This window comes from Strigops habroptila, chromosome 9 (assembly GCF_004027225.2).
Source record: "Strigops habroptila isolate Jane chromosome 9, bStrHab1.2.pri, whole genome shotgun sequence".
Taxonomy (NCBI): domain Eukaryota; kingdom Metazoa; phylum Chordata; class Aves; order Psittaciformes; family Psittacidae; genus Strigops; species Strigops habroptila.
The window spans coordinates 11051137-11123225 of NC_044285.2; the positions used below are offsets into that span (position 1 = coordinate 11051137).

Below are 72089 nucleotides of genomic sequence, written 5' to 3' on the forward strand. Positions count from 1 at the left end.
AATTCTGGGACACAGTGTTCCAGATTTAAAATATTTTCTGTACATTGATTTCACCTGAGAATTAAGACTAATTTACTTTTGGAAAAGATTCTTAATTCCCATTGTTCAAATAAAGTGAAATACACAAAACTTAAATTTGGAAACCATTTTTAACCTTGTGAAACTATTTTCCAAAAGTAACAAAGAACAGCTTATATAAGCTTTTATCTGACCTCTGCTTCTTAAATAAAAAAACATGTTTTCAGGGAAATGTGTCTTGGAAGTAACTCCCCCTTCCCCCCCTCGATTTTTCTCTCTGGTTCTTGTAAAACATTAGGTCAGTGGGTTCATTTTATTTTTGTTTGTTTAAAGTGGGTCAAAGTTTCCTTCTCAAGCTATTGTACTTGTGTGACTTAAAATATTACAACAATCTTTGTTCAAGAAATACAAGAACAGATGGAAATGTCAAAAGACTATCAAAATTCATACCAAAGGAAATAGCATTAATCATTGTAGAAAGCTAAAATAGCCTCTCAATAGCAATAAGAACCAAATGAATAAGAAATGTGTTGTTTCAGTAACACTGAGACATGACTGCTGATTTTTCTCATTGCCTGGCACATGAACTCAATATTATATGTATATTTAAAAATGATGTTTCTCATTCTGACTTTAAGCCTGTGTTTCTCATGATGCTCTCACAGTTCCTGCACATTTCACATGCGTTTATGTAACTTAACTAGCATTTCTTTTTGTAAATGGAAATGTGTTTTGATTGTCCACTGACATGCATTTTTATATGCATTCACTTGTGAAGATAAGTATGACTTGCAGAGAGTGTATTTGTATCTTCTGTTTTCAGCAATTAAAGAATCATAGAATAGTTTGGGTTGGAAGGGACCTTCAAAGGCCATCTAGTCCAACCGCCCTGCACTGAGCAGAGACATCTTCAACTAGATCAGATTGCCCAATTGTTAATATTGCAATATTAACTTTGATTTCAATATCTTGAAGCATTAAAAAAACTCCTGCAAATCAGTTGTTTGAGCCTGTATATAGCTGTGTCAGTGTAAGATTTTCTGAAGGTGTGTTTCAAGGCCCTGTTTCTATGATCACCAGGGTGAGACAGGGCCCTCCTGGGCTACAGCTGATAATTTAGAACAATTTTTCGAGGAAAATATGCAACAAACTTCAGATTTTTTTGTTTAAAAAAAGAATCTATTATAATTTTTCTGTGACACTTTGACAAGATTTAGTGTTTTAAGTAATGTGCTTCTGAGAATATTCATAAATATTTATCCATCTTATATTGTACCTCTAATGAAACATTCTTTTTCTGCCTTAAGACTGTAATTTTTACCAACTTGAATTTTTCTGGAAAAACATCCTAGTATGACAAAAATATATTTGTATAACTGCTTTTAAAGATACAGTTTAGGTCTGTTACCTCTGCCAGCAGCAGCTGCATGGTATAGCTTGGCAAAGTCACACTTCTGTAACTACATTCACATGTGATGACTCTGCCAGCAGTGCTGCACACACCATCAAAACTTTCATCAGCATAGACAAAGTCACATTTAGCTGTTCAAATCTGCACTATTACTGCAAAAGAAAAAACACAGCAGATCGATTGTCTGCCTAAATTGAGGATGTCTTGTCAGAAATGTTGTGGTCAGAACAACCATCTTCCCTATTTTTTGTCTCTGCAAATTACTTTGAGTCCTGCAAAAAGTTCTGTTTCCAGACAAAAGTATGTGGCATCTATAAAATTTTACTGTCTATGAGATGCCACAGTGACATTTAATAATATATGATAATAATTAAAAAATTAGCCAAAAAGTATGTGAATGGTACTATAGAAATCATACACTTTATAATGTTTAAAGAGATTGTTCTTTTCTATTACTAGGACAATTTTCCAGAATTAGTCTTGAAAATACATTATTTATATTCTATTCACTTACTTTCATTTTGTATTGGCACACCCCCCAGTTAAATACCATCCTAAGAATTTCACTCAGCTTTTCATGTCATGAAAGTAGAATCAGTTTTACTGGGTAAAACACAATGAAAACACCTGAAATAAAGTATTAATAATAATAAAAAGCTAGCATGCTAATTCCTTTTCACAGTTCAGAGACATGACTCCTTATGGCAAGAGGGGCCAAGTCCTCCTATCCCCACCTCAGGAAATAATCTTGCTGTGATGACAAAACACTTAGCAAAGTCTAAGTGTTTTCAAAGGAGTAATTCTAATCAGACTGCTCATCAGAGTAGTTCTACAACCTCAAGTGTGCTGGACATAAGATCTGCAGCTTACTTTTGGACAAACCCTTAACCGTTATTAAGAGTACAATCTATTTCCAGATTTCATTTAGGTAAAAATAATTACATTTGTGCAGTTTATTATTATAAAAGAAACAAAATACAGTGTAACTTACCTATAGACAGACATCCTACTCTTTTGCTGCACAACACTTGGCATTTTTAATCAATGTGTACATAAATGAAAAGAAAAAAAGCAGATTATCGTATTGTCCTTTGTAGTTCTCTTTCAAAATCTCCTGATGATAGTCTACAAGGAAATAATAAATTGCTTCTATTGTGGAAAGGTATGTATCTGGCTTCCCCTTCTGATGACGCCAAAAGCAAGTTTTCCTTGTCTTCAACTCAATTTGCAGCAACCCTGTCAAGAAAAAAAGGTGACATAGATTAGACAATGTGGATTGGTGGATGGGATGCCAAACAAGTCTTAAGTTTTGTTTTCTGGCTTTGCTGCTAGCCAGCTAGATGCCTGCGTGCAAATAACTTCTCTTCCTGTACCTCCATTTCTTTTCTGTAAAATGGAGGCAGTAATTTTATCCTCCTTTGTGTACCACTCTGAAATTTGATGAGAAAGTGCTGTAAATGCTACCTTACAATCCTCATCTGCAATTAAATTTATAGGCTAATCCTTTCATTCATACAGCTTCATAGCCCTCACCAAACTGCATGGTCTCTTCAGATGGGAAGAGTGAAACCCACATGTACAAAAGGCTCATCAATGTTCATAAAATTATTATTAAACTTCATTGTTTGCAAAGCTAATAGCTTTCAGTGGAAAACAGAATGCCTCAGTTTTGCTGAACTGAGAAATATTTGCTAAAAGCTAGACATTTTTCATTTGTTTAAGTAACTGAAATCTCACTGGGATTACTTGGGAGTAAGTATAAGGGAATCTGGTCATTAATTTTATTAGAAACTAAAAGCATTCCCACTTGAGATGAAAGAAAGAAATTTGGTCTCTGTATGGCACATGGAAATCTTTTATCTACTATAGTCTCTGTTCTATTATTCAGATGAATTTTAAATGTCTGTCTTGTTTTTTATGTTCCTTAAGAAGCACAGACTTAAAATTAAAACCACCTTAATGTGTCATCACTTTGTAAACAGAACGTACAGTTGCATTATAAAACCAGCATATACGCCCATCAAGGTGTATACCAGGATCAGAGGTAACTGTAAAATTACCTCTTTCTAAATGTTAAAATCATATACTAAGTGTGTGTCATGGGACAGGTTAGTAAAAGTAATAGTATAAGTAACAATACGGTTTTAGGATTGCTTGGAAGTTACGGACAAAGAAGTTTCAGTAAGATCCAAATTCAGGCGTGCAAACTGGCCTATAGCCCAGCACTTGTAATTCTATACTTTTTACCTTCAAACTACATTTAATTCTTTCTAGTGTAATTGCAAGATGGATTTAGTTGTTTGCTTTGCAGTTAGTAATGTATGATATCTTGCATAGTAAAAGAAATCTCTCCAAAAGCATTTAGGAAAAAAAAAACTGAACAGGAGATTCCATCATTCCAACAGGAGAATTTAAATGTTATTGTTGGCATTTTGGAACTAAAAATTCAAAGTAACGTAGCCTAATTATTACCTCTAACAATGCTTACATAAGTATTCTAAATAGTAATAGGAAACTGCATGTTTCCCTGAAGAGGTTTCAATACTTGAATTCTCAGGCCTAACCGAAGTGAAATCTTCATCAAATTCAGCGATGTTCCCACCTTAACACCAGTGAACTACATTTACAGAATGATTCCTCCAGTGTAAACTCCCACCTATTTGTGGTTTGAATACAAACAGAAATCCATTGAAGGCAAGACTGCTGACACTGCTGAGCTTACTGCAAATGCAGGATCAGTTAATTTCAAACATAGAATTTTAGGATTTTTTTAAAGAACAACAACAACAACAAAAAAATCGAACGAGCTTAAGGGTTACAGTTTACTGAGCATGTTTCTATCATCTGTACTCTATACACCCAAAGGCAATGCTTTGTTACAAATACTGATCATTCATATGAAAGCTTACAGTACGAGGGAAATATTTGCTAACAGGATTTTAATTAGCCGATACATTACACTAACACATGGGGTTCTTTAATAAACTGAGTAGACAGCAAAACGACATTCATCCTGCATATAAGAAGCCTGTGAAATTCTGTGGGGTCCAGTGCAAAGCAGGCCCTATCAAGCAGGGTTTATATATTACCTATAAACTTGATATCCTGCCTCCCAGCTAAGTGCACCTTTTTCACTAATGAAAGTAATTTCAAACTCCTACATATTTCAAACTCCTAGCTCTTGCTAAATTCTTTTCTCTTTTGTGGTTTTATTTAGAATACTTAAATGTAAACTCCTTGTAATGAACCTAAGACAAAAATCCTTTGCAGAATTATAAGTTTTAGCTTTCAGCGATGAGAGGGTGTGGACGGCAAGCAGGAATTGTCTTTTTGTCTGGGAAGTGGTGAGGTCTTTGAAATTACCATGGAACAAAGAACTTTACTAGAAAAAGGAACCAAGCCATGCAGGACAAGGCTTTGAGCAATCTGGTCTAGTGGAAGGTGTCCCTGCCCATGGCAGGCGGGTGGAAACAAGTGATCTTTGAGGTTCCTTCCAACCCAAACCATTCCATGACATACTTGCACCCTAGATCCCTCATTCACCTTCTAGTGGCCAGCCTGCCCCTAGTGTGTACAGAAATGCTTCCTGGGTCTCCTGAAAAAGCAGATAGCCACCTGCAAAGGAAATCTTTCTGGCTTCCTTCAGAGGCCATTCAAACTACTGTTTTTATGTTGTCCAACATGACAGCTTCCATTCTGTGAGGCTGAGGAAACGTGTTCCAATAGAGAAGTGGGAAAATCAATGTAAATGCTTTCTTAATACTAGTCTTACTATAACTTGTGAAACAAATTATAAGACACCAAAAGTAATTCAGTCTTTGGCTACAGCACTGAAATAGGCTGTTGAATCTTTCATGTATACTCAGATATAGTGTTAGGTGTACACTTATCATACTCAGGTCTGTTACACAGATGTATATTTCCCTTAATTGTTTCTGTAGCAAAAACATCTCAATATCAACTTTTTTTTTTTTTTTTACCTTGAAGTCGTTCATCAGTTATTATTTTGTTAGTTTGATTCCAGGTACTGTCAATAAATATTATTTTCTTCAGTCTAGTGCCTTCAGTCCCGTTGGTTGAGATGCATTCATTTAGATTTTTTTCTTCTTCTTTAGGTTCAAGTTTTGCTTGCTTAAGAAATGGTTCTCGGGAACAGTCATCATCGTTAGTGTGAATGCCTTTCTTAGCATACTTTTGGAGATGGAAAGCAATATCTTTTACTGAAACTGAATTGGGGCCAGGAAATATAAGTGCTATCTAAACAAAGAAAGAAATGTGAACGTTAACAAAATCTAATAAAACACCAGGAATTGTTTCATTAACCGAAATTTTCTATCCCTGTCTGCAAACATTGAAGTCATGACAAGATGAAAAAGCATCTCTTAAAAAATATTGTTGTCTAAAAAGATAAAAGACTATGTTAAAATAATGAATACTTGTTAGCCATCTTTAAATATCACCTCCATGCCTCTACTACCAGTTCTAATACTTTGTAAACAACAATTTTTTAAGCCTAGACAATGGTGTCAGCCCTGAGAAAATTCAAATTTCACTTGTCATTGCCGTGTATGGGGCAGGAAGGCCATAAAAATAGTTTCACATTTCATTCACAAGTCTTAGATCAGAAAAAAAATCTCTTCTGCCCTTGTGTCTATTGCAGACCAGTGATGGCCTTAGTATTTTTTCAGTTGCTTACTGCAGCATTCAGAATCTGTGACTTGGAAAGCTTGGACAATACAAAGTTACTGCAGTATCTTCCCACTTTTGCCTGCCTTCCCTGTTCTTCTTTCTGCCTTTTTTTCAGATTCCTGCCTCTCTTTGCCACCTCTGCTTTCCTTGAAGAAAATAACATGTCTGAAATACGTATCTTTTCTTCTTCATGCAGTCAAACATGATAATTATGGTATGTGTAAATTTCAGATTAATCACACCATTTCAATGAGCATATAAATCCAAGTCCATAGCTCACATTTTTCAGGTTCTGTGCTGACTGAAGTAGCATTTTAGGTTTTTTCTGAAATAGGGAATGTTAAAAATTTTAAAGAAGTTTAAATACTGCAGCTGCTGAACAGATGAGCACAACAACTAACTGCTATTTTAACCTGCTCTAAATTGAATACTTTCACGTGTTTGTGAAAATAAGTTTAGGCAAAATATTTCTTATGGTACACAGTGAATCAAATTATATGTTATCTAAGGTGGCAAACACAGGAAGTTCAAGGTGGTTAAGTAGTGCTACAGTTTTTATAAGCTTTGGAGGACACCCCATAACCACTGCATATTTTGAGAGTGCAAGATAAGAGTGGACTGGATTAACACAACAGTGCTTCCCTCCCACTGCTTCCCAGCAGAGTGCAGTACCATTACAGCACGAAGTTCAGAAGATTCCTCTGCATCTCCCCAGCACGAAGCCCAGCTATCTATATGGAATTTCTTACTTCATGTCTTTTTTCTTTGTATTCTGGAATGCAGGGGTATTTATAAATTGTAACATCATCGGGTGCCAGGAGCTTAGCGTGCACAGCAGTGCTTTTGCCATCTGTTTCATTTGGGTGTTTAATAATGTCAATCTTCAAAGGTAACTACAGTAAAAAAGAAAAGAAATAAACATTTATGACCATACATGCAGGTACAAAGCTTTATGCAAAATCTGGTAGAAATCCCTATGACTATGTAATTAAGACATATTTGCCAATTTCTGACAACATCTTTGCTTTAACAGGTTTAGAACTAAACCAGAGATAAGTGACATGAAGCACCTGTTACATTCAGTTCATCTAGATACTTAAGCAATGAATGCAATCTGGAATGCTGCAGCACTATTGTGGTAAAGCCTTTAGGAATACTATCTTTAAGGTAAAGAAGATGTGGTCTTGATTTAATCAATATAATGGTTGTAAATATGAATGCTTATCTGTATTAGGTATTCATGCCACTGCAAAAATGGCCATTTCAATGAAAATGCACTTAAATACACTAGGTCGAATTTCCAAAGTACTTCTGAAGTACGTATTTTCACAATGCTTTCAAACTACAGTGTCTTCAAAATAGACTTTAGTTCCTAGGTGATTCTGCAAAATGTCACTCCTCTTTAATGGTTTCTCCAGGTACTTTAGCTGAAAGACATTAGGCTTTTTAGTCTTTATTTAACAGTGGTTATCTGAATTATACAACCATGACATTTAGGAATGCCTTTTAGCTCACATTTCCATTTTATGTAAAATTAATATGGACAAAAATTATGGGCTAATCATTTTTTGCTCGCAATGTCCTCTGTTCTGGCCAGAGTTCTTAGAAACTGAAGAATGAAGGTCAGAGCACTATACAGAACTTCTAAGAACTAAGTGAAAGCAACCATTTGCATAAGAAGCTGAGTGATTCAGCATACCTTCCTTCTTCCCATCCAGCAGATACATGAGGACTGGAACATCGCCAGTGTTTGTACATGTAATTCCTCACATAAGAACAAGAATTTTACCGAACTGTAGCTTATAGCTGTGTTAAAGATGAACCTCCATAATGAATGAATCAGAAATGAAACGTCCACAGACAGTCTGTTCTCCATCCCCAGTAACTAAAAAGCACAAGAATATTATAAAAAAATCTACAAGAAATATTAACCTTCACAGTTGGAATTTCTTTGGTAGGGACGGTTTCAACAGGAACAAAGCACGTATAACAATAAAACATCCTTGAACTACTGCATTGAGGGCATTTTGATCTCCCACTCTTCTTTGCCTTTTCAAGTACTTCCTGCGATGCGAGCTGTAGCTGTTGAAGTGGGTTATCTTGAAACGACGATGGAGTCTGCAATTCTAGACTTCCCAAACGTTCAGTATTTCTTTTTGGTTCTTGAGAGTTTTCTTCATTTAAAAGTGTGGATGAATTTAAAGACATGGTTAGCTGAAATAGACAGTATATTGCAGCTGTTAAATAAAAATCCAATATACTATGAACTAATTTATTAGAAATGATTCTGTATGATCCAATTTAGCAAAAATACTCATCAAAGAAGGTATTTCCTGTAACAGAAAGAATAACAACATCATCTGATTCAGTTGTTATAGCACAAGAACTCCGAACAGATTTCAGGAGAGCATGAGATAAATGGCTACAAAGAACTTGAGACCTGTATCCTTAAAGCACATATGTGCATGTTCATCATTTCACTGAGGTAAGTTCTCCCACTCACTTAACATGTGCAGAACTAATTTTTTTTCCCTTTGGTAGGATCACTGTCTTCACTGTTGTGAAAACACTGGTAGACACCATTTACCTGGATGAGCAGTCCCATTAATCTTCAGCATGACTACTGACACTGAATTAAATGTCTACAGGATAGAAATCCGTAAGAGATAATTGTACAAAATCAGATTTCTATCCTGAATTTTAGTGCGGGTGGGCAAACCAAACTACCTGAATGAAATCCCTGATGACAGAACTTTGTGTGGTAAAAGAAATCTTCCAGGAGCAAGGCTTGAGGCTGAAAAATTAGTCTCAAGAGCTAAAACACGGCTTTGGTGCTCCATATACCAGAAAGTAAGTGCTCATCCAGTCTAAGCTCATCCTGCAACTTCGTATTTATGGAGTAACATTTTTTATTTCAGGCTTTCTGCAGGACAGATGTTGTCTCACCCATTGCAGCTGGCATAAAATTTTCACTGTGTACTCTGAGTAATGTTTTGGAAACCTGACTGTGTGCCCGCACCCAATCCAGCCAGAATTAGCGCTGCTGTGTGCAGAAGCTCACAGGCGCAGTTTTAGCAAAACCCTTCTGACTAGATCGCTCTCTGGTCTTAAAAGCAGCTCCCAGGCAGGAGCCCACACAGCCTGCAGTAGTTATAAACTGCCTTTTGCACTCTGTGCTGCATTGCTTAAAATGAAAAAAGTCATTCTCAGTATTTACTTCCAGCTAATTTAGGTTTACTTTTTCATGTCAGGGATCACACTTGTGAAATGATGTAACAAACCAGTTATGTTTAACAAAAACAAACAAACAATAATTCCTGAGATGTGATCCAAAATTGTTTAAATAAAACCAAGTGTAATTTGAGAAATAACAAAACCAAAACACACTTCCCAATAAAAATTTAAAATTAATCCCAGAAATATTAGTTGTTTTTTCTTGTAAAATTAAATACTCATGCATGCTATGATACCTTCCTCTCCTCCGCTGCCAAGCTCTAACTTTTGAAAGGTCAAGGATGCCCATTCAAATTAACATAAAATCTAATATGCATACAAATTTTATAGTGCAACTTGCTTTCAAATATCTGAGATAAAGCAAATATACCTTACATCTCATGTTTCCACATGGAGCAAAGATGGTGAGAGGCCCTGTGATCTGACATGCATTCCCAGCCTGATTCTTTTCAGTGTAACGTTTTACGGCACTGTGGTGTTCAACTATGACACCACGAATCACTTTATTGATACTGACGAGATACACTGCACTAAGGGCACAGGGAAACCTTTGCAGTCTCGAAATAATAGCTGTTCACAGTTACAGTGGTGTATGTTCAATATACTTTTCAAAACAAGACGGCAATAGAGTTTACACAAACTGCAAGATCCAAATCTCAATTCAGACATAATTTAAGACTGTAAATAACATCTACACCTGATCTCCCAAACCCCGATAAATCACTGCCGCTGGAGGGGACCCTCTGCATTCCGACTGCAATTCTAAGACAACTTAAAATCTCAGTCGGGACAAAGTGATTTTGTGTCAATTTCACGAAGTGGCAAAAAACGCTCATCTCGGTGACTGCCGGGTGCTCACGCACCTCTGCCTGCTCCTGTCTGCGGAGCAGTGCGGACGCAGCGCGGTTAGGTGCGGCTGCAGGGTAACAGCTCCTGGGGACGCTGCCCATGCCCTCAACAACGAGCCGGGCGCTGCGCGGTCCGACAGCACACAGGACTGGGGTTTTCTGTATCAAGGAAGCGGCAGAGCAGCCATAAAGCGGGCCGCAGGAAACGCACCGGCACTCCGAGGGGCGCAGCCCTTCGCTGCTGGCATATCTCACGGGAACAATACAGCAGTTCTGCCCCCGCACGCCTGGACGACCCTGTCCCCGTCACCCAGCGGCACCAAGGCCTCTGAGGGCCCAGCCGCAGGCCACGGTGGCGGAGTGGGGCCGCCTCCCCCCGCGAAGAGAGCGGCCAGGCCACCCCGAGGCCCCGTCCGCCCCTCGCGGGCCGCGGGGCTGCCAGAGCGGCGCTGCCGCCGCGACGCGCTCCCTCCGCTCTCCTCTCCGCGGTGGCCTCGCCGCCCTCGCGGTGGGGCGGGGAGCTCCGCACGCGCTCAGGCCCCGCTCCTCACCCGCTCCCTCGGGTCCAGGCCCTCCGCGAGGCCGGCGCTCGCCGCAGACGGCTGCGCAGCTCTTCCGCGGCACTCGCAGGCCCCGGAACGAAAGTGTCGGGCTCGACCGCCGCGGGGAAGGAGGGGACCGGAAGAGCCGGGTGCGGGGGAGCGCTGTTCGGCGGGAACGGTTGCTAGGGGCCCTTAGTGACGGCGCGCGCGGGCCGGGAGGCAGCGCGTGCCGCGTGCCGACGCTGAGGGGGCGCGTGACGTGCCCACGCGACCGACCGACCGACAGACAGACATTGACAGACATTGACAGACAGACAGACATTGACTGACAGACATTGACTGACTGACTGACGGGCCTCAGGGCCCTTCTCCACGGCGAGGTGTCCTCCTCCCGCACACCTCCGTGGCCAGCGGGCCGGCGGCAGCTCGAGGTGACCCCGGTAGATGAAGGACATGTCAGAGCAGCCGGAGGCAGGGAGTCCCTCCTCACGGGTCGGCTCTAGTGTTGGGGTTTGTGTTTATTTCGGGGCATCTGGCCCCCAACCGGCTCTTTAGCGTGTTGTGTGACAAAAACCTGACCAGAAACCACATCGTGTTACCTGCAGGGGAGAATTCCGCCCTGTCCAGCTGGTTTTCCTCCCGGGTTTTCCCAGCCCGTGTGAAATGTCTCCTGAGGCGTTTCCTCCGGGGCGGTGGCAGCACCCTGCGGGTCCGGCTGCGTTGTACAAGCACCTTGAACCCACTGCGCTGGGATCTGAGGATTTGGTGTCACGCCCTTGTTAACTCCAGGGAAGCTAGATAGGATTTTTTTACCTGTATTTTTTTCCCTCACCTAGTAATATTCTTGCTGCATACTTACGGGTGATGCCAAGAGCTGGAAGAATTGTGTTGCTGTATTTCTTTCTTGTTTTGCAGCTCTCCCTAAATGGGACATGGGATCTTTTCTGTGGAATTCCTTGGCGTGCTTGAGGATGCTGCTCTACGGTAGCATTTACCCAATATTCAATGTTCAGTAACTGCATTTTTAGGTTGAAGTAACTAAACTAAGCCAGTAATTTTGGTATAGAGCATATTTCAACTCAATGAATTAAAGTCTGTGATATATTAGTTGTAACAGCCTTAGGGGGAAAAGTTGACATTGTAGGCAGACTTTATGCCAAACTTTGATCTCAATTACACCCCAAAACCCTCTCTGACTTCAGTGGTATTACATTCAGGGGCAGAGGATTTCTACCAGCATTCTGTTGTTGTTTGTTTTGTTTTGGCTTGATCAGTGTTTCGTGCCAGCAGTATGAAATGCATTGCGGTAGTACAAAAAATGGCCACATTTCACCATAGTTTTTATCTCCTTATGCTGTGACAGTGCATCTTGATGTAGTTAATTACGTCAAAATAAAAAAATGTTTATTGGGCACAAAGAAGACTTTCAGAATAGTTCCTAAATTCTTTCTTGCCACATTTAATTACAGTAGGTTTTACTAAATGCACCATCTCTTACTTTGTTTGAATGAGCTCTTTGGGTGCTTAATCCAGAACTTGTTGTTTGGGAACAAGCAGCCTGCTCAATACTTAAAAGCAGGCTCTGAAATCCAAATTGCTTCTTTGTATACTTTTATTCTATACAGTTATTTGCACAAAAGCTGTGAGATTAACAAAACCGATTTTAGCAATGGTTGCTGTATCAGTTTTGTTTGGATTCTTGATTTCACTGTTGACTAAAATTATTGTTTTCAAACCAGTATTTCTCACACATGGTTTCTGCTCAGATATAACAGTGTAAAGTTTTGAGTTTTTAGTTATACTGAACTTGGAAGATATTGGGTGATGGATTTCAGTAAGACTTTGGCTAATCTGCAACCCTCACATTCTTCCAACTTCAAAACCTTTACGCAAGAGCAGTGCCAGCTTTGCCACTTTTTCTCCAGTATATATTTTAGAAGTACACAGATAATAATAGCGTAAACGTTTTGTGTGGAGGTATTGAGAAGGTGATGGAAGTTCTGCCTTTATGATTAAGTGCCCTTACATATTTTTCATGGTTTTAGCATGCTTCTTGGCATCTAAGAATGTGTGCTTGTATTCTGTTTATTGGAAGAAATGTCAGTGCATGTGCTCTACATGTGCTGTTGTGATAGCTTTGACTGTCAGATTTAGTTATCTGAAGTTTAAATATTTGCTAATGTATGTTATCTTAGGGTTTCCTGGTGCAAACAATTCTTACTGTATGTCTGCAGGAAATGCAAAACCTCCTTTTACTTTTGAAGAATTCTAATGTTCTCAAGATTTGGTGAGTCCAACTGCTTATTATTTTAACTGCCCATGTGTATGGTGAAGTGAACAAGCAGGAGTCAGGTCCTGAGCAAAGCCATGTGAATGTAAATACTAAGAATTGAGTTTGAGCATAGATTGTATTTCCAGGACCCTCAGGCACTGGAAACTAAGAGGTTTGTAGAAATGGCAAACCTTTAAGAGAGCAGCCTCTCTGCTAACTTCATTTTTTTTTCAAAGCTAACCCATGGAGGAAAATTTCTGTCTGCTGTACAACGATTTTCTACTGTTAAAGTATGCTTGAGTGATGACACTGGATCAAGCTGTGTTTAAAATACTTGGTCAGTCCACAGCATTACTAACATAACAAAGTCCTGCACCCTGAGGCAAAAAGCTCTGATGAGTATGAAAAGGGGAATAGCTCGTTTTGCTTTTTATTGAGTTGCTTTCTTTTCTTGTACTGATAAGACTGCTGGGGAAATCTTTGAATATGCCTTTCTTTTCTTAAAGAACTTGATGTAACGTGGTTACCAATGGTTCATCGAAATGGCATTCTTTTTAGAGGAAACAGAACTTTCCTTTTGACCTGCCTACATTATTTGAAAATATTGATTCACTAAAAGCCTTTAACTACAGAGCTATGAGAAAAATTACTCTTTCGCTATGAACCAGAACTTCTTCTATCACAGGAACAAAGAACCAAAAAATGTTCAAAAGAATTTTGGTGGGCAGAACATTCCATGATAAGTTTTTTGTATCTTTAAAATGTGTATTTTTAAGAGGAGCAAACTGACATAGAAGTGGAGACATTTTAATTTGGGATTATGTCAAAACAAAATATTGCTATGTTTTAATTTTCTAGTTGGTTTTACTCTCTTTTTACCCTAAAATAAACATTTGTGTATTAATAGTTTGCATTTAATTTGATTTTCTTTTTTTTAAGAAATAATTTGTCGTGCTGCCCTGCTATTAAGAAAGAACACGTCATTGTCTTTCAGCTCTACTAGAGGGTTTAAAACCACATTGATTACTCTGTATTAACACTTCATAAGTTATTTCCAGAAAGTGACGAGTTTGATGATTAACTTCAAATGACTACCCTTGGTTTCAATGATTTGCTCAAATATTTAAGCTGTTAGTTTAAATTCTTTGCTAGATTAAGGAACAGAGTTTCCTCCTGCGTTTCCACTTCTGTTCTCAACAGATGGAAGGCGTTACTGTCCTTTCTGAGAACTTAAATTGCACATGGTTTTATTTGTCTCTTTAGAAACATAATAACCTTTTTTTTTTTTCCTTGAGTTATCTCCTTCTCTAACTAAAAAGTTACAGTCTTTTTAATTACTCTGTGTCTGCTCTAATGGGCCTCCCTGGCCTATTTCTGTTTTCCTGTCTTTTTGATATGATGTAACCACCTCTGAATGCACTACATGGGAGAGGAGGAAATCACAGTTGATGTTAACAACGTTGCCAAAATTAGAGAGTCTTACAAGGTATATGTGAAATGCATTTATACTGGTATTACAATTCTTTTTGCATAAAGTTCACAGGTTCATTTTCAGAAATAACTCCACAGATCTTGGTGTTATAAAGGAAAGATGAGACATACTGAAAGGCCCAAAAGGTGATTTTTAGTCTTCCAATCATTTCAATAGTGCAGTAGCAGTATACTATTGCATGTATGTTGTGTGTTAAGTTTTGTGCACATACACATTTAATTGTGGATCTAGACATATAAAAAATCTTTGCCTGATTACAGCTTTTAGCCAGTAAAATCATCAATCCAGCCTCTAATTCTAGCTAATCCTTGCTATTTTTTTTAAGACATTGCTACTGAGCAAATTGGTGCAGAAGAAATTCAGACTCAGGCAAATGAGATGGGGAAAGCAGAGGTATGTTACAGATTTTTGTTTCTTTTTATGGATTAGACAATAAAGACTAAATGTTCAAGTTTTTTTTCCTTGGATGCAGAAGTGGAATTACATAATTCTCGGTATGTTTGCTGGGGGGGAGGTTGGGCGATGTTGACGATGCCAAAACAATTTGAAAAAACACTTTTTTTCCTTTGTATATCCAAAGGTCTTTTGTAGTCACCAAAAGTTTCAATTTTAGACCATTGCTCCTTATCTGAAGTATATTGACAGTTCATAGTATGAATTATCTTAGATTAAAATATCATTTATAGCATTGTGTGAAATAGCATTAATTATGACTTAAGTATTTAAACATTTCTCAGCTTGCCAAATACGTTATTGAGGAGTCAAAAGGTAGAAATGTAGAGGTAAGACATTGTTTACACTACATGTAAGCAAGTACACGGCATTCTGTCTTATGAGGATTCTTTGAATTGGAAGTTACATAAATAGCTCTGGTACCAAACCAAAGTAAAGAAAAGTTTCGAGACTCAGTCATTGAAGAGTCAGTCAATTTTTCTAAGATTACGTGAACTAGATAATGGAAATTCCAAATACAGTGTAAATATGAAAACTCATGTTATTCATCTGGTGTGTTATGGTCAAATCTTTGGAGCCTGGTATCTGGGACTTTCCAGTGAGGTAGGTGAAGGACTTGAAGGAGAAAAAAATGTTTCTGGTAGTTTGGAATGTCTTGGTCCTGGTACTTCTTGGATGTTGGTTTGACTATTAAAGGCCAATTAAAGTTTCTACTGAAATAAATATAGAGATATATAAAAATAACAGATTCTTTGTTAGATTCTTTTGAAACAGCTTGGAAATTTAGCACGGGTTTATTAATGTTCTAATGAAAAGGTTTTGAGAAAAGAAGAAACTCACAAGGACTTGGTAATGTTAGGTTTATGGTTAGGTTAGGTTGGACTTGATGATCTGAAAGGTCTTTTCCAACCTAAATTGTTCTGTGATCCTATGAGAAATAAGCGTTATCAAAGACTGAAGTGGTCATTTCATGTACTTTGACAGACTCTTAAGGGTAATAAAAGAAAGCAACTGCTAAAGAAAGTATTTTAATAGAATGGGGTCACCAGCAACACCTCAATTGTGGAATACTTTTTAAATTTTACTTTAGGATAAAGTTGGTTGTATGTCTGAAAAAGTATTTTCACATTGGAGCAGCTATTTAATACAAAAGGAACATAATAAATAGCTAAGTTGCTAAATTATTTTGTTTTCTTTTTAGAGTTGTTTTACCTGGTTTCAAGGAAAAACAACTTTCAGAATTACGAAGACATTCAAAAACTCCAAAGCTTTGGGATCTAGTTATAAAAGCTCAGGTTTTTTAAGTATGTTCTTTTTCTTCCAGTCATAAGCAGAAGCTGCTGATAGGAGTATTGCAAATATCTTGATACATTTGTCTCTGTGTTCCATTTTCATATTCATTTTAGTATCACTGTTCGCCTTTCTTGAAACTACCAAACTGAGAAATCTAGTAGTTCCTTATTAGGAGCCATTATTGTTGAAGGATTCTTCTTGCTGCCCTGTCTGTATGTCCCAAAGATGACCAATAAGTAAACTACTGAAATAAATAATGTTAAATTAGTATTAAACTTGAAAAGAATTTAAAAAGTAAGGTAAACCCAGAATTAGAATGTAGATTATGTATATTTTATCTTAGTCCTCTTTTGCATATCTGTTACACATCATCTTAAATTGCATAATCAATTTTTTTATGTATCATTGAGTACGCAAATATGGCAATGCTCAGGGAGTGATTCAAGATGATGCAGTGAGATGATTGTAGCACTCATATGATAATTCCCCCAGTGCATGCACCCATCTTTTACGTGATTGATGGGGAGTAGTAACTATATGTAAACATAAAGCTTTTGCACCTGCTCCTAAACTGAATTAGCCACCAAAATTGTGCATGACAGGGTGTTATTGCAATTCTGACCTTTTTGGTTTGATTTTTTTGCTCAGTGAGAATTACCTGTGGCTTTAAATAATTCTTTTATGTCACTAGCAGACAAATGAGAAGTCATAGCCTTTTCTTGTGAAGTCAGTATTTTAAGTAACAGTTGAAAAAACGGGGCTGATTTAGAGCTACGCCTCTCCTGTCTTTGTGATCTGCTTCAGGCATTGATCCCTGCTCCTGTGGCTCATGGTATCTTTCTCCTTGGGAAAGTCAGTTTGGGGCAGAATCAGAATCCATGGCACTGTGAAAGGCCAAGATAAAGTACGTTAGATTTTTTTATAACTTCCACTTGAAATGTGTAAGCTTTTACTAATTTATGTCGTTAAAATGCAAATGCTTAATGTAGTAAGGTATAGATTAGATAAGTGTACATACTTAGAGTGTAAATTAGTACAGGAGTAAAAAAAGTAATTTATTTTACAAACAAATTTGAATTCTCACTGTAGAAACATTTTAAAAATTTGGTAAGTAGCTATCCAAAAATCCTTCCTTTATTGTGTAGGATCAGTAGGATTGCATTGCTGCAGAAGTACGTAGAAAGAAGAGGAACAGATTTCTAATAGTCATGTGATAATAGTTATCACCTACATAAAACAATCACTACTTTGTTGCTAGTATCAAACACTCTGAAATCCAGACTTTTGATCCATTTTGCATATTAGGTTGTTCCTAAAATCAAAGCAAAGATTATTTTATTACTTTTTCGCAAATTAATTAACCTATCATATAGTATTACACAGACTGAATTTCACAATCTATGTTAAAACAGTGACTGATAAACTGAAGAATATTGTAAATGTTACGTCATTTAGTGCATTTTTCTGAGTGAATTTTGACTTCTTCAGGTTTAGAAATGAAGAAAACTGTTAATTCCTGTTATTTGTCCAAGTCCAGATACTGTCAAGCTGATAAAAACAAGTTATGCAGAGTGAAGGATAGATATAAAATTCAGATAGTTGAGCAGCCTAGATAAATTTTGTGTCTACATAGTGACCTGGTGTGTCTAATAGTGACCTGCAAGTATTGCAGCAATACTTGCTGCAAAACGTGTGCACGAATGTAACATTTTTGACATAAAGTGTTTATATACAAACAGAAGCCTGCTTTTTGAAGTTGACAGTGAAACATCAATATACAGAAGTAATCAGTTGTCCTACTGATTAATAATCAGTATATTAGCACACACCTATGTCTGAATTTATGCTGATGCCTTTTTCCTATTTTTTTCCCTTTGCAGCCTAACCAAGAAGATCAAGACCACTTGTTTGACAGAATTGCAGGTTTTGTGGCACATTTTCTTCTTGTTCTCAGGGATGCTGAAGATAGATACTTTTTTTCAGGTAGCAGTATGATTAGCGTTTTCAGTGATGTCTGGGTAGATTCACCTCATAGAAGTATAATGATACCAAAAAGAACGTATTGTATTTTTAAGGTTATATGTAGGCTCTGATCCAGTTCAATCATTGCCTTATTGCAGTGACTCTGTTCTGTAGCAGCTCTTTCAGCTGTAAAAGTATTTAGCTGTTGCAGAATTAGCCAGCAAGGATATAATCATACTCAGAGACATAACTTATCATTGAAATGATGAATGCAGATTTCATTTCACTGCTTTCTTTGTGCTGCTGTGTAACAGAAGTGTTCTGGAAGAACCTATGGTAAGCACATAAATGCAGTCAGGAAGGAAACCTTAAAAATTCAAGCCCTAAGTAAAACTATACTAGTTCCTGGAAATGCTGCTGAACAGAGTGTGAGGGCTTTTGGCTTTTTTTTCTTTCTTGTTATAATAGAAGACTAGGAGAAATGGTCACTTTGTATAAATATTCTTACAGGATTCAGACTATGCCTGTCCTATTGGAAGTAGTATTTATTATATTGCCATTCTGAATGTTTTAGCAGTAACAGTTTATGATTTTTAGGTTGTGTATGTCTTTTAATATCCATTTCAAAACTTAGATTTAGAGCAGATTTCTATCTTGGGTGCTCATTTATTTAGATTTCATGACAATGTGGATTTCATTATCTTGTATGTTGAAGCCAATTGACAAATGCAATAGAAATATGTTTTTGAAGTAGATGTAAAATACAGAAATAATTTCTCAAACCCTTTCTCTGTGTCAGTCACTGTTTGTTGGGCAGAATTTTCTTTTTAGTTACAGACAGAGAAAATTGTATGTAGAAAAAAATCACCCTGAAAAGTTAAATTTGAGAAGGCTTACATACTTCAAAGTTATAAATGCACCAAACTCCAAATGGGCTTTTAACTTGGAAGAGCTGGGTAAGCCCACAGTGTACTCTGTAAGTACTATAAATAGATAATAGATAGAATTAACTGAAATTTAGTCAGACCAGAAAAAAATCCCAAGAAACTAGGAGACCGCTGCTATGGCATAGATTCTGTATCTGCATGAGACGTATGGTATAGAGCTGTGCAAAGTACTACTGGAATGAATATTGAAAACCACTGAATAAAGTAAATTATGTTCTGCTGCCAGAATAATTCACAACCTCAACAAAGCATAAACAAATGTATAAAATTACCAGAACTGGAACAACACAAAGTAAGGATATTCACTCATGTGCAAAACCAAGCAGAAGCAGAAGGGAGATGGCAAAAACTGTCCTGTTTGACTTTAAGTATATGGCTATAATTATTTCAGTTAACAGGATTGGATCCCAAGGATAAAGTTGACCATGGGCATAAAAATTTGCACATTGGAGACAGGAAATAAAGCAACTTTCATTTAGGAATATTCATAGGGTGATTTTCAAAATTAGCATCAACATTCTTCTAAAGTAAATGTTTGATTTTCAGGTGTAAACCCAAGGAAATGTGTATGGAAGAAATGGAATGTTGAAAGCTTGAAGGCTGCCACAGTAAATTGTACTAGTAGAGATGCTACTGCTAAAATACACGCTAGGGCATCTGCCAGTTCTACAGCAAGCAGTAAGTCTTGTAAATACTTCTAAATACACAATGCACGTTACTTTGTGCATTTTGGAATGAAATCTGTAGTATATTGCAAAATCTAATTGTCAACATAAATTATTAGCAATATTTTCGGTTTGTTTTGCACAAAATCAAAATGTTATAGCAATTAAACATGAATTGCTGAATTTGATCTACTCTAAACATGCCTCCTTCCAAATACTGATACTTCCATTTGATTAAGCTGTAAGCGATATTACGAGGTATTTAAAGAAGGTACTGATATTATCTAGTAAAATCTGATGGTTTTCATTTTGTCAATTCCTCTAATACTAATGACAGCTATTCTTTTTTCTACTCCTTGCTCTGGCACCTGGTTCCCATTTTCAGTATGTCTTGCATTCTTGCCTCTAACTTCCACCCTTTTGTCTTCCCTGTCCTGAAGGATCAGATCTTAACTTTTATTCTTCTATACCAGCCTACTGTGCTTTCTCAATGCTGCTATTTTAACATCACTTCTCAAGCTGTTTGTGCTGATGTTGCTTCTAGCTTGCTCCCTTTCTGAGTGTTACCCAACATTTTGTTTCTTCAAGCTAGCTGGCTTCTTTTCTCCATGCCTAAAATTACTGTTTTCCTTCTAACAACTACAGCCATAATTTTATGCTACCAATCTTCTGTTGCTCCTTTTTGACTTCCTTCTACCCCAACTATAACCAAACAACTTTTCCCATCCCTGCCTTTTTTTGTCCCATCTTTTTTTTCCATGAGCTCATCTATTTTTCTCTATTTAGATAATTTCGCAGTCATTGAGGTAGGAAAACCATTCTTTGATGCAAAATATTTCAGGAGGAAACTCATAAATTTACATCATAGGTGTAATTTAAGATAGTGAAGTCTGTGATTCTTTGCTTTTCCATTTTCTAGTGTATAGTTGGCTGTATAAAATTGGGTTATTCATTGCCAGTCTTAAAGATAAGCTGAAGAATTATTTTAGAAATTCTTTAGGGATGGAATCTACCTGAATGGAAGAAGATACCTCTGCAATTTGTCAGGGCTACTGACCCTGCTTTGTTGGTAACAGTCTTCCCACTCCCCAGCCTCTACCATTTTCAATGATATCACTCTAACATGTCTCTATGATTATGTTAAGTGCTTAGAAGAAGATAGAGGGTTGTCTCCTGTATGTGTTAATGTTAAGGAGAGAAGGTTTGGAACATGCTGTACTCAGGAAATCCAGAATTAGTGCAGTACTGCAGACATGTCAGAGGAAGGGAAGTATTCTCTCATGTGCCATGATTCCCACAAAGCTTTCTCTTGTAATGTAGATGTGAGAGAACTGCGTGGGTTTTCCCCAGTGGAACAGGCAAAGAGGAGAGTTGCTCTTGAGGCCTAGCTGAAGGATTTGGTCTCTACAGATGAATGCAGCTTTGTAGAACCTTTGTATGGATTGGTTATGCACATCTGTGCCTTAATCAAGTGAACTATCTGACTGTCCTTATGTATTGCCTTTTAGCTTTCCTGAAGAATTTTCCTTTTTTACTTTAGTATTTCTTTTCAAGTACAATTAAAAAATGAAATGTGGTTTATTTAAAGTTGAAAGTCAGTGTTACTCTCATCAGGTTACAGTCTTGAAAGGAAATTCTTGTTTACAGAATGAATTTTGTGTGTGTTGCTCAGTTTGCAGTACAGCTTTTAGAAACAGAAATGTAACTATGTTTTTGAACAGAGGAACATTTGGGTTTAAAAATAATATGCTTTTACAAAACCTAAAACCAGTGGAAACATTTGCATGTTTTTTATAAATTCCAAAGGATTTATTCTGGTATAATCATATTTCCTTTTGGATCTTGGTCATTGTAGTACTTTACTAGTATACGAAAACAAGAATATGAAACTGAGTAGAAAGTGATTATTTATGAACTAGGTTCAGTAAATTACCTCAGCTGCTCATTAGAGCACTTCTGACTTAAGGGTGTCTGTTTTAATGACAGTAATTTCTGAAGCTTCTGAAGCTATTGTTATCTTGATGTTTCTCTCCAAGATATAATGACATGTTTTTTCCTATGACAATAAAACAAAAGGGAGAAGCCTTACTATTTTAGCTCTTCCTGTTAGTATCCTATCCTGTGGTCTACCTTATTGCTTTAGGCTTTCAGGACGCTCACAGTTTTGTTCAATAATCATTTGTTCTCTTTTATGACCACTGAAAAGTTAGTTGATTGTCCAGATCCACTTTGGTGCCTAGTTTTCAGCGAAATTAATAGGGATAGCATGTATAGGCAAGTTAGTCATATTAACATGTTGTGTCTTACGCAAGAATTGACAGTCCAATGGTTTCCAAATGTTGCTTTTCCTCTAAAGGTCTCATCCAGTGTTCCTGTACTGAGCAATAATATCACAGCAACTCATATAGACATAAACAAGCTACCTTGTTAACTAGCTTGGACAGAGTGAACCATCTAACTTTGATGGTATGGTATCCTGTGTAGCAACAGAAGTCCCTATGAGTGTGGGTAGAAATAGCTACATCTGCTCTGGTGACCCTGTGGTCTGTTGTGATTAGTCAGGCAATTTAAAGCTAATGTGGGTGCATGTTTAGTGTTTTAGCAGCATGTACCAGACTCGAAGTTACCTGTCGAATAGGACACTGAAAGTGGCTCATGTAAAGTTATATAAGAAATCTGTAGTGGAACCAGGTTTCAAAGGGCAGTAGATGAACCATGAAAACTCAGCAGTCACCAGCTGATGACTTGATTCTTGTCCATCAAAACTGGTGCTGTCCAAGGTAATAGTAAATTGTGTTTATGCTTAGACAGAACGTAGTAATTGTAAAGGGAGTCAGTCCTGAGTTCTGATTAAACTCATACCATGTAACATTATTATTATAAAAATATTTCTAGTGATGATAAAGATATTACTGAATTAGTTGGAAGAATAGGGGAGTGATTCTTCCCCTCTAGTCAGCACTGGTAGTGCCACACCTGAAGTACTGTGTTCAGTTCTGGGCTTCTTAGTACGAGAGAGACATGGACGTATTGGGGAGAGTAATGAAGGGCCACAAAGATGGTGAGTGGACTGGTGCATCTCTCCTATGAGGAAAGGCTGAGAGAGCTGGGACTGTTATTCTCTTCTAGGAGAGAAGGCTCAGGGGGGATCTTAATAATGTGTGTAAATACCTGAAGGGAGGGTGCAAAAGGGACAGCCAGTCTCTTTTTGGTGGTTCCCAGTGACAGGACAAGAGGCAGTGGACACCAGCAGAAAGACAGGAGGTTCCGTCGGAATTACAGGAAATGCTTTTTTACTGTGAGGATGACTGAGCAGTGGCACAGGTTGTGTAGAGAGCTTGAGGAGTGTCTCTCCTTGGAGATATTAAAAAAGTGTCTGGACATGGTCTTGGGCAACTGGCTCCAGGTGGCCCTGCTTGAGCAGGGGGGTTGGACCAGATGACCTCCAGAGGTCACTTCCAACATCAACCATGCTGTGATTCTGTGAATAAAGTGCGACACAAGTTCTTTTAAATAAAGGTGGGACAGTGAAACATCTTTGGTTCAGGTTCTTCCCTTCAGGGAGAGGGGTACAGGCTAGAGGTAGTGCCTTTGCTGCTGTATGAAACCAGAAATAAATAAATAAAACATTACACACAGATTTGCGTGAGTTGTTCAGTTAACATCACACCATAGATATGTCAGTTCGTTGCTGGCACATGGTCAGAAAACATAGGTACAAACCAATGAAGACTCGTCTGTTGAATGAGCTCTTTTCAGTGTTTACCTTGCAAAGCTAGAAGGTGGCTTTTTTGTGTTCTAGTCTTAAAAAATTCTGAACATCCAAGTGGCACAATGCACAGACTCTGTTAAGAGCTTAGTCTGTAACTCCTCAAAGATGGGGAAGCTGTTGATCTACGTGAAGTGAACTTGTGATGAGTTTCACAAAGCTACCTGGGTACTAGGTAAGGCAGATACCTACTTTCCCCATGTAGCTGAGCATACTACATATCTAGTTCCTGAATATATATATGTGTGTATATATATGTATTTATATACATATATATGTATATATAATTCCTATAAAGTCTGCTGGACTTTGGCAGCCCACTTAGCCTGACACCTTCATGTTCTCACTAGGTACCAGTAACCACCTTTTAGCAACCTGGTATCCTTTAAGATCTGTACTTCACTGAAGAATGCTCAGTGTTCAGATCTTTAACCATCTTTGTTAAAACACTATTTTAGAAATGATCTTAAAAGTAGGGATTCTTATCTGATACTGGACTTCAGTCTGAAAACACAACATGACAAGTTCATACATCTTCATTCTAATTGCCCTGCTTTTATGGTTAGCGCTGAAGGAAAACAGTTTATTCTCATGAGGAAATAATTTCCTCTGAATTGAGTTCTTTTTCTCCCCTTTTTGTTAAGAGTCAATCTTTTAAAGTGCCAGGCCTCTAAATAAAACAGTTTTCGTAGTGAAACAACCAATCTTGGTAAGCTAGGATCTGCCTTCCAAACAGAATTGAAGAAAATCTCCCTTTTTAGGTCTGGAAGGTAAGCAGTTAAAGAATTCCAGTGTCTGGAATGGTTGAGATTTACAATCTACCTTTCCTCAGCCAGGTGAAGTTATTTACAGAGCTCAAGTTTTAACACTTGGTAGTTTTAATATTATATGGATACTATATTGTATTTTGTGTAAGACTATGAATTTCAGTGCATGGTGTTAAAAAGTTTTTCTGGAAACTTTGCTGTGTGAGTATCATGTAAGTTAATGTAAATGTTATGTTTAAAACCTCACATAACTCCTTGAATATTTTCCCATCTGAATTTCTGCTTTAAAGAGTCCTAATCTTCAAAATTATTCTCCTGACAGCATAGAGAAGTTACCTTTTTGTCTGCTTTAAGGGAAGATGAGGTGTAAATTCCTGGTACTTGTCCAGTGATGTAAACAGCTGATTTCTTTTGGTTTTTTGTTATTAAATCTTAGTTGAAAAAAAGTATATGATTAGTTCTAAGTACGGATCTAGACTCTGATGATAACTTCCCCTAATTTGGGAAAAATCATCTAACCTGTCAGTTTCATTTTCTACATGTATTAAATGTTATGAAATTACTTTTTTAGAAAGTTAGTATTGAGGAGTTAGATTGCAGAGGCTTATGAAGGATTTAGACTACTCAGATACTGGTTGTCAAGTGCAGTGAAATACTGTTGTTCTCTTACTACTTTATTGATTTAATGTTAACTTACATTTTGTTTCAGCTCATTCAAAAAATATACATATTTTATTATTTAAAACAGACAAGTGTATTTTAATAATTACTCAGTTGATTAATCATTTAGTAATCTGATTACAGATGCTATGCACAGAGTTGTTTTAAAGTACTTGCAACAGAACTAAAAGTGAGACCATATTGTACAATATCATGTCTTTGAAAGGTCATGGAAATTGTCCAATTGTCATTTTTTATTGTGTCATGAAATGTATTTACACCATTTTGCATACCTTTAGTGACATACAAGCTATTATAGATAAACTATGAGGCAAAGGTGTATTTATCCCCCTAACATGGAAAATGTGTTTTATGCAGTTGTTCAAGAGGTTGAACTGCACTCTAAATGGCTGTTTTAAGAAAAATAACTTGGAATCACAGACTCATTTGGGTTGGAAGGTTGCTGCAGGTCTCTTGTCCAGTCCCCTGTTCAAAGTAGGGGCCACACTGATTTTAGACTAATTTGCAAAAGGCTTTGTCCAATCAGGTCTTGAAAACCTCCAAGAATGGAGATTCTGCAGTCTTGTGTGAGATTCCCCAGATGAGATTAGCTCATTTCTGTGTCACAGAGTATTTATCAGCACTAATACGAAAGATAAGTAAGTAGAACCTTGTTAATTAAATTTAAAGAGCCTGCGTAATGGAACAGTTTCTGGGAAATGTGAATGGTTATTGAAGGTGGCTAAATAGAATGGCTATTTAAACCACAGGAGCTTGTATTTCAGTTCTAAACCACAGTCTATTTATGCTTTGTAGTATCTGTGGTAAACAAAGAAGAAAGCTAGATGAAAGCCAACACATCTGAAGGAAAAACAAAGAAATAACAATTGAGAGTGGCTTTTGTAGCCAACTTTGTTTGGGTTTTCTTGAATCTTTACTATCATCAAGGTTAGTAATGAGCTGTATCCAGACAGGTATATATCTGTTTCTTTTCATATGAACATGTTTTCCTCCCAGATGGGATATCACATGACTGACGTTAAGATTGGATTGTGATGTAATTGGTATAAAAGGCTTTTGTGAGGATTTCTGACATCTATTTGAATAATACCTGTTAAAATCTAACAGATTCTTTTTTTTGTCCTATAATAGCTTGCTATTGTAGATCACCACTATAAATTTTCTGATTATTCTTCTCTGGTCTCAGCACTAAAAAAGTTATTTTGGAAGCTGCTGAAAATAAATTTACTATATTTCCAAAGAGATTTTCTAAATTAAAGCTGCATTAAAAACTGCTCAAGTGGGTTGATCTGATCTTGCTGTTCTGGTGCATTTCAGGTATGGGAGTTGTAAAAATAAAGCCTGATAATGCTGGTAATATAGCACTCCCTTAGATAAAGCATATAGTAGTAAGGGCGAATTACCATTGGAGTTCAGGAATTGTTTAGCTGCATCCCTGTATTCTTGAATTACATAACCAAAAGATCTTTAGAAGAGCTTGTCTGTATCTGGATTTCATTTTAAGTGCTTTTTGCATATATATCCATGTATTGTGCATATTCACATTTGAAGTCAAACTTCAAATCTTAATGAGATTTTGTTCATTTATTTTTTGTTTCAAAGCTTCAACTAACCTAGTGTAGATTTAGAAACTTTTGCTAGTATGTTAATGTTGATCATGAGTGTGAACTTTGTTTCAGTGTTTATGTATTCACAGAAAGGCGCAGACAGTGATCAGCAAAAAAGTTTCTTTGATAGTACAGTCTATTGTATTCAGTGAACAAGCAATAGATAAACTAGAAAAAGCACAGTGAATGTTTACTGAAATAGCTGTATTGACAAATTTTTTCTGCATAGACCCATTTATATCTTCACTTTGATGTTTGATATTAACAAGTCAGAAATCATAAATGATTTCCAAATTATAGTACTTGTTAAACAAGTTTTTTTTTTTCTAAGAATTATTGATAAAGAGAACTTTTGCCATTTTCAGTGAGTGCTCTTACATAAAAGGCTTCTCATGTAGGAAAAAATGGTTGACTCTAGGCACTTGTAATGAAAAGTAAAGCGTTTAGGACCATTAGTAATTAGCTTGACTCCATTTCAGTCATCTAGCAGCTGTTTTAGCTAATTTTCTGTGATCTTTATATGAGTGCATGGTCACCATAATACCTAGAAAACTTGTAGGCAAACTGAGCAGAATGAAATGATATAATGCATTAGTTTTGTAGGGCTTAGCTGAGCACTTCAGTAGCTAGAAAATGAAGGTGTCTTTTCTTCTTCAGGTCATACTGATTTTAGCTGAAGTTTCAAACTAATCATATAGGCTTTTACATATTTCTGTTCCTGTGAGTATAGATTCTACCCTCCGAGGATTAGTTCCAGTACCTGCTGGAACTGTGTCTAAACCACGACAAGCTGTAACCTTCTTTTACCTGCTGTAACTCTGACCCTGCTGGTAATTCGATTAGCAAGGGTATGCGGCAAAGATTTTTTACATTTTTGCATTGTTTCTTTTCAGATGTCTGTTGTGTGATTTGCTGCAGGCTGTCATTTTTGTCTGCCATCCAATGTATGTTGGCGAGAAGGTTGTGTACTAGTCTTTGTGTCTGGTCACAGAAACAAATTCATGCATCTCAGCCAGACCATTTTGTTATTCCTTTAGAATTAAAAGCATATGAAACAGATGCATCTTAATAAGTATTTTTTTTTATAAATAACATTTAAATAACTTAGAACAATAAAGTTCAAATACAACTTAAAATAAAGTTTAATGCTGTAACAACAGAAAAAGCATGTATAAGGATGGAAAAACAATATTGAAAGCTGTATGCCCTAACAGGAATTATACAAAAGATAGGATATGTTACATAAAAAACCTTAATATGTCTGAATTTTTGCTTCATCGTTATATAAAATGTTAATTTGTGAAAAGTGAGATGAAGTACATTATTTAATCCTATTCTTATTTTACATACACTATTTGAAACATCTTTTAGAGCAGCATTAGGTATTTGTTTCATTAATAGATAGGAACATTTTGTGTTAGAGTAAACTTAATTTTTCCAAACTAACTCTTTTATCTGAATACAACAATAAACATTTACAAGATTATATTTTTTTTCTGATCATATAGTTTATGTATAGGATATCCGTTTCTTGGGGGAAGTATTTAAAATACTGCTCAGCCTCCACATTTACTATTGACTTGATAATCTGACAACTCATTCCAGCAGCCTTAAAGTCTGACATATTTTACACAACATTATCATCTGCTTATTATTATTATAGCAGCCATATTTAAGAAGCAGATAGGGTTTTTTAAATAAAATATTATCAGATAATCAAGTAATGACTTATTCTTCAGGGTAAATTAATTTAAGAAACTACCCAGTTACAATGACTAAGATAATGATTGTACAACTCTTTAGAATTTTTTACAACTTTTAGTTAGTAAATCTGGTTTTGTGTATATTTTCAAATCTTTTACATGTAGTCTCTTAAAAATAAAGATAAATGCGCAAGTCCAGCTTGTTCAGTTTCTCAGTAGTATTCCAGCCTCTCTTGGTATCTTGTCAAATAGTCTTCTTAAAAATAATCTTCCTGCTGGAACTAGTTTTTTATAGATCGTTTGTGATTAGGATATTGCCAGAGGAAGAAAGTGGGATGCTCTGTGTTCTTTCTTTGTTTTTTTACCTTTCATGGGGACTCCTTTGTGGTTTAATGTAACAAACATCTCCTTTCCTTTGTGTGTCCATTTTGCAGAAGCGTATGTGTTATAATGGTTTTCTTCAATCAGTTCTATGAAGTTGCAGTCCTCATTGCATACTTTCTGTTGACAGGAAATAATAAAATAGAGTAAAATAAGTACAAGTGCCTTTTGAATATAGATTAGGGAAGATGGGAGAAGGATATGAATTATAAACCCCACATATTATTGATATTATAAGAAATAAATTGGACTTCTGAAATCTGAGTATTGAATATTTTAGCTTTGTCTATTCCCACATAGTATTCCACATTTTTAAAAAGTATTTAAGCTCTAATCACTGAATTTATTACATGGACATAAAAGTCTAGTATGGGATGTATGAGATAAATACAGGGTACATTTTAATTTGTTAGGAATCTGTTTTATACAAACTATACAGATGCTACATCTACAGATACGTATCTTTAAGATTGTACGTGATGATTGTACACACAAGAGAAGTTTGCATCCATACCTTTCCATAGAGTCTTCCTGACTTGTTCATTGCCAGAAAGTATTCACTTTCCACTCCTTTGATTGCCACTATTCCAACTGCCACTGTTCGGATTTCTAGAATACCTGCAAAGGCACACAGTAAGGGCTGTAAGATGGTTGTTTGCTCTCCAGTCAACTTAGAAGGTTTAGTTGAACTTGCATTCTGTAATACTTCTCTGTTTATTGAAAATCTGCAGAAAAATTATATATTTATTCATGTGAAGAAGGGGATAGACTTTAAAAATCGTCTGCATGTGATCATGTCTGCACAAAGCCACTTGAAAATTGTATGGTGATAATTTTTAAGTGTATGCTGAAGTTGCGATGTTAGTAGAAGTAGTATTTCTGCTTTCAAAGAATCAGCATGTATTAGAATTTATCAGGCTCAGGGTTTCATTTGGCAGAATTATATACGTAGCCATCAAGGTTCATAAAATTTGCGTAAAGCCTTTATTTTGAGGACTTGCGGAGCAGTATCATCTCCTGGAAAGAGTGTAAACCTTAGAACTTGCGAGTGATAGAAAACAGACCACAGTGTCTTAAATAAGATAAAGTATTTGCTTGACCTTTGTATGCTTTTACGGCTGATCGAAGCTGTAAAGATACGTGTATTTGAAAATCATTAAAAACTGCCCTGAGAACTTATTTATTCAAAAGCAGAAGACATTTAGAGTTGTTTTCTATAAACTACTTATATTTCATCTCACTGATGTGTGTCTGCAATAACTTTCTGTAGTCACTATGATACATTTAAGTTACCTGCAACATAAAAAATATTCTTAATTAAAAAAATATCTGCGCAAGGGCAGGAGGATGGTGCAAGTTTTTAAGGAACACCAGGTGTTTCCCAGCTTACATATTATTGTTGTTGATTTAAGCAATAGTTTAGAGTTGTACTTCTGAGTTTGAGCTGTTTTCTTCCATATTGAGTCACCTACAGAACTGTGCAGTAGCATCTATACTGTGACTCTTGGATCTTCAAATGGGGTCTTTCAAAGGCAGCCAACTCTAGGCAAATTCCAATAGCTGAGCATGGGGGAGACAAGGGAGGGATGGGGAGAGAGCAGCTTGTGTTAGATTGTCACTTGAAAGGAGACCTTCCTCTTGAACAAAACATTTCCTCATTTTCTCTTGCAAGTTTGTATTGACTCTTCACAGGCACCACACATGATAAGAATTTTTCTTTTTTTGTTTTTCTAGAAAGGTATTACATATTTGTGATATTTCTCCTTCCCTATACTTTTTTTTAATATCCCGATGTTCTTTGCTTTCTTTACTGTTCTGTTTTGCTTTCTTCCTTGATATTACTGATGTGTCAGTCCTAGCGTGTATTGCTTAATTTTTCCTTCCTGTTTTCCCTACCAGTAGATCAGTTGCATCTTCCCATGGTGTGTGCCCTGGTGGGCAGTCATCTCTGAACACTTAAACTTTTGTAGTTCTCTATAATGCTAAGCCAACTTTAAGTAAAGCTTTTAGAATTCTTTGACAAGTTCCACACGGCTGCAGGCTTTGCGACAATCTGTACAAAGGGTGATTTATAACTGAAACGTACAAAAATTATATTAACTTTCATTTAAATTTCACTTTAGAAAAACCACAGTGAGGCTGAAAAACAGATTAACATCTTCATCCAGCCAAACAAAGAACATACTAGTGGAAGGGATCTCTGGGTCATCAAGTCCAGTGCTCTGCAGGCCTGGGAATTGCATCAGATCATTCTCTTTTCATAAACTTTGCCAGTGCTAAATTGGAGTTGTTACTTCTTTGCCCCCAGTGTTTCTGCCGAAGGCTGTTCCAGAGTTTGATTTATTTTAATGGCCAAAGACTCTGTAGTAATTTGCAATCTGCATTTTTTCAGCGACAGCTTATATCCAGTTGTTCTTTTGCCTGTGCTGGCCAGGAACTTAAGGAGAGCTTTTTTAAAAATCTACATTTGAGTTTTCTATTTATACAGAATTTGAAAAATGAAAGATTCAAAATGACTTCTTAAAACAAGGCATGCTAACAGGAATTGAGATTTCCTTAAGTAAGCCGATGTTGGCTGAAGTTAGAGTAGTAAGAAATACTACCACTTCTAAAAAGGAAATGCCAAAAGCTTTTGTCCAAGGCAATATTATTATTGGAATTTTTACGTTATTTTTTAGTTTGGTGTTTTGTTTTTTTTTCTGACGTAGATGGTGACATTCATACTAACTCGTAGAAATGATTTTATTTGGGTTTGGATACTTGTTTTTGTGTTTTATTGTCAGTGGAGACATAAATGTTTTTCATGTGGAAACTTTACACTATCCATACAGAATTTGTTATAAAATAGAAATTTGGGACGTAAAAATATTTTATAAGCCTCCTGTATAGCAAAATCTGAATGGCAAAATAAAAAGTTAGCTCTCAAAGCTTTATTCTACTATGTGTAGATTTATTATGTTCAGATCTTTACATGGTTTTCCATATTATTTGTTAAAATCCCATTGTGCATAAAAATAAGTGCATTTTAATTAAAGACAGATAATTTGAGATTTATATTCATATATTGTTACACACATTCAGTGCTATTTTCTATATTTTTATGTGGTTCTCACAATTTCAAGCAATTATGTACTCCCAAAATTAGGGCTTGCACTCACGTAAAGAGCATTTGACACCCTGACTGAGGGGTGATATGAAATCCAAAGAATGTTTTAGGTCATTGAATGGCACTTTTCTAAAGATACTCTGTGTATCTCTCCATAAAGCTTAGTGAGGGAACACCACATGAACTCTCCAAAACTGTGTTGTTACATTAAAAATGTAACATTTAGCAATGTTAAAAAGAAGGAAAAAGACCACAGAGAGTTCAGTGGAAGTAGCTTGTATATTCTTGATTCTTTGCTCAGAACATCAGAATTAAATGGTCTATCATCAATTGCATGTGCTTGTTTTTCTGTTCCCAGTTCTAGATAGTGTCTTGTCTGTTCTGATGTGTCTTAATGTATCCTTGAAGGGAAAACAAAGCATGAATTTTTCCCTTTTCAGAAATGTATGTGATTTAGGTCTCTGAGGCAGCATCTTACATGCACTTTTCTATTTGAGGTGCCAGTGATTCATTACTGAGTTCCTCTCTCTACTTTAAGGTGCATGACACAAGTTCCTTAAGCATTAAGCACATCTAAGCTCTCTTTTCTTCTGGTGGCTGTGCCTCAGTAATTCTTCTGTTCGTCTCAGAAATGTAGTACTGCTGCAATTCATTGCATATTTTTTTCCTTAAATGACATAAATTTTGAGAAAATGGAAACACGATTTTTAGCAAACTGGGAAACGTAACACTTCACTGTGTAGTTAGAACTGTGATCTCAGCTAATTTTAGCTAAGAATTTGATTGATGATCTTTCAGTACATAGGCTTTTGTATGGAACTCACTTGTTTTCTGAATTACAAAAGCAGGAAATTTCTAAAGGATATACAAATGAAGAAAATAACAAATCCATAAAGCAGAGAAAGTAAGTTGTATTTTTCTCTCTTGGTCCGTTTCCTTTTGGTATCTCTATCAAGTTAAGATACCACATTATATTATATGACATTATAGTCATATTGGTCTGTCTTTATTTTGTATGTATTCCTGGTACTCAATCACTGTAAGGTTGTCGCAGCTAGGAATCTAATCCATCAATAGGTGTCAAGAGGTAATAAAACTGTTCAACCAAAATTTTTGCCAACTGCAGATATTTCCTATTTCTTCTATACTTTCTGTAATGATCTGCTACTGGTGATTCTTGCCAATGGGATGCTGGCTGAATTACATTTGGATCTGAACTGGTTATCGTTATGCTTTTAGTGTATATGGCCTGTTATACAGTTGTGACTGTTAAATTCATCCAGGTCTGTGAATGTGATCTTTTTAGTTAGTTCTTTTTTTTAAAAAAAAAACAAACCAACGAACAAAAACCAAACCCCAAAACCTCCTCTTTCTTCTCTTTCATTTTGAAATTCTGCATTGTTGGAGTGTCTTTAATAGACTAGCCAGGAACAACATTTGGCATGCTGGAAAGTAACCCGATAATCTCGTTTTTCTATAACACAGGAAGAGCTTTGCTTCTGAGTAGTTGACAACAAAACAGTAATATACTCTAAAGATTAGCTTTATAAGGCTGATGACCTGAGTTAAGCAAAAATCAGCAAAAGCTAAAGTGTGTATGTTTTCCAGTATACCATTTTTGACTGCCTTTTAAGACATGAACTGAGTTAAAATGTATTAGTTTCATTGCTCCTCTGCTGTGAACCTAAGTGTAGGTGGGCTTCAGTGGTCATGCTGTTTCTTGTTAGCTGATTCATTGGAAGGAGGTAAACTTCTACATCCATAGAAAAGTTGTAATAGAAGTAAACCTACTACGTTGTGTTATGTTTGTAGGCCATTTTATACAAAAAGGCAATAAAGGCAACAATTCTGTCCTCATTAAAGCCAAGAGTAAGATTTCTCCTAATTCAGTAGAGCCCGAATTTTATCCATTAGGTATTTCCTTCAGTGAGGCGGGGGAGGTATAGTCTGCTAAAATCTTTTCAGACAAAAACCACACAAAAGTAGAGAAAAATGCAGAACAGGCACACGTGAGATTTGTCTGTGCCACTTTTGTGTTAGTTTATGTAGCACAAGATACTTCAGAGAAGTTATAAAGGACTAAAATCTACAGTTAAAAATTCTACTAAGGGAAGCCTGTTCTCCTCAGCTTAATAGTAGACCGTTCCTTGTCATATATTAGTAAGTCTATTCTTATGTTCTTCCTTTTGAAGTAAAAAGCTCTAATCCTTTCAATCTCTATTCATGAAAAGGAGAAAGCCACCAAGGTAGGATGGGAAAGAGAAAAGTCTTATATGTAGGTTGTTTAATTTAAATTGTCTTTTAATACTCTTAATAACCAAAATTACTTTAAAGACATGCTTAAATTGATAAGATGATGATGATAAGTTCAGAAGTCCAGACTTCAACGAGGTCTTAAATATCCTCAGTTTAAAAATGAAAATGTAAGTTATATTTTTCAGTTACTTTATCTAAAGCATCCCCATAAAAGTTCAAAAGAGGTTTAAAAGAAAACTTGAATATACCACAAACTAACTGGGAAAGAAATCAGATTAAAGCCAGAAAGAGAGAGAAAAAAAACCCCAACAAACCAAAAACCAGCTGAAAATGAGAATACAAAATTGAAAACAACTGTAATTTCTATAAAATCAGCATGAAATTCCAAACAATTTTATATGGTTGCATGGTCAGTGTATCAAATGTAGCTTAAAATTCCTGCAGTGAATGAAGTTTCTACGAAGCTGAAATTCTGTCCTCTGTACATAAAAGACACTCAGCTAAGACGGGCTAGAGGTTCTCTGTGGAAGAAGATGACCATGGATGCTGGCAGCAGTCTTTTTAACCACTTGGTGCAAATTACATAAGAGAAAGTTGATCTAGAATCCGGTAGAAAAAGAACCACAAAGAAACAAAACAATTTTAGTGGGTGAAATATGTATTGGGTTTTGGAGACAATTTACATAATAAATGAGGTGGGTTTCCTGGCATTCTGGTCTAGAATGATAGTTGCTCAGGTCTTTACAAGCAGACACTTTATGTCTGGACTTAATCCTTGACTGTGGCCTGGAAGACAGGATGGTACCTCAGGCTGCAAGTTTATGTAGAAAAAAATGGCATTTAGCTACATTGGTGATACAAAATTGGGCATTCTCGTGTGAGATAATTCATTCCTGGCAAGTGGTGTTTGATAATCTTGTTTTTAATCACCTCATACTAAGAATCTTTATCTGAATTAGTTAATATTTTCATATTCACATTTTTCTCTTCTTATTTGTTAAACTATTTTGCTTTTACAACAAATTAGACTGTGAAATTCTATTTGTTTTAACAAATCTTTGCTTTTATTGCTACATAATCTGTTTACAGATTATATTAAACTGATTTCTAACTGTATGCAGCTGTAGCTGTATAGGCAGTTTCTGTGTGTTTGCCCATAACATCCTCAAATAATAATATCCTATCTATAACAAAGTAGTGAGAGCTTTGCAATTTAGCAAAACCAGTGCTTTTTGTCTTTAATCATTTGCAGCCAAGCGGCTGAAAGAGCAGTTGCGATTCTTGTTCCTGACAGCGGTAAGCAAACCAGTTAGTGCAGCACATTACTAGAGATCCAGCAAGTGGTTAACGACCTGTCCTGTGGGTCTTTGGAAGAAGAGAGCAGAACCACAGAGCTACATAGCTTTTTAAATGCTAGGAACTGCCCAAATATGTCAGGTTATAAGATGATTGTTCAAGAAGACTTTGGAAGAGGTTTTAAAGTACACATTGTGTTCAGTCCCTCATCAGCTGGCTCTTTTTCGAAACATTTCGTATGTTGCCAATATCCCATCAATATCTATCACAGAACGTTTCTGTTCACTTCTCCTTGATTTGTTAGTATCAGAGTTTCTGTAGACATTAATTCAAAGAGAAATTTTAGCATTTTTGCCAAATCCATTTGGCATTTTTCAGCAAGACCGACAGCAATTTCATCCCATTTTTTTTTCCGTTCTGTTACAAACATATGTTATGAGAATATGTTTAAGGATAAGATGGAAACTGCTAAAAAGACTTCTGTAGTCTTCTAAATGCTGGAAAGAAGGGAAGAAGAATGAAGAATATGGGTTTTAACAGAAGAAAAGCAAAAGCAAATGTTCAGAAGCTGGTTGTTATGTTACATTCTCATTATTTCATTTTTTGAAAACTAGCTAATAGATAATATATTTAATGCTGATTTTTAAAATATTCTAAATGCTTTACAATACCATATTTTATGTGATATTTACAGCACTTTATTGCTTGAGGCCCCTCTGTGCACCGAAGTTGAAAAAACCAGTCTGTTGCTGATTTTCAGGGGTAGGGAGGCTGGCAATGACAGTTAAGCACTTGTGAGGAAAGTGTTTGTGAAACTCCCTTCTCTTTGGCAGAGTTGTTTTAAGATAAAATATGTGGAATCTCAAATAGTGAAAGAGGGGCAGAAAATACTTGGATGGAGAATACATCAAAACAAGTTGAAACTTCTAAATTTCACTAACTCGTATTTCTAAGTAATTAAATTTGGAGCACATATTTATGAATTCAAATGACCTTTGCAGACAATTCAAGGCCAAGAAAAATGCTCTCGTCATTGCTTACAAGACAGTGTTTAACAGTATTTAATGTAATTTGTTCTTTTGTTCTGGGATTTAGTAAGTTAATGTTTGTGCCTCTTAAAGCAAGAAAATACAAACCGCGATGCTCAATCATACAGTATTTTGGAGAACTCCACGGTGTTATTAGCACGTCTGGGCACTGGTGAGCCAGCACAGTGAATACATTCATTAGCTGGCTTGTTAGACTTGAAATGTTTTTCCAGAGGAGTCTGTCAGTATTTGTTTTCTGAAAGAAAATCAATACTTTCATGGGATAGTTTTCTAAGTCATTGGTTTCAGGAAGCATTACCCGTTTGTATCTCTGTTAAAAGAATCGTGTATATTGTGAAGTATTTGTTTATGCTTAAATTATTTTGATTCTTAATAATATTTTTAAATGGATACGGCCTAAATTTCATTTTTAGGTAGAGCATTTCTGTGCTCATTCTCTCTCAAATATAAACTCTAATGGTAAGAAAAATACTGCAAATAAAAAGTATTACTTAAAGAGGTATTTTAATATGATTTAATTCTTTTTTACCCTTCCCCATTATGAAATTACGGTTGATAGAAAGTAGAATTTGCATTTGTATTTCGTACTTTCCTTAGCAAGAGATTGAAAGAGTTTCGCAGGTGGTACCTCGTAGAACTTATTTTCATAAGGTTTGTAAGTAGAAATAGATATACAAGTACATGCTACAATGGTTTTCAAAGCAGACTTCTCTTCAATTTCAAAGAGATTGTTTCCACTCCAGGAGTTTTCTGTCTATGGGTATGATTTTAATAAACAGTTAATTATGGTAACAGAAAACAAGCTGGTACATAGATTCACTGTCACTTTCTTTTTTAAACTGTCGTATGTTGCTTCTCCTTGTGATATTCAGAATTCTGATTTATGGCATACAAACATAAAAAATATATTGTTGTTTACAGCACAGACCAATATAAAAGGCTAAACGAGCTTTTATTTAGAGGCTTTGTGCTGTATCCATGTGTGCATTTGCTGTGCGTGTGTAGACAATCTGAAGCACTCCAGATATGAATATGACTAAAAATTATCTGCACACAAACAATGGATCTGTCAAGGATTTTCCATAGAACAGTTAAAGCTACTGCTTCAGTGAGGTGCCAGACATCTGGATACCATGGACAAATATTCAAAGCACTCAGAACTCTGAGGTTTGTCCAGAGTGTAATTTCCAAGCAGGAAAGATGGTAGTTGTCTGAGGAAACATGATTAATGATAGAGATATTCCTTGAGGGCTGGATGCAGTATATTGTTCCAGCATCCTCAAGTAGCAGAATTTGCTTGTAAGATTTAGTCCGTGCGCAAAACATGTTTGATTAGGCATAAGTAGCTGATGTTTAATTACCTTTTGCAATTCACTAGGCACAAAACCAGCAGGCAGGCTGAATTTCAAAAAATCAACTGATTGCTAAACAGAAGTCCATCAAAGTATTTTTTGTACTTCTGAGGATTTTAATTTATTGATCATTTAAAAGATTCCTTACTTGACGTTACATTATCCATACATTTCTCCACTGTTTGCCAGTTCTACAAACTGATTAATACATGCATTGCTAGGTAGAATAAGTTTATAATAAACCACTCTCCTGGTGGAATTCAAGAGCTGACAGATAAGTTAGTCACAGAATTTGAGCCATGTCAAGTCTTCTGAAAGAAACTGCTAACTCAATAACTGTGTGAAGGTAGTATAAAACCCCACAAGTTGAGAACCAAACAGAAGAGAGAAGATAAAACAGGGAACTAAAATGACTGTTTAGAAATGCTGTTATTTTACTTACAAGATCTGTTCTTTGCATGTGTACTTGGACTTGTGGGTGTTTTCCTTTATGACAGAAAAGGAAGGAGTAAGCGGAGTTCCACTCTTAAGTCTGCATTGTTCGAATTTACACAGTTTCACATGCATCATGAAATGTATAATCTGGCTTTCTGAATACGTGTTCCTGGTACCACAGCATGGAGAGTCTGGTTTGAATCTTCCAGATTGATGTCTAGGAAACATACCTTTTTCCTCACAAACTTACCGTATTTGATCTACAGTGGGAAACATTAAAAGCTATAATACCTTTTCTAGTTATTTTTCAAAGTGAATAAATGTAAAGCAGTGCTCATCAGTTTACAACACTCAGTAAAGCTTACCTCCACTAATTACTGTAGTGAGGATTTCGGTGACCATATTGCAATGAATTACTGCTGAAGAGAAATAGCCTTGAATTTCTGAATATTCTTCCTTACTGTGCAATATGTTTGGCCTCAGTTTTGTATAAACTCTCTGCTAATGTTGATGAGTTAGGTTTGTAAATCAAATGCTTTATTCTTCATTGAAAACGGTAGCATAATAAGAATTAGTCTAGGATATTCTGGCTCTAAATTGCCTTTTCTCCTTCTGTATATATCTCTGGAACTTTAGAACTTTGGACCACTGTCTCCAATATTTCTCTTGATTTGATCTTCAGAACCAAAAGGGTGTGACAGTTTTCACTGAAGCAGGTTTTAAAAGTATTTAACTTTTCAATTTAGAGGTCTGACTTGTGAACAGCAGTATATAATAACAACTGAATAACATCCTGCCTCAGGCAGGCATTCACTTCAGAATCATAGAATTATAGAATCATAGAGTAGTTAGGGTTGGAAAGACCTTAAGATGTGAAGTTGAACTTCTCATTAAACTTTTAAGAACCCTGCATTCACTCTGCATTTCATATAAATATTTTCTTGATCAGCCTCTTACACAGCACGTAGTAATTCTCATTTTTGCAGGAAACTACATTTCCCTCCAATAAAAATTGCCTTGGAGCTAAACATGTGGTTATAATAAAAAATAATATTATTTTTTAGAATTAATAGTGTCATGTAAAAGCCAAGTCTTAATTCTCAGTCTGAAAAAGTGCTCTCTTATTACAACATTAGTAATGTACTGATATGAAAAATGGGAAAAAAGGGTGGAATGACCATTTGCAAAATATAATTTTTTCCAAGCAGTAAAAAAAATAGTGATTTAATAGTTTAGAGTTAAACTTGTACAACAAATACTTTCCCTACAGCTCGGATGAAGGATATTTCTAGTATTCAAATCTTTTGTGCCGATTTCACTAGAATAAATGATCTTTTCAAGCTTTGCAGACTTTTAGGATCTAGCTTCAGAATAGCAAAAGTAAATGTAAACCACTGCTAATTAATCTTCTCACAGCAAAATGAGATACATCTGTTCAGTGGTGCGAAACTTCCCAAATTCAGAGTTTCAGTGTCTAATGCTATTTTGATTATTTGAAACTTGGAAAGTACCACATAGGACCAGAGCCTCCTGTCTCTCCAAATTCTTCCATAATGCAAAAATCTTTAAATATATTAATTTGTTCTTTGATGTTTGTTACTATGATATGTTGTCTTTTCATCTAGTAAAGAGCTGGTGTTTTGGTGTCTTGCCCCAGCATCACTGCAGATTAAATTTCCTTCCCCCTTTTCTGGGTAGAATTAGTAATCATAGTTGACATTGAATTAGCCGTGTCATTTCTATGAAAGACTTTTTCTTCCATTTTTCTAAGGAGAACAGGAGTGCATATTCGCATACCTTTTCTGTGTATAAGAAATCAAATGATTCATTATCTGAATTGTTTTCTGAAGAATTTCAGTTCCAGGAGCATTTCATGTGCTCTTATGGCTTATCACCTGTATAATCTGCAAGCGGTTGCAAAGATGGCATAAATATAACATGGCACTGTATGCTGGACTTAGTTTAAGGGGCAAAAGTACATCTAAAAACCTGTTCTTTTTATATGAAGTATTCCCTCACCCTCAAGGTCTAGCTGCTTTGTTCTGTGTATTGTACTGTCTTCAGCCGTTCCTGTGGCAGCTTTTCTGGTTCCTGAAACATGCTTGACAGAAGGAATAGCAGAGCCATATTCTGCAAACTGAATCTAAGAACTGCCTTCCTGTTCTTTCAGGATAATTCAGAATTATACATTGTTGAGAAACATTACTAAAAGCTGTTATTAAATGCTCATAGAATGATCATAACGACATTCTTGGTGCTGAAAACTGTATTATCAATTTAAATATAAAGTAAAATGCATTTTTCATAGTGAAAATGTTCCCAGATGTAGCTAATAACCAAATTAATTAAAATAAGTAAAATTTAGAAAGTGGACGCATAAGAAAGAGCGTTGTGCAGTATTCCAGAGCTTGAATGTATACTAAGGGGCCTCTGGCATAGCACCAGATACTTGTAAATGGTTTGAGATTTTGGACAGTAACGTTTTGTTTCACACAGTTAAGAGCACTTCATTCATAAACACTGCAATCTCTGTTGCGAGAGAGAGCGATCTTTACTCACTCTAAGTACTAATATAAAAAGTAGGGCAAGCACTACCCAACTAAATATATTTTAGTGCCATTTCCAAATCAGATCTGCTACTTGGTACAGGAACAGCTGAATCCAGACATCTAAATATATCAATTACAGTGTCTACAAGAACACAAGCAGGCAACGTGTAATTCGTTCCAAGGTACAAAATGCAAGAAGCTGCTAAGAAAATCATCCTAACCCCTTGCTGCACCACTGAGTGGGAATTGATAGAAGCCATCTGGTGCACTCTTTCTGCCTTCAAAACACTACTGGACATATTTATATGATATGGTCTCTCAAATTGTTCTGGTTTGCTGCCGAGAAATAATTTAGATTTAGTTGAACTTTCAAGATCTATATTAGACCAAACACTGAAATATAAACTAATAGAAGGAGAAAATTAAAAACCCTCAAATTCAAACCCAATCTAATAATTTAATCCAATTCTGATAAATAAATCAGGATTTTTGCACCTGATATTTATCCTATCTTGCTCAGTATATGGATCAAAATGTGTGTCAATTATCCAACAATCTTCTCCCCCTCCCCCAAATAGTTTAATAATTCCTTGTCTTAATTTTGCCTAATCTCATTCATTTACTTCTAATTACATACTGTTTTTACCAGTCTAAAATTTTTGTCTAAGATGAAAGCCTGACTTCAGGGAAATCAGTCTTTAGGTTTTGACAGTAGAATATATGCCATTACACACAGGCAGCACTTCGAAACTCTTTCTTTCTTTACATGATCGGATACTTATAAAAGTCTGACTGTCGTCCAGTTAATCTTTAATTCTCTTCTAGCTTTACAATTCCATAGCAAAACTGAGAAAAACAGCAGCATCAGTGGCAGTGGAGAAAATTATTCCTCTGATTCAGGACCAATTGCTGTTACCAGAGCAAATGTATAATGGGAGCTGTAGCCACATTTCTCTTTTATTTTGTATTTATTTCTGTCATTTTTTAATCTGCCTTTTAAAATTCAGCTGAATTATTCAGTTTGAAAATCATGGGGTTTTTTTCTGATTTGACTTCAAATGCTAAGAAGTAGAGGAAATCGGGTGTCAACGATTTTGAGTCCGATGATACAAATATCCATGCACGCACTTAGTTTTGCCCATGTGCATAGTATCAGGAAGTCAATGAGAAAAATAATGCAACTAGTGTCATTTAAATATTGTCTAGAGGCCACAGCCTTTCTGGGCTTTGCTTTTCTCAAGCTTTACATAGAAATGGTGTCAAAGCTTTTTAGGGAAAGTTACTTTACCCTAAAAGTAGAAAGAAGGACTCTAGAACTAAAGGCTGCACATATTCCAGTGTATTGTGATAGAATAGCATGATGATATCTTTTGAAGAGAAGTTATCAATCATAGCTAAAATGTAAAAAGTTATGGAATAAAATTAGCAGTACTGAAAAGTTAACAGAGCATAGGACTAGCCAAATAATATGAAAGGTTTCTTTAAACTTTTTTATTCACTTTAACACATTTTTATTGTGTTATTGGTTTGTACAAAACCCAGTTTCCCATTGCTTTTGTTCTAATTTTTATATCCCCATGTGTGAATCAGAGCAGTTAAGTTTATTTCAATTAAATTATCATTGTTTATATCAACTGAAGAAATATACAGGGGACATATAAAAGGGAAACTATGAGATTAGAAAGCTGCCTTGGGTTGTTACACACTGGGAAGTTCGGGTTAGATATAAGGAAGAAATTCTTTAATATGAGGGTGCTGAGGCACTGGAACAGGTTGGCCAAAGACGTGGTAAACGCTCCATCCCTGACAGTGTTCAAGGCCAGGTTGGACAAAGCCTCGGGTGACATGATCTAGCGTGACGTGTCCCTGCCCATGGCAGGGGGATTGGAACTAGATGAGCTTAAGGTCCTTTCCAACCCAAACCATTCTATGATTCTATGATTATTACCAGTAACCCCACCTACAGGCTAGTTTAAAAGAAGGATTTTCATATATATCCAATGCTGCTTAACTCCACCTTTAGTTACTGAAACATTCTTAAAAACCTAGCCCTTAGTGACTTAGAGGTCGTCTCTTAAAAAGATTCTTAAAACGTTTTGATAGAAATTGCCCTAAAAGAATTAAAGTCAATTTTAACATATTAGTAAAATTGGTATGCCATAACAGTCATCTCTCAATTAACCAGATGAAAGTATTTAAAATCTGATAGAAACTACTTCACTTTCTTTACCAGCTAAGGAAAGTTTCCTGTGGCCGTGAACTGCATAAAGAAGGATGTAAGTTCTCCTGTGCCTGTAAAATTGTAGTGGTTGGTTTTCTTGGCTCTCAGAGCACACAGGTACTACTATATCACTATATGGTGACTGTTTATAATAAAGTTATCTGTGACCAGTCTATTCAAAGATTTAATATCTCAAATTCAGATCCATCCTGCCATATTATTGTATTGGCAGAATTCCAAATTTCCATCTCTGACAGTAATTGAACAACCTGTTTGATAGACTACAGTGCAGTGCAGTGGCATAAGCATAAAGTCATACTTTTGATATTGAGACAAATGGAAGATTTCATACCACTCAAGCATTTGATAACAGCTTCAGACAGGGGCCTTTGGGAATGCTTCACTTTCCAATTTCTCTGCTACAATTCACATAATTCTTATTTTGCTTTTTATACATATTGGTGTCATGAAGTTTTGATGAGATCCATAGAAGTAATACGTCAGCAGCCTGTAGCAGAATATGTGGACCCCTTCAAAATCTGGAAAACAGGTAGTCTATGATTTGTAGATGTTTGAAAACATGTATTTCATCTAATGGACTTAAACAAGGACCTTGTTCAAGCAGGAAGAATAAAACTTTCTCTGTAAGGAGGCAGAGTAATGGGTAGAGATTTCGTCTATAGGTTCATAGAGCTAGGGGACTCGGATGAAGATTAATGGGTTTTTTAATATTAAACTATGGGCTGAGTAGCAGAAGCTGTATGTGCAAATAAAAGGTTTGCAGCTCTTTTTTATTTTTGTGGAGGATTTACATGAAGCTTGTGTAATATTGTGATTGGCAGACTTAGTTTGCAGGCCTTTTTTTATTCTGCATTGAATTTATGATAATTTCTACTCTTTGTGGTGCTGTTCTCTCCTAGTGTTTGTAACATAAAAGTAAAAGTTACTGTGGAACACTGAACTCAGCAGGAAATTTTAGAACTGCCTTGAAGACCATGAAGTTAGAACAGCACCGAGCTTGGCTGTACCCATAATGGTATGTCCTAAAATATATACAAAAAACCTGATCTTAGTAAAGAATTTGCTATGCTTTTTGCTCTGACTGAAACAATTAAGGCTAAAGTGGTGAAGAAACCTTTGCTTTCTTTGCGTAAAATACTTGTGACTTCAGCTGTACTGAACAGGAGCTGGAGAGAAAGTACCAAAGTTGACTAAGATGATTATTTTTTACCACACAAACCAAAACAAAGTGCTTCTGCTGTTCTTAACTTGGTCTTTTTGTGCCACCTTAATTCCTCTGTGACTATCAATGGATTCTTGATTCATATGTGAATGCAAATGTTTGTGCTAGAACAAAATTTACAAAAATATATTTCTACAATGAAATATATATTTAGTATAAATAATGCAATTAGTTTCTACTGAGTAGAGAAATGTGGAATTGTGGTTTATATATAGCTCTGTGGTAGTAGAGCTGAAAACCCCTTCCATTTATTTATTCCATACTAAATATGAATTTGCACATGTATTTGAAAAGTAATAACTAAGTTGAATATCCTAAATTGGGGATATTTTGGTGTGTTTGCACTCTTAAGCCTGCTTCTGGAGTAGAATAAACAGAGAGCAACATTGCTCCTAGATAGATATAGATAAGTCATTCTAACTTGAAACTCAGAAAGACATTAATGGTGGAACAGGAATTTGTGCCCAGTCTGTATTATTGATGTTATGAAATGATCTCTTAAAGTAAAAGCACATGGATTTGCAGAAACAATAGTTGTTATTTGGCATCTTTTAAAATTAACTCTTCAAGCCATTGATAGGCATCAGTAACAAAACTTATTTTAGTAGAGCCAAGCTTTTACAGACGGCATGTATTTGTCCCTTTCCTAATATGGGTCTTTCAACTCTTGAGCAAACTTTTCCTAATGAATCACAGGGTTAGATATCTTTTCCACTAGTCAGTAACTTAACTCCTCCACAGCTGTGCAATATTTTTTACTTTCAACAGCAACTATTTAGACTTACTGATAGTTCTCTATAGTTCATCAATAAGTCAATATGAATAGAAGTGTCATATTTTGACTGTTGAAGAGAGCTAATGCTGAATAATTACTTTCTCATGTTGCTTACATCTCTTGCTGTTGAGAAAATATTTCAATTGAACACCATGCACACAGAGAAGGAAATAGTTTTTTCCTATAGAAATCTATGTTAATGAAAAAAATATGGCACAGTCTGACAAGACTTTTTTGTACAATACCACCTGTGAGGTGAATTGCAGCACATGTGATTACAACAGATGATGTACATACAGTTCTTTACGAATCCACTAACAGAGGCTAGTTTGGGATGCAGCTGCCAGATAGCTGTTAGGAGGAAAACAAAGAAAGAAACCATCCCACTGTGATGGGTCTGGAGGTGGAAAAGAGTAAACTCACAAAACAGGAGCTATAACTAGCAGTTCTACTTTGCTAAGCTGAGTTCAACTGAAAGTGCCCGTAGCTGCACTGTTGAAGTATGAACAAGAAGACACTATAACAAGTTGTGATCCAAAATCTTCAATATTTACAGTGCTGTATAAGAGCAGAAATATCCTGCATTTTCCTGCATCACCTACAAAGGGGTGATCACCTTCATTCCAGTTTTGGAATTCATGTATCTAATTTGGGAAATAAGGAGGATTCTTTCATGTGCAATTTGTACAAAACTAAAGTTTGTTGAATTTTGTCATATATGGATAAGAATACCCCAAATAAAATGGTAAAACAGGCAGGAAAAAATGAATAGCTAATGTGAAGAGGGAGAAAGGGAAAAAAGATTTTTGTAATGGAAGTCATACATTTTAATTTAGCCCTAGCAGGAAAAAAAATTGTGTATCATCTTATGGATACAAGATGATTACTTGCAAGTGAGTAAGAGAAAGTCAGGAAATATGGTTTCTATTATTTATTTTGTCTCATACAATTGCATAACAGTGGCTACTTGCACATTTTTTAAAATATCATCTGAAGTGATTTCGAAATTAAAGTACCCTATATAAGCAATGGGGTTTAGCCTTAAGTATTACTTTTTGAAATGTCTCTTGAAATGTCCCTTGAGTACTTGTCAGCACTTTTAGAAAATTGTCTCTGGGATGTCTACAGATCCTGTCTGGAAAGACCAGTGCACAGAATATGTACTCATGTTTATGTAATATTTTGTTATCTAAGAAGAAAAAGCAGTATTAGTATTTAGTCTTATTTTGGCAAATAGAGGTATTTGTTACATTGCAAACATTAAACAGTTCTGAATAATTCCTTCAATAATTTCCTCCCAATAATTATAGTAAATATATCTTCTATCACTAGATCATTTTCTGCTTAAATACTATAGCCATTGGAACTCACCACATTCTCTTAAATAATCTGGATGGATCAGAGCTTGGCTATTCACCACCTTACTAAATTAGGGAGTTTATGCCACATATGTTATGAATCACCTGAAAAATCCTACTTTTGGTCTAGTTTGGTCTAATGTTAGTTTTAGGATTTTGGTATAGACCAGTTTTGCTTCCAGTGTTCCTTCTGGATGAAACTAGCAGTTCAGAAATTCTTATTAAATAATTCAGAACGTGTCTGTCCTAGAACAATATGATTAAAATAGAGGAATTAAAATTCAAAACTCTGCATTACTTAGCTGAAGAAAAAAAAAATTGCAGAGCATAATTTCCTCAAAAGATGTGGTAATAGTTTCCTAGAAAGATGTGGTAATCTTCCCTCCCCCCCCCCACTTAATTTTGTTGCATGACACTTACATTTAGTAATATAGATTGAATTTCTCAAGTCACACAAAGATGCAGTCAGAAATGAAGTATAGTAAGTAATTTTAGCTTGGTATTTATAATCAATTAGCCTGAGTACCAGTTTGCTAATTTGAACATTCTGATTGAAATTGGTGTATAATATTTTAAAAGATTGGTTTTATTAATGGCTGCATTATTTTCATTGCGTAACTCAAAAGGCATTTAAAGGGATAAGTGTCAGAGGCCTAGAACTCTTGCCATTTACTTTATAGTTTGACCAGACTCTCCTAAGGCTACTCTCAAAATTCATATAACATTTGGTTTTCTTTGAACTAATAAATATTAACTACTACAAACTCCAATACCAATTCACCCAAATATATGGCTGTTACACTGTTAGTAATGTAAGAAAACATGCCAGACTGTTTGCCTTTTACAGCCTTAGTAAGAAAACTAACTTCCTGACTGCTGAAACAGATGCTCAGACAGAATGCTCAGCACTTCAAAATATAATCCCTGTACTGCAGGATGTAAAAGAGAGCAAGAGGTTCAGCACACCTGTGTAGTTGATTACATTACTAAGTGCGAGGAAGAAGGGCACAGCCAGCCCCTTGTAGCTGGCTAGCAGTGAGAAGGGAGGGTTCATTACAGGGAAGAGGCTCTTCATGTGTTTACCCCACACTTTTTATGATGTCTCTTACCTCATGAGGTAGGTGGTAGTATTTGTTACCTGACTGGATGAATGGTGTTTTTGGAATCATAATTTGGACATAAAGTATAAAAAGGTTTCTTTCTTTGTTCTGACTTGTATACAGTGGTTTAGAGTGCTTTAAAGAACAACTATCTTGCCCTGGAAATTATATACCTTTTTATTTGGTTTTGAGTTTCAGTCTTTGTTGGAAATATTGACCAGGATTTCCATGCTCAGTAAAAATTGTAAAAGGTTAAGTTGGAAGAATGGATCTTAACTTTAATTGAAAGAATGACATTTTGTAACCACTTAGTTTAAAAGTAGCCCCTCGAAGTTGTATCTAATTTAGCTTTTGATTAGAAACAACATTTGTAGTCAGGGTACTGTTTGAGTATTTGTCATGTTTGCAGCTCTGGTATGTTGTCAGAAATGTGCTTAGTACATGGCAGAGATTTCGTTTTGTACTGTCGTAACATGGTTTTGGTAAGATGGTGCTAAACCAATACAAGCAACAGTGCTAGGTGGGGAATTCCGTTGGGAGGAATCTCACTTTGAGCACAGGTATTTGTTCCTGTCCTTATGTAAAGGTAATATAACAATTTTTCACTGTAGCATTGGAAAGTGATATGGCTGTGATGGCTTCAAGGCTTTTTTCAGATTCAGTTTCCCTGCATAAGCAAATGTAAAGGAAGATCTTGTACTGGCCTTTCCCACAGCATATATCTGTTTCTTGTTGCAAGGTGGCCCTAATAAGCAAGTCTCGTTATTTGAATCATTTTGTGCTGAATTTACATAGCTAGTTCGCTAAATCCTTGTAAAATCTCACCAATAAGCACTCAAGAACTGCTTGGATTTCTTTGTATCATCTTACACATTACATGCAGTCCCTTAGCTGTGTAGGCTATTCCAAAGGAAATAAATCAGCATGGTAGAATTGAAGTTGCTTTTGCTGGTGAAAGGTGCACTTTCCAATTGTACTAGTGCTGGCTGCACTCTCTAGGATTCAGTTATCCTTTCTATTTTACTTCAGAGTTTCTGTCAGGGAGTACAACTCTTCTTTTCACAAGGGCTTTTCTGCAGAAGCTATGTAAGCACCTAACTAGAGCCACAGTTTTCCCAAATCCATCTGCTTAGTGGCCAGGTGAAGAGCCTGAACACTTCCACTCCTAGAGTTCATGGGGACCACTAAAGGGAAAATCTATCATCACAATGTGATGTAGTGCACGTGTTCTGGAAGAAGCTAGAAGGCTCTTGTAGTGAGCACCTGCACACACCTGACAAGCATCTAAAACTTCACATTTGCCACTACATTGCTTACAGCTGCTGTGCATACAAACAGCCTGTGGAACTACAGCACCACGTCACCTTAGGCCCACTGTAGGAGAGGATCAGGTTCGAGACCATCTTAAGAACCTGAACGTGCACAAGTCCATGGGACCTGATGAAATCCATCCACGGGTCCTGAAGGAGCTGGCGAATGAAGTTGCTAAGCCACTGTCCATCATATTCGAAAAATCCTGGCAGTCAGGTGAAGTTCCCGATGACTGGAAGAAGGGTAATATAACCCCCATTTTCAAGAAGGGGAAGGTGGAAGACCCGGGGAACTACAGACCAGTCAGCCTCACCTCTGTGCCTGGCAAAATCTTGGAACAGTTTCTCCTGGAAAACATGCTAAGGCACATGAAAAACAACGAGGTGGTTGGTGACAGCCAACATGGCTTCACTAAGGGGAAATCCTGCCTGACCAATTTGGTGGCCTTCTATGATGGAGCCACGGAACTGATGGACAGCGGCAGAGCAGTTGATGTCATCTACCTGGACTTGTGCAAAGCATTCGACACTGTCCCACATGACATCCTTGTCTCTAAATTGGAGAGACATCAATTTGATAGATGGACCACTCGGTGGATAAAAAACTGGCTCGATGGCCGCACGCAAAGAGTTGTGGTAAATGGCTCGATGTCCAGTTGGAAACCTGTAACGAGTGGTGTCCCTCAGGGATCGGTGTTGGGACCGGTCCTGTTCAACATCTTTGTCGGTGACATGGACAGTGGGATTGAGTGCGCCCTCAGCAAGTTTGCCGATGACACCAAGCTGTGTGGTTCGGTTGATACGCTGGAGGAAAGGGATGCCATCCAGAGGGACCTTGACACGCTTGTGAGGTGGGCCGATGCCAACCTTATGAAATTTAACCAAGGCAAGTGCAAGGTCCTACATCTGGGTCGGGGCAACCCCAGGCACTGCTACAGGCTGGGCAGAGAAGAGATTCAGAGCAGCCCTGCAGAAAAGGACTTGGGGGTGTTGGTTGACGAGAAGCTTAACATGAGCCGGCAGTGTGCACTTGCAGCCCAGAAAGCCAACCGTATCCTGGGCTGCATCAAAAGAAGCATGGCCAGCAGGTCGAAGGAGGTGATCCTGCCCCTCTACTCTGCTCTTGTGAGACCCCACTTGGAGTACTGCGTACAGTTCTGGTGTCCTCAACATAAAAAGGACATGGAGCTGTTGGAGCGAGTCCAGAGGAGGGCCACGAGGATGATAAGAGGGCTGGAGCACCTCCCATATGAAGACAGGCTGAGAAAGTTGGGGCTGTTCAGCCTGGAGAAGAGAAGGCTGCGTGGTGACCTCATAGCAGCCTTCCAGTATCTGAAGGGGGTCTACAAGGATGCTGGGGAGGGACTCTTCCTTAGGGACTGTAGTGGTAGGACAAGGGGTAATGGGTTCAAACTTAAACAGAGGAAGTTTAGATTAGATATAAGGAAGAAGTTCTTTACAGTGAGGGTGGTGAAGCACTGGAATGGGTTGCCCAGGGAGGTTGTGGATGCTCCATCCCTGGCGGTGTTCAAGGCCAGGTTGGACAGAGCCTTGAGCCACATGGTTTAGGGCAAGCTGTCCCTGCCCATGGCAGGGGGGTTGGAACTAGATGATCTTAAGGTCCTTTCCAACCCTTACGATTCTATGATTCTATGATTCTACCTGAGCAGCTCTGGACTTCAGCGGAGTTGCATGCAACCTTTCAAAATTTGATGTTGATTCCCTTCTCCCAACCCCAGTATCTTCAGCTCTAGATAATATGTATGTTCATCTCTAATAGTTTCTGTCTTTAACAATCATAAAGATGTCTATTTCATTATTTTATTTTGCTGCAGTTACTTCTGATTGAAATATCAAATCCCACTTGACATTTAAAGGTCATAATGAAAACTTATAAAATTAGCACAGGCTATTAATGAAAATACCTGCTGCTTGTTAGCAGGTGTGGGGTTTTTCTGTTTTAAAGTACATTCCCTTCTAGTTAGAAATATATCAAAATTCCAAGGTACCAAAATGGCCAAGGACAAGTCTGATCAGTTTCTTTTGGTAGTCTATAGCACCTCCCAGTGTCTATTAACACGTTTAAAAGAAAGCAAACCAGCTTACAAAAAAGGGAAGGTAAGGCATGTATGCTATTAAAGGTTGAAGTACTAATGCTAGGAAACTCCTTCCAAAAAAACCCCCAAAAACCCACAGGTAAGGTGGGCACTCAAGTGTTTTGATTCAATGATGGAGATGAGTGGTGTTTGTTAGTCCCCTGTTGAAGTTATTGTGGTTATAAATGCTGTGGGAGAGTCATGTTTCTGTGCTTTCCTTCACAGTTTTGCATTGATCTATCAATGTTCTGACTGTGCTTAGTTTTGAAAGACTGCATACTAAAGGAAAAACTTAGTGTTTTTAACAAAGTATCTAGACTTTTTAATCATTTGATCCTGGTTTGAATTGTCACATTCTCGTTAGAAATTTAAAAGAACAAATGCTCAGTTGGAATAAATTGATGTAGCTTCGCTGATGTTAACTGGAATTTACCTGTCTGATTCAGCCTGTTTAGAATATTACAGTCTTCTGTTGATAAACCGTGCAGGTACTAGATTCATGTAAACTCCTCATTTTGTACTTTGTTTCAAAAGCTAAATAATAGTCAAGAGATCGTATTGATTGCATTGGTATTTTTATTGGTTTTTGGTGTGTTTGCATGAAGTTGTGGGCCACATCTGTGAATATCCATGTCCAACTTTTCAGCACCAATTGTTCCAGAGAATTTTTTCCATTTGTATAAATGATGTCATGTGTTATGAAAGTTTTAAAGTGTGACAATTTGGTGCTATGATTGTTAACCTCTATTATATTATTGCCATAGGAATTTTCACTGTTAACTTTTTCTTACCGACGTTTCTAAATTACATACACCAGAAGGCTAACTTGACCTTTCCATCAGCTCCTATCCAGAATTAAAAATTAAAAATAAAGTCAAAGGTCAAAAAAGACAATTGAAATGCAGTTGCCAAATATAGTCATAGACAGTCAATTATGCAATGAAAGCAGTGTGCCACCCAAGAAGAGTAACAGCCTGCATTTGCCTAAACTTACTCTGTTTTGATGAGAAAAGTGTTCCAAAATATACTACTAGTTGATACATTTTGTAGTGTGGAAAAGTATAATTATATGCATTAGGATGTCTTGGTTTTCTAAGCTTTAAGGAAGATAGAGAGGAAAACCAGGTTTGTTTGTACTCTGGGGTCCTAGAAATCTAAAAGAATCACTTTCAGATACTCAAACAATACAGAAAGCTGGAAGCTGGAAAGGGAGATACTGGTTTTGTTTTGCAAGACTGACTGTCCAAGGAATTATTTTTTTTTTTACCAAACTCTGTGAGCCTGTAGGAAAATTGCTTCTTTAAGATTCATCTGAGCTCTGTGTTTCTTTGTCTAGCTACTGACTTCAGTTATATTAGTTATATTCTATTAGTCAATTGATATTCTATAAGAAAAGTATCTAATATCTTCAACATGAACACACAATTCTTTTGTAAGTTTGGAAGTTTTTTCACTAACAATTTTTAAAGCTCTTTACCCAGAGCTGAATAATTATTTTTCATAGAGGCACAGAGAGTTTGAAGAATTTTCCCAAAGTCTGTAAGCAAATTGCTTAAAAGTTTGGATTAGCCTCAAATCTCTTGAGTCTCAGGTCAGGACCACTTCAGCACATTTCTTCAGGATGGAGCAATAACTGCTTAATGATACAATACTGATTTTTTTGTACATTCAGAAATTCTAAACAATGGGGGGAAAAAAGCTGTGGGGGGGAAGGGGCTGCAGTTTGTCTTTTTAAATGTATCTTGCAACTGCTTCTGCAATTTGCTGCTAAACTTGATTAATGGTTCCATAAAGATGTAACATTTCTCATTTCTGATCAATCTCAATATGGAAAGATTCAGAAAAACTGACAAGTCAGAGCTGAATTACAAAGGTATATGAAGGTCAAATGAATCAGTTTAAGCACAGTGTGTATAGATTCAGTTTAGATGTTTTTCACTGTTCATACTGAGTTTTGAAGCACAGACAGGAAGATGACATACCCTGTTGGTGTATGTTAACTTGTGAGTCTGCTGCCTGTGCCTGAGCCCAGGGGTTTGATTCTCCCCTCACAGAGTTTACGCAATCGTTTTGTATTCATGGTGAGAAGAAAGCAAGCATGAACTGCTACTGTTCTGACGTTACACATATTTTTCAGTTGGTAAATGCCATGGAACAGACAAAGCGATGAATAGTTTTAATTGTGTTTTGTGGTACCCCTGTCATACTGTGTCAGTTGAGCGCTGATCTGGATGTTGATGTGTGAGATCTAAAGAGTCTTGCTGCAGTGGTTCAAGACTTTACTCCCTCCTTTCTTCTCACTTTTCCCAAAGAGTACCCTTATTGAAAAAGTCAGTAGAAGCTGTAAGACAGGTATAACTCAGCTGCTTCTGTTATCTGTATCTTTGCTAGAACCCATCTTCAGCAGCAGTTGATGGTGAAAGGCTGGGATTTGTGATTAAAATATAGGTGGAGAGTCTGTTGTGCTGAAACTTGAGGAGTGCTAGATCTGCAAGCAGTGCTAGACAAAGAGCTAGAGAGGGAGCAGGGAGATCTGTTATATTGAGATCTGATTAATCACTGTAGAGAGAAAGTAATCCTTGGCACTGTAGGCTAAGTTTTGAGAGGATACACATAGATTGCCAGTGAATTAAATCTCTTATAACTGAAAAGATTAGCAGAGTACTAATGTGAAGCAAAAGCACTTTCACATTAGTGAAGGTTTTCTTCTGATGCCAATATATTGGTTGAACCAGCAGCCTCTTGAAAAATCAAGAATGCAGTTGCAGACAGACTTCATGTTTGGTCAGAATACACCTAATCCCTAACTGAATATCAATACCTGCCTTGAAATATCTGATTTTCAGATATTGAATATTTTTGGTCCTCTAAGTAATATGTATTTAAGCAACAGAAATGAAAACTTATATAGTGGCACAGCATGCGTAGTCCAACATCTGTTTTGCTCTAAGCAGCATGTATAAAATGCTATTGGAAATAATTTTGATTTCTAAACAAGTTTGAGTATTCAACTACTAAGATGCGTATAAAGTTTATTTTGTCATGAGTTAGGGTTTAGGTTCGAAGAAAACTGAGTTAAAGTTAATTTAATATTGCTGAAAACTGACTTGTTGGATTTTGATCAAAATAGAAGTGTTTTGCCCAGATAAAAAAATCTAAATCAAGATTTTGGCCAAGATGGCAGTAGACTTTTTTTTTTCTCTCTCTCTCCCCCTTCTCCCCCCTCCACGCCTCCACTTACCCCCCCCCCCCCCCTTTTTATGGTTGGTTTTATCCACTGAATAGAAGAGGAAATAGGCACTTTCTGGGTTTAGAGCGCACAGGGACCATGATAGGATCAGACATCTTAGGATTCAGGTTCCAGGAAGGCTTTTCTAGTAACTAAGAGACCCTTTGAAGTCTTTAAAATGAGATTCCAAAGGCAACAGAGCGTGAAAAGTCCTAAAGCATCATCCAGTCCTAGTTGTAAATCCTGTTGATAGAGTCAAAATAAACTCTGATTCTTGCTGCCCTTTTTTTTCTGAACAAAATCAAATAAAATCTGTCAAAATTCATAAACACAAACTGAAAGGAGTACACAAGCAGTAGTAAGGAGAGATTTATTTTCTCTCAAAGATGGAGTTAACAAATTGCTGCGTTATCTCCAAGATTTGTTCAGTCACTCTCACTTTTTACAATCATGAATTCGAAAAGTCTGTTTCGTGTGTCCATTTGGAATATTTTACATGAACAAGATGCTTTTTTGTTTTGTTTTTGTTTTTTAATAAAAAGCATATAGTTTAGGCTTGGACAGAGGATAGTAAGTGATTGTCAGAGAGAAAACTATTTATGAATAATGACAGACAGTTTTTTTTTCTGGGTGACCTAATCTCTTGGCGGCTTCCTAATTCTTGCTTTTAGTTTTTCAGTATGTGACTCTCAGTTCTCACTCTGCCTTTTAGTGTTCAGAATGAAAGCAAAGCTGTCAGGTGCAAAGTGATTTCCTCTGCTTAGTGGAGATCACTGTCCTCTGATTTGCTTACTTTACTCTTGAGTTATCACCTTCATGTCCACCAGAAGGCTCTACTGCTTTCTGAAATGTGCACAGAAAAATATTATTTGGATGCCTAACAAGGGCATCACTGTTGTAAAGAGGATTCAACAGCTTGCTTTCACTGAAACTGTTCATTGGACTAAGCAGTTGACTTCTAATGCATTTTGAAACAAGTGAATTATAAATACAGAGTAATTGCAATTGGTGAGTGAGAATTTGATTTAGTGTTTAATTTTGTCATGGAATTCCAGGCCACATATATTTAATACACTGGCTTTTGAATTAAAATCTTAAGAAATTCGAACACTTTCTTTATTTTTGCTACTCCTTTCATAGGATGTGTATATATATTCTGTAACTTGCTAGAGAAGTTCGAAATACAAAGAACCTAATTCCTCACCATCCTGGCAGCCTTACATTTATAGTCTTGACTGATGAGAGACGCTCTGAATTTTAGCACTTGCTAGAATGATGATGATGATATTCTACAGACATTTCTCAATGTGAGGATTGCTCTTCACATTATTCATGTTCACAATTCATGGGCTGAAAACAAGTAGTTGACTCTGTCTGCAAAGCTGTCAATGAAGCTTCCTTTATGAAGCCAAGTTATAATAGTTAAAAATACGATTTTAATCTTTTTTCATGTTAGTATCACATGTTAGTGATTCAAAAGGGAAAAGGATTCATTTTATTTATTATGTAAGTGGAAAATTAGGATAAAATAAGAAGACACTTCTTGGAGCAACACTTTTTGTACCCATTGATTAATTTGACTGCAACTGTTCTGGGATTCTATCCTGAGAAACAGGTCTGGTTTACCTTCCACTAACTTTCAGAACTAGAAATCACAGATCAAGAATATGTGAACACCCAGGTTAATACATCTTCGTAATGTTTATGATTTTTAAATTATGCTTTTCAGAGCCCCTGCATAAAAATAGCCTGTTTATTTTTCAAATGTTAAAAATTCTGCTTAGGGGAAGTGTATTATTCCAGGTGGGTTTTGGGGGGTGGAGGGGTTAGTTTTGTTTTGGTTTTTCCCTCATATCATAAATTATTTTCTTTATAGGTATTTTAGTAGAAAGCCATAAACACATCTTCAAGAAGCTTGCTCACATGCCCTCTTGAATTGAGGGTATGACAAAAAAGTGTTTCTCAGAATATTAATTTTTTTCAGTTTCTCAGAAAATCCAAGTTATCAGTGTTCACATTTTTCCAGTCCTCCTTGTCTATATTTCTCTGTTTTACTTGTCCAACAAAATCATTTGGATATTATTTCCTAGTATACAGTAGATAAATTATATCAAGAGACATAAACTTAAGATGGTGGGAGACTTCCCACATACTTTAGCTAAATGTAGTGGAGGCAGTTCACCATAGCACACATCAGTTACCAGATAAACCATTCAAGTATTGATTGTTTTTCCTCCTGCTTCTTGTTGCATTTACCAGAAAAAGAATTCAAAATTTTTTTCACTGCAATATAAATGGAAAGGTTTAACAACTTTAGGTTGTCCTTCTGTAATCTGTAATAGTTAATTACCATGACTAAATATTCATAAAGTGTTCAGAAAAATACAGGAAAATGGCTTGCCATTAGCACAAGATGATCTGATATTCTCTAATGGTTTCACTACAGACCATTTCAGGGTGTCATTAGTGTGCTCCAGCATCTTGCAGAGAACTGAGAACCTTTACATTACTAGCAAAGCTTTTACTTCAGCATCATGGAACTAAAAAAGGCAAATTTATAATTATTCATCTCTGTGTGCTGTCATATCTCTGTGAAGTGTTTGTAAATAATAACAGGAAAAAAAAGGGTACTGTTGATATTAATTTATCTGCAAAAATTTAGAAGAAACTATTTCAATAGTTAGCATCAGTTTTCCCAGTGAGTTTTATGGGAGCAACATTTCACTTCAAAACTAGCCCTATGGATTTCTATTGTAGCAATGTCCTGAAACTCAATGGGAGTCTTCTTGAATACGGACCAAATAAATTATTTGGCTGCTGGCCATGTGTTTTCTTTCAGAGGAATATGGTTATTCACTACGTAATAGTGCAGGAAGAAAAGAGACATATGGAAACAAATTTTAAAAGAAACAGTAACATTAGTCAATGAAGTTTTAGCCATGCAAGTTGCCAAGCACTTAATGTAGTCATGAAGGAAAGAAATAAATTATGAAGCCCACTAGCCAGGCGCTTAGCATGCAAAAGTGCTGTTCTTACAGAAAATAAGCAGGCAACTTCAGTTGAAAGCTGAATTACGCTAACAGTTCTTGAAGGCTGATTTATTGATTGCTTTTGCTGCTGCTGTTATAAAAGGCACAATAATACATACAACCTACATGAAAACTGTTTTTAGTAGCATCCTTGGAAATATATTTGTCTTTTCAGTTGGCTGTAAACACTAGACCAGCATGTCTCTGCCCCCTTTTCCTTACAATTTTGTTTTGAAATATGCAATATAATCCCACATATTCTCCTGTTGTATCTTAATAATGTTATTTCAAGTAGATGTCATGTTTTTCTAAATAAACATTATGTTTGTAATAACATGAAAGTCAAAGTGGCAAAAAAAAAAAAATGACTGTAAAATCGATGCCTTTAAATGGAAGATAAATGTTTGTGTGAAAAATACAGATCAGTACAACAATTCTCTTGCCAGTTCAAAACTTGTATTTGGTAGAGCTTTGCAAACTATTGTATGTCCATTCTCTCTAGATGAGTCATGGTTTTGGAAGAAAGGGGAAAGAGTATTTTTTCAGCATCACGATCATTGTAATAATGAACTGCAGAAACTATAATAGATTTTGTTCCTGGCTTGGCAAACTATCTAAAAGATTTTGCAAGAGAGTTTACATAATTCTTTCCATTTAACTTTCTAGTATTGCATATGCTTTAATTGTTAACTCAAACACACCAAACTTTTAGGTAGTTTGTGGACTATATAAATGTGATTTAATGTTTCATAAGTATTTTATGAGCAAAGTTTGTGGTTATACATTTTCATACTTACAACCTTAATTCACTTGTTAAAATAGGCTCTCTGTTTGCTAATAGTTACCAGCTGTAACTAATACATTAGCAGATCTACAATGTAGTATTTAAAATGACGCATTTCAAAATCAATAACAAATGTCCTGCTGTAGGATTAATTGGAAAACTTGTCTTATACAATGCTCAGTACACTATACAAAATTCTTTTGAGATTATGATAAATCAAGGAATAGGAGAAAATGATGTGTAACTTTCTAAAAACGTAGAAATAGGAAAAGCAAAAATATTACTTACTGTAGTTGTTGTTTGCTTCTCTTGTCCCTTTTACTTTGCCTCGCTTATCAATCCTCATATACCACTGAGTTCGACAGAAAAGTCTTCTCACTCTTACATCCCCCCCTTCCATATAATCATAGCTTCTGGTATGTCGCTCAGGGCTGGAACAGTTCACATTTGTAGCCATTTGCTCTGGAGTCATGTCATTGCAAGCTAAAGATATAGTGCCCATTAGAAAGATAATGTAAAAGTATGATCTGTAGAGCAAAATTGGCAGGATCCATGTCAGTATCCATTTGTGCATTATAGTGCAGTGTTCTGGGTGTTCATGAACAACATAATGAAAATTAAATCTCAAGTAGACTGTTGCTCTTAGGTCACCGACCTGCCTTCTGTCTTTACGAGTTACAGATTCACTTAAATGAGAGTGTTCCCTCTTCTAGAATTCTGATCGTTATTCCTTAATAGTTAGTGGCGAAATAGAAGAGCTTCTTAAATATCTCTTCAGTCAGAATATCCTTTAAAGACACAAGTTATAAAAACCTTTGTTGTCGTGACCTTCTGTACTACTTGAATTTGCTGCTTGCACTGAAAGTAAAAGATCTGTGAGAAAAGGTGCATGTATAAGTCTTTATGCTCAATTGTTGTTACAAACATGCAAGGATACATTATGCTACTGAAAGTCACTATACATAAATGTATGACATGCTGAGCTGACTTTAAAAGTATGCAGATGTCTATACAATAGATATCTCTCACACAAATTTTTTACATAAACAGACATTTAAACTGATTGTAAACATAGCTCTGTCTTCAGTTTTAAGTCCTTGCAAAAATCCCCTTAATGCAGTTGAACTACTTTCTCATGCATGGTACAATTCTGCTGATTACTTCATATCTATATATTCACTATTAGCATAATCTATCAGATAACTTTAGTTCAAATTTCCACAGACCTCATAGTCTTAGCTCTGTATTTTTTTTATTCCTACCCTTTTCAGCTTATTACTAGAAATAGTTTTCTTAATGCTTTTTTAACATCTAGCATGTACAGATGAAAATAAAAGTTATTAGCCATTAGAAACTATTAACTGTTCTTGTAAAGGACAGATAACTTACTTGTTCCTGTTGATAAGAGCTGGATACACAAGTACTCCATTTCTGTTGTCTGCTTTTTGCAACATGAGACACTCTACTGTAGCTACAAACTTTCTCAGCTCAAAAAGACTCCACCAGAATTATAATTGTTTCCATAAATCAACACGCTGGAGCGATGGTGTGTATGTGCTTATGCGTGCGCGTGCATGTGTGTGTTGAGCCTGTTGTTCAGTCCTTTTCGATAAATACCTTTGCTGACCTCACTTGGAAGCAATTAGAATTTAACCAGTCAGCTGTCAGTTGAATGCACGAGCAAAAATAAAAGGAGACTCGCATTGTATCGTGTCCAATGGTCATCAGAGGGAGCTATGTACATAGTTTATGCTTTAAATCTCCAAGAATCTACTTTCTAAAAACATATATTCTGTGGTGTGTGGATAGAATTGCTCCGCATGCTAGCTAGTGTTTCTGTGCTTGGTTTAGGTCAGTTTTCTGTCCTTAAGAAATTCCTCCTTCTCTCTTTTGTACTCACACATTTATCTCTGTTTGCTTTCAAATCTTTTCTGCAGTTTGGTGGATTCACAGTCTGTGTAGTGGCTTTCTGATGGGTATGAAACATGTGGGTCCGTTATGTACTGTGGAGAAGGGTGTGCTGGGGCCATTATAGGTCATGCACTATATCTTTTTATCAAGGGATTTTTATTTCGTCAGGACTAGGTGAAAATGAGAATGTATATTTGGATGTTCAGAGACTGATGTTCAAACACAACCTTTATCAACACAAAAGAAAAATTACTTCTAGGGAACAGCCTGGTTCCCTAGAAATGGCAGCAATGCAAGAAAAACTCTTATGCTGCATACCAACCAATGGGTGAGCAGCAGACTTAAAATACAGAGAATCAAAATAATAGGTAGATATTCCTGATTTTCTGCTTCTGTACGCTTATTTCCATCTTTGGCACCAGTCTGCTATCCAAAGTCTATGTTCCATTTCACCCTTAAATTCTGTTGAATTTCCAGTAGATGTATTTATAAAACATAATGAAGCTAATTTTTCAGTACCTCCTTATCCTGTTTAATTCCCACATTGTTGATGTGCAAACACCTCAGACCCTTTAGTAAATAACAGCAACAATCAAAGTTTGGAATTAACCCACATATTAAGAGTAGTTTACTTACCTTTAGTAGTCTGTACTTGATAATATAATGCAGTTTGTCATTCCCTGCATTTATTCCACCTTTACTCTTTCCTCTCTGTAAAAATGGAAGTAATGTAATAATGAAGTAAACTGTAGAGACAGTTAAAAATCATAGAGAGTACATATGTGCCACCTTGTGGTGAGGGGGACATAGGTGAATTGGGCTTTTTCACTGAAGTGATCCAAAATGAGCATAAAGGTGTATGGCACCAGGCAACCTTTTATTACTCAGCCTTTCCTATACACAAACACAGAGAATGAATCATTTCCTTCCTTTACATCCTCAACTTCATTCTCAGTTCTCACTTGGATTAATCCCATTTGTCACTCGCTTTGCATTCTTCTTTTAACCATTTTCACTCAAAGTCCAAAGTTGATCATCTTTTCTTGTCATTGGCTCCATTTCAGCATATTGGGCTGTTCCCCATATTGTGTGGCTCAGCCTAGTTTTCCTAGCTCAGCAAAAGGCTCACCTTCCTGATATGAGAGGTATGGCACTTCGGCTTTCAAAGGCAGGATGCCTGCAGTAGCCACACAGAGAAGTGGCTTCCATGAAGTTAACCCTTGTAAACTGTGATTCCAGCTATTTCCAGTTTGACTTGTATCATGTCAACCCATGACCACTATCCTGACAAGAAGTGGGGACTGAAGTGATTTATCCCAGTTGTGGTTTTTACCAGTACATGTGCTGGATTTATTTCAGTATGTTCTCTGATCCATTCCACAGTCAGAATTCAGAATGATAGCAATGAAAAAAATTCATGGCATTCAAAAGGCTTATCTGTTGTGTATTATAAGGAAAGCAACCAAGGATGAAAGTTAATCTGTGTTTTACTCGGCAAAGTGGGATGCAAGTAGAAATGTTTCTGTAAATATTCTGGGTCTTTTATGTGCAATACCAAGTTTCACTTTCAGTCCATACTGGTTTTAATTTTTCTTTTTCATTGCTAACTTATTATTGTTTCTGACAGTTAGTAACAGGAGAAAAAATACATACCTGAGGTTTTGGTTCCAGAAAGCTGGAGCTACTCAATGTCCAGGCATAGGCATGTATTTCTCTTGGCTCTGAAAAGATAAATTGCTTGCTGTAAGTGTGTTTTTTAAGTGGTGACTCAGTTCAGATCTTTATGAAGTTTTGTATTTAGAATAAATGAAAATCAGTTTAAATAGGGCTCTAGCTCTAAGTTTCATCAGTGAACAATGCAGTTGATCTTTAATTACTGTGATAACATTCATATCCTCACATTTTTGTAATTATAGAATAAGTTTTTTTCACAATGCTTTAACTGCAGTTTTATTTAATCACCAAGTTTTATGTCGTGCTATACAACAAGTACAGCTGCATATTTTTTAACGAAATGCCATCTTGATCTGCATATACAAGTCAGGATTCTTTGCATAAATCTCTGATCCCTTGAATGATCCAACCTGCTTCTGTTTAAACTAAGCATAACTAATATCTCTTCACAAATAGAACTGGTTTAGTTTTATGGAAGATTTAGCTTGACTGGCGCTTCTTCCTCTTAACTTCTTACAAGCATACGTGCCCAAGGCTCTGCAAATCCAATCCCAAGCAAGTGTTTAATGATATGTAGAAGTTGTCCACCTAAAATGCTAGTGATTTTGCATTTCTTTGGCACAATTATATTTGAAGAAACGTGTTAAGGTATCGGGACCAGGTGAAGCATGCAAAATACACATGCTGTAAGCCATCCTTTAATATTTGAAGTTGCCCTCTTTACGTTAACCCATGCATCGGTTCCTGCTTCCTAGTTGATAGACAGTTGTCCACAGCATTGCTCTGGTGAACTTGCTGAAGAGAAAAAAGTGGAAATTAATTCCAAGCACTTTTCTCCCAGTTATGAAGATTATGCATAGGCCTCCAGTTGAAATAGAAACAGCTTAATAAAGTCTGTTCCCTTTTCCCTCACATAGGAAATTACTTTTTATCCTTTTATATGAAAACAGGACTGTAGGGATCCATGATTTCCCAATCTGAAGGCGGGCCTGTTGAGATATGTACAGCCCAGGTTTGGCATTGGGTCATGAATGCAACTTTAAAAAAAACCCAAACATTTTGTCCAGCTTGCCCTCAGGGCAACACATACCTGCTAAGAAACTCTCATTCTGTTGCTCCTTTTTCCCTGATCCAGTTCAAATTTGCTTTAGAACATCTTTCAGAACTTTAAGAATTTAAGACAGGAGGAAGGTAAAAAGCTCTGTATTGGACTTTAAACCTGAGATGTTGGGTTTTAATGCCCTGTGGCAATAGCTAAAATGGGATTGGAAGGTCCTATGGAAAAGATTCCGCAGATGTGAAGGTGCTAAATGTTCCCATGGTTGAATACTTATCCTTAGTTCACTGATCTCAGAAATCAGGATTAAATCAAGGTTGATGTTTGCTGCATGCAAGAGACACAAAACAGTGTTACCGCTTGTGCATTTCTTCTGTCAACATTGACCTCTGAAAAACACTGCAACACGTGTCCAAAATAGACTCATATAACAAGGCAGTAAAAGCAAAAGAGATGAGGAATATGGCACTTTGGTTCAGATTTGTCTTTTCAGGTTGTAAACTTAAAAGTAAATTTCAGATTAAAAAATGTAGTCATGAATCCTTTGTCTGCCTGGCTATAAGAATATCTTTCTGGTTTTGGTAACTGGTGTGGGTTATTAAAATCATATTGAAAAGACAAAAATAAGTTTTTCGTTGCAATTTTCAAAACAGATCCCTGAAACATCATTCATTTCTTTGTTTCCTCCTATTCATCCAGATCATATTGAGCTGATTTAAATCTACAGGAAAATTGGAATGGGATACAATAGATACTAAAAAAAAAACAACCCCAAGAACAAGAAAACTCCCACCAAACTATCAAATAGTTGACAACTATATAGCAGCTTCCTATTTTTTTGTTAGTTAGCGATAGCAAATGTGTTTTATAAAGCTTATTTTAGGGTAAACAAAGGCTGGGAATACTGTAGCTTGGTCAGTAAGAAACTTAAAAGGTAAAGCCATTCAAGCTTTTTTCAGTAGGACAATGGAGTATCATGATAGCGCTTTTCCAATAAGAATAAAAAAAGAATGCAATGGCAGTCAGATGAATCCTTCCTTTCAGAATGGAGTTTGTACAGTATGGGGCTATGAAAAGTGTCCTTGTTTTTCATAGTTTGATAAGCGTCAGCTTCAGGGAATCCTATTTGCGGTGATATCGGGACACTCAGACTGTGGTTTTCCTAACCTAAGATGTCACAGAATTGAATTGTAACAGTTCATTTTTGGTGGAGATACCAAAAAAAAAAAAAAAAAAAACCCAAAAAAACCTGATAGGAGAAAATACTAAGGAGAACCATTTGCTTTATCTTCTTTATTACCAGGTATGAAGTTCAGAAGTCTGTCTTTCTGAAGCGATCCATATGTTTGTATGGAAATTTTACTTTTACCAAAATACTTACCATGTAGTGATTACTTCTGCCTGATTTTAAATATAGTCTTAAAAAAACAAAACAACAAAACCCAAATGTGTAGCATCTTTTTGTATACACAGATGGTTGGCTCAGAATCAGCTTGAAGACCTAAATTTGTGGAACTTTGCTGAAGCATTTTCTAAAAAACTAGCAGAAAACTATGACTTTACATGTAATCATTGAATTTTACATTAGTAGCAATGAATATAAAATAAGGTATATTTAGTTTCTAAGTCAGAGTGTAGCTATACATAGGTATGAATATTGCATGTAATTTGCATAATCAAATCTTGAATTATCTATGTGTGTTTTTTCTTTGTAAGTTAGCCACTTCTAACCCTTCACCTAGGTCCATATGTAGCATAACTATTAGTATAACTTACTTGGTGGTTAAACATTTTATGGCCCATATAAAAATAATTTATTAATAACTTCTAAGTCAGGAATAAAGCTTTATTGCCATGAAAATATGTATCCATTATTACCCTGCCTATCTGCTGTTCTTTTAATCCTAGAAAACAATTTCAGTTTTTTCTAATGGGAGTCCACCTGAAGGCAGATTTTGGAGGACAGATTTCAGCTTTTTTTTGTTAATCGTTTTGAAATCTTACTGAAGAAAGGTTGATCGAGAATGAAAAATTATCCTTTTATTCAAATATTTCTTTATATCTCTAATTAAAACCTAGTCATGGAAAATAGCTAGATTGTGCAAATTATATGGTCCTCTCTTTGATCTGCAATACAGGTTGCACTCTTCAATTAATCCACAATAAAGCTGAAATTTTTAATAGACTTCCAGTAACTACCTGTTGGCATTTAGTTAAGTGGCTGTGCACGAAGCACTGCATTTTCTGATATAAAGATGCTACCAGTTAAAGTAAGAAAGAAAAAAACTGTTAAAAGGATTAGTAAAAACGTACAGCAAGCATAATGGCACGTGGCTTAACATCTTATATAGATACAGACCTGTACATAATGAAAGGACTTGCAGTATCACCTACTAGTAGATAACCTTACACGTATCTGTGTAAGGTAGTCTATAACTCATTTGAGAGTGAGCTGGCTGGGCAAAAAGAAGAGATAGCAATTGGTCAGAATTTGCTGGAAAATGGGGAAAATGCTTTGGGTGGGAGAGCACTAGGATTTCATGAGGAGGTTGGGATTGGGCACTCCCAGGAATGTGCAGAGCAAGAGAAAAGCCAGCACCAAAGGGAAAAAGTTCAGAAGGGGAACTGGGGAAATGTGAGGAAAGGACAGGGACTAAGTATGGAGGTTGTGAGTCAGTAGACAAGGAAAATAAACCAGGAACATTTGCAAAATCCTTAAGTGGAATGAAGCTTTACAGAAAAGCAATTTCTTCAGCTGCCCAGGGGCCTACATTGCAAATCTTTTGCTATGGCCCAAAGTATTAGGTGCCTCTGTGTGCTTACAGCCGCCTTCTACAGCTGTGAGTTTCTCCAATTAAATAGGTCTGATAGATCCAATATGTGCTGCCTGTTTTGCGTACTCCAGGTGTAAAAATGCTCCTGTGATGGAATTTTAAAAACCTAAGCTCACACATATATATATGCTCTACATCAAAACATTATTAATGTGGTGATGTAAAATACTCCAACAGCACAAAATGCAAGGTTTCCATCTCATGCATTAAATCAGGGAGGGAACTTGTGAAGAAAATGATGATGACAAAAATTAGTCTGTGCATACTCAGACACAACCAAAACAGTGTTACCAAAGTAAGCTTTTGGCATCTCCATCTACTTAAGCAAGTCCAGGATTTCACCTGAGGTTTAGCATGGATTCCTTCTTTATGGTTCTGTTATTTGCAAGTGGTTTAGGTCTTGAGATTTACCTAGACATTTTTTCAGTGAGTGGCTCTTTTCCATATAAAGTAGCTGGTATAATCAGTACAAACAAATGCAGAATAACAAAATGTGAGACTGTGCGCGGCACAAATGCTACTGGATTACTACTGTGTACTTAATACTTGTTTTTAGGAAGCAGCTGGAGTAAGACCTTTCCTAACTTTCAGCTAATTATATGGTCTATTATTACACGTGTTCTAAAAGCAAAATAATGTAGGGAAAAAATGCCGTTCCCCTCCAAAGCTGTGCTGTTTTCAGAGAGTTAAAAATTCACCAGTAGATTCAGAACAAGCGCAATTGTCTGTAATGACTGCATTATTTATTACCCATCTGTCAGAGACAGGGACACCACTTAGTCACAAAAGTGTAAGGTTTTCCAGCTGCTTACCATTTGAATTATAGATAAGCATTTGCTGAACTGAGGAAATCTAATAAAAGTGTGTCTTTGCTAGAGAATCCGTGTTAGTAATTGGTTTACTGACCAATTGAGAGAATGAGCTCCACCGTATTTCCTCACTTACTGGTAATGAAATCCATGATCTCCTAATAAATCTATGTAAATTCAGGCCATAATAATAATTTGATAATCTAATAAGGGAGTGAAAGGAGGAGGTAAAGTACTAGGAGTCTGAGTGCAGTTCATCATATCAACTTCAGGGTTAGAACAAGCATGTTGGCATCGTTCCTGAGGTATCTAGTGTGGACATGGACTGGTGAGATAGATTTTCTAATTATAAAAAGAAGAAAGTGTTGAAATACCTTTGTATTCAAAGTAGCTGAGTAAATTGAGACTGCCAAAACTGCAGTTTCTTTCAGAGCTCCTGCAAGAGAATTAGGCAACATATGACACTTGATTTCAAATCGACTGTAATTTAAAGATGCCTAGACTGAGAATTACCAGATAGTTTATATTGAGAGTAAAAAAGCACCATCCTGCTCCTCTGTACACGTAGCTCTGTAGATTGAAGGAGTGATCCCTTCTGTCTGTGAACAGCTGTACTTCCAAGAGTTTAAATGTCTCCTGCTGCAGCTGTTGCTCTGTTAGATGGTTATTTGTCTGGCTTGTGGCATCAGCAAAGATTGAATTTTGTCAGCAACCGATGAAGGTCAGGCTTTGAAACAGATCTTAATCAGAATTGATGTTGTACTGATGTGCCTCTATTCCTGGCTTACTTTGCTTATCATAACTATCACATTACTAAAATAATTTTTACCCTTTTAACATTAATTCCAGTTGCTAGTTTTTCACACTTACTTTTGACAAAGACTGTCTGTTGCAACTAAAATATTCTCCACCCAAACCTAAATATTACTGTTATGTGAAGCTGGAATGCAGAACATTTGGGGGGGGGGAAGAGAGAGGGAGAAGAGAAGCTAGGACTAAGGGATCTGTGTATTCTTTTCTCCCCATGGCAGACAACTTTTTAATCCTATGAAAGAGGAGGGAAAACTTGATTCCCTGATAGGAATTTGTCTAGTGTAGTGGTAATTTCTCCTTATCAGCTTTTTATGATACTGGGTTGAATGCATCTGCAGCATCTGTCTAGTTTGTACTTCTTGCATCTCTGTGGGCTTTGCCATACTTGACAGTGCAACAGAGACCTTTTCTGTGGTAGAAAACCTTTTTTGATCTTACTATGTCGGTAGGCTGTATGAATACAACCCTTTTGCTTCAAAGACTCAAATGGTACAGATTGCCTGTCCCTGTACATCATGGGTGAAAAACTGTGGCAGATATGTGAAAAAATTCTGAGGAATAGCTGTTGTAAGAATGCTAAGTATTCACTTAGGCAGTAGAAATAAGGTGATTTTGGAGGCTATTAACCACAAAAAATAAATCCATAAAACAATATATAACCAATACTCTGAAAATTGCTTTTCAGATCTATTCCATAAATATACATCCACCAGGTTGATTTTTCCAGATACTTTCTAAATTAAAAAAAACCCCAAAACAAAAAACCAAGCCAACCCACCCTTTTTCTTCCCCAGAAAAAAGTTTTGTGGAAACTTTTTTTCACAGTGAGTAGGTGTGTGTCAGCCTGAGTGCTGAAGTTAACGTCCTGAACTACATCGTGCTGAGGTACAGAATGTGGCAGTCCCTTAACATGGCAGTCAACTGAACAGGTTTCGGTTTTGGTTATTGGTTTTTATTTTTTCCTGGGGTTTTTTGGTGGTTTGGGGTTTTTTGTTGGTTTTTGGGGTGGGGGTTTTTTTTCTTTGGTTTTTTTTTTTTTTTTTTTTTTATCCAGTTGACTGAAAGCCGCAGAATAAGAAGATATAAATATTTAAGAAAAGTTACTGAAAACCTTTTCTGAAGGAATTTTGACACACAGTTTTTTGCTCGTTAACCACATTTCAATAAAATTCCTCTATGAAGATCACACTGTTTATTTGTTTGTCTCATAGCATTGTTAGGCATGAACAATACATTGGCAGTGCCTGTTATGAATTCTGAGTCTCTAAAGTCTCTAGTGAATAGTTTATCAAATTTAACATGTATTCTATAATCTTGAGTTGCATATTAGTTTTTCTGCTTGAAAAAATGGGCTGTGCTCTTCCTGGTTGTTCCCGTTGGTGACTAAAACTTTCAATATCTTTTCTTCATTGAGAAGCCTTTGGAAGACAAGACAGCTCTCTTAAATTATCCTGAAATCTGAGGGCCTGTTACAATTCTGACTCTTCTATGAGGTTTGTGAGGCTGTGTAGAGACCTTATAGCAGCCTTCCAGTATCTGAAGGGGGCCTACAAGGATGCTGGAGAGGGGCTCTTCATCAGGGACTGTAGTGATAGGACAAGGGGTAAAGGGTTCAAACTTAAACAGGGGAAGTTCTTTACTGCGAGGGTGCTGAGGCACTGGCACAGGTTGCCCAAAGAAGTGGTAAATGCTCCATCCCTAGCAGTGTTCAAGGCCAGGTTGGATAGAGCCTTGGGTGGCAGGGTTTAGTGTGTGGTGTCCCTGCCCATAGCAGGGGGCTTGGAACAAGATGATCGTAAGGTCCTTTCCAACCCTAACTATTCTATGATTCTATCAGTAATCCCCGCTACCAACATGTTTATGATAGCCATTGCTTCAACAGCAATAAGGAGATATCTTTTATAGGAGTCTCTAGTTGCACAGCTGTGGGAAAAAAAAATTGTGATAGTGCAAAGATCTCCTCTGTAAATACCAAAGTTGAAGTGAGGTTACGTGAACAATATTAATTCTGGCATTTCCCAAAATCACAGCACTCGACTTTGCAATCTGAAGTTTCTTCTTATATTGGGGTAGTTGTTAGTTATAGTCGTTGATTTGCACAATTTGTAGTGTGAGGAGGAGGAAGTGTAGGATCACAGAACTTATAGAAGAACCCTAAAGCTTCCATTTATTCCATTACAAATATTTTGCTGTGTGGAAATGCTGTTTCTTATGCCTCCAGAGGAATGTTTGCAATGTCAAGTCAAGGTACTTCTGCCTCTTTCTTCAGTGAAAGGAGCAAAGAATTTTACTTAATACTCTTCTAAGGTTCTTTGTCATAATTATAGGCACCAGTATCTCAAACATAGCAGAAGATGTCTCAAAGAATGGAACTTTGATCCAATACCAGTCTTTCAACATCCACAAATACGTATGCAAGCTTGCATGAGAGTAGTGATGGGTGGCCCAAGGAGCCTGTTAATATACAAGCAGGTGCTGGCATGTGGAAGAGAGGGGAGAACCAGCTATGGGACAAAGGAAATTAGGAACATTAAAAACAGTGAAGGAGAAGAAACAACTGAAACAATTTGGGGAACGCCCAGAAAGAGGAGAGACCTGGGGAGGAACAGAGGAAAGTAATGAGGTCCTAATCTATGCAGTATGTCAGAAGAAATAGGACTTGGAAAATAGGAGACCCACAGAGGTAAACTATGTTATCCTGCGGTCATTCTAGGAAGGTGCAGTGAGAGATCAAGGAATTTCTCATATAAATCCCATCTTCTTCTATCTGATGCTTTTTCAAAACGTATCTAGGAGAAATAGCATCAGTGTGTGTTAGGCTGTACTGCATGGAATTTTTCATTTTTGAGTTCTGTGTAAATATATTTCATATTCAATGTATTTTGGTTTTGGTAGTCTGCAGTGAAGGACTTCTAGGGATGGAGTTCTTTACCACATGGTGACAAAGCTTTATTCACACAAAAAGTAAGATACCGATACCCAAAAGAGTTTGTTCATGAAAACTAGAACTAAGTTCTCTCTCTGCCTTTATGTGGGGTGCTATTTCAAGTCAAGTTTTGCAGGCCTGGTTGTGTGGCCTACGCTTCTCCGACTGGAAGTGACTCAGCTGCAGCAAAATGACCTGGTGACCTGGTGCAAGTGGGACAATAATCATTAGAGTTGGTGCTCAGCAGGGCCAACCCAGCCTTTCTTCTAGGTCTTCTGAAATTAAGGCAAGTAGGTGAGAAAGTTGTCTTCTTTCCTTTTTTTTTTTTTTTTTTAATTAGTATTTTTTTCTCTGCAAATGAAGAAATCCATTCTTCTTCAAGCTTGTCAGAGGAGACTGCCACCCTCCTCAGTGGTCTCTGGTTCTTGGCCTAGACGTGAAGGTGCAGGGGAAAATGTATGGCTTCAGTGGGGCCACATGGATATCTGCAGAAGCAGCTCTAGTGTTGAGGATTGGTCCTGTAATTTCCCTTGTAATTTGTTCCTTTGTGAATGGAAATGTTGCTATTTTCTAATGTATGCAAATACACTGTTGTTCTAGTTTGCAAAACAGCACTGTTTAAGTTATACTCAGTTTTCAAGATTGCAGGTTCTGGTCTGCAGTTAGCACAAAAAGAGCTCCCGTCAGGGTTGACATGAAGATAAGGCTTCCTTTTACTGGCTTTCTGGAGGTGAAGATAGATAATTTTTTTGGAACCTTCATATCATATTTACAGGCCAGTAATCCAAAGTGGTATTCCTGTAAAATGTTGAGGTCTACATGTAAATTAGTCTTTTTTTCTTATGAGCTTTACTTCTTGTGGATTTATAAGCAAAGCTGAAAGTACTGATTTTTCTTCATTATGGTGTTGGCTGGTGCACCCAATTTTAAGATAATGGCGCACTGAAGTATAATCAAAATAGGTGTCTGAAGAACTAGATTGTTTTGTGTTTCTTAGGGATTTTTTTGGTGAGAATTCTGGGTTTGTGTTTGTTTCAGTTCCTACCCCACCCTTCTAAAAGATACATACACTCTCCCTCTTCAGTTTTGAGAAACACCCCCAGGGCATCCTTTTTATTTGAATTGATTTTCTGGTTGTTTATCTTTTTCAATCTGGTCGTGAATAGCACATCTGGTTCCTATTTTAATCAGTATTCCAGTGGGAGCAACATCATATTATAGAAGGCTAACAATGCTAAAATAATAATCCATAATGATGCAACTTCTGGTAATTTAAAACTGTTTTATCCACTGTTTGTAGAAGTGTATTAACGACGTAGGCCAACTGATCTCTTTGTAGATTAAACTCAGCCTGCGTCCTTATAATAGAGAAATAGCTGACATCTCCATAGGTGAACCCCTTGAACTGTAAGGAATTCCTTGTTTTTTTCTGAAGCGTCAGAGCATTTTGGTACTTATGGGAAGTGCAAAACTGATAGTTGTGGAAACTAAAGTGATTGGTTGACAAAGAGATTGGGTAAAGCAGCCCCGATGCTAGTTTACATGTTCTGCCTTTTATTTGATCCGGTTCTGCATCTGGAGGTGATAGGGCTGCAGGTCTTTGTCTTGTTTTTCTTTACTTTGTTAGTTGATTCAGTACTTGGCATTATATGCCAAGACTGCCAAAAAGCAACAACGGTTATTTTATTACAAAACTCTGTGCTAGCAACTAAACTGAGACCTGCCATTTCAAATAGGTTACCAAACCACCTGAAGTGATAGGACTTATATTTCTTGTCTTGGTTTGAGCCAGCAACAAAGAGGAGAGACTGCTATCATTTCTCTGACTAATGCATACATACGTACTTCAGCAATTATGTAAAACTGAAACATGAGATCTCTGCAATTTTCATGTGAGTTTGCAGTAGTCCAGAAAAGCAACAGACTTCAATATCTTTTTTAGGAAAGCCTAAAGTCTGAAATAAAAAGAAAAATTAAAATTTTGGAAGTTCAGTTTTTAGACAGGCATGGCTATGTTTTAGAGCACTGAAACTGCAGTCACCATTAATGGAATTCTCCTAAAGGTCTGTGTTCTTGGTAGGAGGGCATGAAGGAGGTACAGAAATTAAACGCAGCAGTAGGTTTCATTTGTATTATCAGCTCA

The 72089-nt window shown here is 36.6% G+C and overlaps 2 protein-coding genes across 6 annotated transcripts in view; both read right to left on the bottom strand.

Moving 5' to 3' along the window:
• Positions 1 to 10991, bottom strand: part of DTWD1 (DTW domain containing 1) — a 14496-nt gene extending 3505 nt beyond the window's left edge. For 2 of the 5 annotated variants that reach the window (XM_030498184.1, XM_030498183.1), the window contains exons 1-5: positions 10752 to 10991; positions 8051 to 8332; positions 6868 to 7011; positions 5410 to 5686; positions 2421 to 2665 (exon numbers count right to left, since the gene is read on the bottom strand). In XM_030498184.1, coding sequence (XP_030354044.1) covers positions 2436 to 2665; positions 5410 to 5686; positions 6868 to 7011; positions 8051 to 8326 — 927 coding nt within the window. In that variant the 5' untranslated portion in view covers positions 8327 to 8332; positions 10752 to 10991 and the 3' untranslated portion in view covers positions 2421 to 2435. Of the gene's footprint in view, positions 1 to 2420; positions 2666 to 5409; positions 5687 to 6867; positions 7012 to 8050; positions 8333 to 9722; positions 10373 to 10411 lie in introns of those variants that run through there. The other 3 variants (XM_030498182.1, XM_030498181.1, XM_030498185.1) reach the window with 2 other exon arrangements.
• Positions 10992 to 27711: 16720 nt separating this feature from the next.
• On the bottom strand, positions 27712 to 59520 carry FGF7 (fibroblast growth factor 7). The gene is made up of 4 exons (XM_030498186.1): positions 59312 to 59520; positions 58211 to 58780; positions 29249 to 29352; positions 27712 to 28854 (listed from the first exon to the last, which is right to left on the bottom strand). The coding sequence occupies exons 2-4, from the start codon at positions 58494 to 58496 to the stop codon at positions 28660 to 28662; spliced, it is 585 nt and encodes a 194-aa protein (XP_030354046.1). The 5' UTR covers positions 58497 to 58780; positions 59312 to 59520; the 3' UTR covers positions 27712 to 28659.
• Positions 59521 to 72089: the final 12569 nt, after the last annotated feature.

Bases quoted from the DNA above. Each gene is read 5' to 3' on its own strand.
- FGF7 (XM_030498186.1), bottom strand. From the start codon at position 58,496: ATGCACAAATGGATACTGACATGGATCCTGCCAATTTTGCTCTACAGA. The intron at 29,353-58,210 runs GTAAGTAATATT...GTGCCTTTGCAG, and splicing joins AGAAGCAAACAACAACTACA to GTATTCTAGAAATCCGAACA. The intron at 28,855-29,248 runs GTATGGATGCAA...TCCTGTCAACAG, and splicing joins CAGGAAGACTCTATGGAAAG to AAAGTATGCAATGAGGACTG.